We start from the raw sequence: 60,948 nt of genomic DNA, 5'->3' as shown, positions 1-60,948 counted from the left end.
ATGTTTTGTAGGACTAATCCTTTCCACAGCCTGTCATGTAATTAGTGTTGGTGCACATCTGCATTGACATTTGAGAATGTGGTAGGATATAATTTTACCTGTAAGCATTTATTGAGACTAACAAGTTATACAGTGATTACTTGTGGGTCTTTTTTTTTTTGTTGCATCTCCCATTTGCAAAATAATTAATGAGCCCTGAGAAGATGCATTTTTTTTCACCCAGAGACTTTCACAATACTGCCAAATTACGTTTGAGCTGGGAGCAAGCACTCTCCTCAGGGAGAGAACAGGGGGCTGCTTGGGGCAGCCAGTTTCCAGGGGCAACACAAATTGCACAGGTACAGTTTCCAAGAGCTGGCAGGGCTGACTGGGCATTCAGCAGCAGACTGGTTGGGCTGGGCAGTCTGCCTAGGGCAGACTCCTCTGGAGCTTACCCTGTTGGACTTGACCAGGCAAATAAGGACTAATGCTCATTGAACATATGGCTGTACTGCTTAATGTGAAGGTCCTCCTCTGATAAGAAGTAATTTTGAGCAGCTGGGTAGACTTGGACTTGGTAAGTGGCTGGTTTATTTCTTAGGAAAGAAAAATGAGCAGGTACTGAGTAAATTAATTACCCCAATTAAGCTTTATTTTTAGTATAGCATTGGGTAAACATGGATATTAAGGCCAAATCTGAAGTATAAACTCAAGATTATAAGAGAGGGTAGAGAAAGGAAAAACCTTGGCTTTGCGAAATGAAGGTGACACATGGCCACCCCATTGTTTCTTCTGATACCTGATAAGTGAGGGATCCAGGTGCTGTCATCTGTCAAGAAAATTAGCTTTAGAAATTAGTGTGGGAATCTCCCGCTCCACCCAAGGATTTCTGGTTTATTGCGTGGTTTATTGGTCTTTATGATTGTGATGAAAAATTTCTGGGTCTATTAACCCCACTCTTTTCTCATTACTTTCATATGGGGAGTTGATGAGCTGCTCATGTCAGAAGTTATTTTGACCTAAGACACTGGGAAATTTTTAACAATATAAATATTACTATATCATTAACTTAGTCACTCAGTAGACAAGGTATATTTGCTTGTGAATAAATTAAATTATCAGGGGTGTTTTTTTGTGGGTTTGTTGTTTCTTTTCTGGTGGAAGATATGATAGAACTTGCACTTCTCTGTACAACAGGTACATCCTCCAGGGAAAGAAGAGTGAAAATTCATGACAAGACTGAAATTGCAATTAACTGGATGATTGGTTCCCACAAAGAATGGAGATAAAAGAGGAATATCAGGCCAGTTACCTGGTGTTGAGGTAACAACATTATGTTGTATGAAATGCAGTGTTTCGTTAGTACAGCATTAGTGGCAGATGGAAAGTTCTGTGACCTCTGGCTTGTATGCAATGCTAAAGTGATAATTTAACAGCACAGAAATAAGCAGGAATATTTACAGCAATATTTACATAGCTCGGCTGTTGAGGCAGACAAGATAAAACAGTGTAGCATTAGGAAAGAAGGGGAATGTGAAAAAGATGTCAGAAATGAAAATTTCCCTGGTGGTGCTAGAACATACTAAACCTGAAAAGATCTGGAAAGGTAGGATTTGTTCAAGTGCAAACAAGATAGAAATGCCTTACTGTGACAATGTTTTCAATAACACCTTTAGGGATTTTAATACTGAATGTTTATCAAAGCAGAAGAACTATGGTACCATTTTCAGCACATGGGATGAACACTTAACCAGATATAAGTACTTAGCATTGTTATATTATCAGTAACTGATGCTTAGGAGTAAATGTTCTGATTGTAAACTGAATGTCAGGAGTAAAAGTATGGTGAGTGTGAGAAGGAGTAAAGGCCTAGTGCCAGAGTTCTTAAAAAACACATCAATCAGAGAAGGTCAAGAGGCCTCATACAAGCAAACTTGTATGAAACCACCAGCAAAGCTTCTTTGCTTTTCTTCTTCTATTGAGAAAGATATTCTGCAAAATGGTGTTCTCATATGAAAACAATCTGTACAAGAATCATCATCTTGGAAATCTGTCAAAGGGCAGAAAAGGAAATCCAGACTCAGAAAAACACCTTACAGTTAATGGAAAGAAAAAAATACTTAAATACCTCATATTTCACATTTGTGGTTACTACTTCCTCTTTTCACAGCATCTTTAACAAAAAATTCTTAAAGTTTATTAAGATATATTAGACAAGGTACTAAGAAAGAGATTTTTTTTGAGAACTCAAATATTACTTAAAAGTATGATGCTCTAGGGAGGTAAAGGCATATCATATCTGTGGCTCTCATTTATTCCAAAGATATAGGCACGATGTATTGAGTGCATAAATGTAGTAATTGCCTAACTCATGCCAAGGCATGCTATATAAAAACGAAAGCATCGAGAATTTCCGTCTTTTCTTTCCAGTAATATTATAGAACAAAGAATAAAAAAAACTTTTTAAAGGATTTTTAATGAAGAATTATCATTACTACAGCACCTCAACTAGTAAGGCAGAATTTGTTTCAGAAAAATGTGTATCCCAAAGAAGTGTTTTTATTAGACTTCAATTAGATTTTGGAATTCCGTATTTATTCTCATTGGAAATTTTATATAACTTCAAGATGAGCTTTCATATCTTGGACTGTAGGTTCAAAAGCCCATAAATGGAATGATTTTGCATTTTATTTCCACAAAGTTAGACAACCGGGAACTGAATGTTATATTTTGTTGGGTTTTTGAGTAAATGTCTGGGGATCTGTAAATAGGGTAAAATAAACCAGCACAGAGGTAATATAAATTAGGAATCAGGGCTGTTGACAGTGTGAGTACTTCTAATGTGCTATTAACAGAGGGAGAGTTTAACTAATGAGGTACAACGCCAACAGCATACTTTGAAGTATTAATATATAATGCTCACATATTTGTTAAACCATATTAACAGAGGGACTGTTTAGCTAATGAGGTACAACATCAATAGTGTATTTTAAAGTATTAATATATAATGCTCACATATTTGTTAAACCATAATATCCAATGAATATTCTCTTGCTATTTAATTAGGCATTTAGGTTACAGTAAACGGGCTATTTAATCTCTCACTTTGTATTTAATCAAATAGCTACATTCTTGTAAACATTTGCCATCGACATTAAAATAATATAATTACCATCTTGTAAATACCAAGTTAGGTGCCTCATAAAAGCACAAATGGATAAGGTCACAGCCCTGTGCTTCTATAAATTTTCCGCCTCTATCTTTTGTGACTTAAAGCCAAAGGCACAATGTGCTGTTCCTGTTCTGGAGCAGGAGGCACTTGCCCAGTGCTCTGTGTGAGAAAGGTCAGTGTCCTCCGAAAGAAATGAGTCACTGCCTGACCAGCATCTAAACACTGGGTAAAAGATTCCTGACTGGAGCAGCTCTCCTCAGGTGGAGAAGCCTTCTGTAGCTCTACTGTGGCTCCAGCTCCCCGGAGCTAGACTCTCCAGTGGCTCCCCAGGGGTGTGGGTGTCCCATGGGGCTGGGGAAAGCTGCAATGATCCTTTTCACCCTGCCTGAGGGAGCTGGGAGGACTCACCTTGGTTCCTCACTTCCCACTTTTGGAAGTTTTAGAAAATTCCGTGCATTTGCTGAATGAAGTCTCACGATTAGTTTGTCTTTTGTCATACCAGTCCTGATCTCTTCCCCAAGGACTAGACTGAACGAAATGGAGTTGTGGTTTAACCCCAGCCACGCAGCCATTCACTTACCCAACCCTGGAGAGAGGGGGGAGAGAATAGGAAGGGTAACAACTCAGAGAACTCAGAGGCTGAGATAAAGACAGTATAATAGGGAAAACAAAAGCCATGCACACACAAGCAAAGCAAAACAAGGAATTTGTTCATTCCTTTCCATGCCCAGGCAGGTGTTCAGCCATGCCCAGGAGAGCAGGAGTCCACCATGGATAAATGCTGACTTGGGGAGACAAACACCCACTATTCCAAAGGTTCCCTCTTCCTCCTTCTTCCCCCAGCCCTATATGCTGAGCATGACTGTGTAAGGCATGGAACATTCCCTTGGTCAGCTGGGGTCCCATCTGTGTCTCCTCCCACGCACTGAATTATTTCTTTACATAGCCACTTCTCCTCATCTGCAGGCTTCTTTGTCATTTCCCCTACATACTTTCATTTGACTAGTCTAGAAAAAAAATTACAGTAATTTCACTAATACAAGCTGCACCGTTTTGACCAAAATTTTGCGCCCATACCGGAAATGTGGCTAATACTCAGGAGCGGCCAATATGTGAATAATTTTCTGACATTTTCAACCCCAGGAGTGCAAACCAAGTCAGCGCAAACTGCAAAGTCGAGCTCCTGCCAGTAAAACCCTGCATTTACGCGGTTGTTACAAATTGGTTACTCTGTTGCACGGCGGGGGTGGGGAAGGCGGGGCAGCTCTGTCCTGCTGGCCCCGCGGCTCGGGGGAAGCAGGGGCTCCCTCCTGCTTGGCCCTGCAGCTCGAGGGAAGCAGGGGCTCTCTCCTGCTTGGCCCCACGGCTCGGGGGGCTCCCGTCCCCGCGTGCCGCCGCCGCAGGAGCAAGCAGGCTACATCTCCGACTCCCATCGCTGCTGCTGGTGCCGGTGGGCTCTGTGCCCCCCCTGCCGCCGCGGGGCAGCACCGGGCCGGGTGACTGAGCCCAGCGCCCAAGCAGCCCCGCCGAGCGGCAGCGCCGAGCTGGGCCACCCAGCCCTGTCGGCAGCCCCGAGCCCTCATGGCCCGAGCTGAGCCAGTAAACCCTGCCCTGCCACGGTTCTGTTACTATTTGGCAACTTTGTTGCACAGGGGTCCTTGCTGCGAACGACAGAGCGGCTTCTACTCAGGTGCGGCTTATTTATGGACAAAAAACAAAATGTTTGCCAACACCTGGCGATGCGGCTTATACTTAGTGCGGCTTGTATTTTTTAATTTACTGTAATTATTATTGCAGATATTTTTATTTATTTATTTATTTAAGTCAGTATTTTAAAACAATGTAAGGATTCCCTCTGGATCATTTTTAAAACTTAATGTGTACAAAAGATTTCTGAATACAAAAAATGTTTTCAATATATTTTGTATTTATTTTTCCCATGCTATCAGTTGTTCTCAGCTTTTCATTTGGGATCAAAAATTTGGATGGAATTTTAAAAAATAGAAGTGCACATTTCTCAGGATATTTCCCTGAACTGCTTTTTGTCCTCCATCCAGCTAGAATCTGTTCTTTGAAAATACTTCCTTTCCCTAAAAACCATTGATGGAAAACACTATCACAAGCTTTATGAAAGTATAATATAATTTTAAAATTATTTCATATAGTTAAAGGACTGCAATGGATAATTTCATTGTATGATTTGTTCTCCCTCTCTTTGCAAGAATTCCCAATGATAATCGTAGGAATTCCATAAGCAAAATAAATGCCTTGTCTGACAGACACCTGAGACAGACTGTACCTTGAAGAGAAAATGGTATCATCTAGGCATTCTCTTTTTTTTTAGGCTGTGATAAGGTCTAAGAATATATTGCCTAGGACTTACCTGAAAGATACATTTGAATTTAAAAATTTTTTTTGGTTGTATCCTCATATTGGTTGTATGCTCGTATTGTATTTTTTTCTATAATGAACAAATTCATACCTTGTGCCCAGCTAAAAAGCATTTATTCTGACATATGAACAGCAGACATTGAATGTTTTGCAAGACATAGAAATGATTAATCTGAGATTTTGTAACTTATATTAGAAAATTTATTATAATCTTCTCCAGTGTAATTTTTTAGGGATGTTATTTGCAGAAAATGAGATGATTTGCGGAAAATATGATTTGATATCAATTTTATACCTAGTGTTAACTTTAAGAACAAGAAGGCAAGCACAGGCTTTTGCATTGTTTGTACCTCATGTTCCCTCTGCAAGGTCAAGCACTGCCAGAGCTTAGGTGAAACTTTCAGAACAAGTAGAATGATCAATATGAGAACTAAGGATGCCTGGTTCCCCACAGATTTCTTTTGAGGTTGGTTGACTTTGATGTCTAAGCAGGCAAGATCTATGAATGAAGCTTTTCACTTCTTGACAATGTTAATAATGGCTCACTCCACGTGGATCCTCTGATGTCTAATCAAGGTTAAATCTCCAATTTCATCAGTGCAGGTCCTTAACAGGCTGCCTCAGGTGCCTTTTTTTATTTGCTTGGCACTAGTAAGAAGCAGATTGCATTAAAAACCAGAAAACTTCCACTAGTTTGGGTGCCACTGGCCACTGGTTTTGGGCGAGATAAGTTATTTGGGAGGCAAGGCAGACAAGCAGAGCTAGAATAGAACCACACAATTTTTCCCTAAAGAACAAGGAAAAAACCACAGTGCTTACAAAGTGGTACTAAAGCTGAGGCCCTCCCTTCTCAATCCGAGTTAAATCTAAGGCTTCTTGCTGTTACAAGGAGGCAGAATATCCCTGCATGTCTCCTGATAGACAAGCTGAAGCCCTGACCTCTGGTGGCTTTCTCTACTCATGTAAGAGGAGCTGCTAGGGATTTCTCATCCAAAGCAGAGCGGTCTCTGCCCGTGATTAACCTGTGTGGTTCCCTGCACAGAGACACTGCTATCCAGTAATGACTGAAGCTGCTTTGCACCAGATGACTGAACCCTTCTCAGCAGGATGTAGGTAGGACACTAACAGAAACATCTGAAAACACAATTACGGAAATGTTCCCAATGTCAACATGTATTTTCAAAGGTAGTGGCATCCTTGTGGAGTCACACAGTGAACAAATACTGAATCAGTGCTAATACAGCTTAGGGAAACTCAGGTTATTGCTAGCAGGTGATGAGACTATCCTTATCAGGCATGAGCAGGAGCTAAGAAACTGCTCCCATTTATGACAGCCCTTATCAATGTACTGAAGAGATCAAGCTCTTCCATCCTTCTGATTTTTGCTGAGAAACTTTTGAACTGCTCACTTAAAATGATGGTGTCTGTTCAACTTCAGACAGGTGAAGTCTTTGTAAAAATACATCAACATCTCAGTAATAAAAATAAACTTTCTTTGTGCTGCAAAATTTAAATTGAGAGATTAAAAGAATAATCTTTTTAAAATTACTTTTTAATTTTTATTTTTTATCATCTGGCTGATTTGTCATGTCTCTCTTACTTTCCAAGCCTTACCAACCTTCACAGGGAGTAAAAGGTGCTACCAGAGTGCTTTACTTTTTGGGGCTTGCAAAATCAGACCATAAGCTTCTGGTACGATCCAAAGTAAGAAAAGGACAATAAGAGTCTTTCCACTGGCTTCATGGAACACTAGATCAAGCTTTACATTCTTACAGTCAAGGATGATGGTGCTATATTCACATCAGGTTGCAAAAGATCACAACTTCCTTTTGAGATCTATAGGCTTTCTGCATACATAATATCCAGTCTTGTGTGGGCTACATATTCAGCTGTTCAAATAGAAACAGATGCTGTGCTTCAGAAGCTGAAAGAGATGCTAATTTAAGATATTGCCACTGTTTTTTGTCTTCCTAAGAGGGTAAAGACAACAGGGACATCAGTTTGTACCAGTGATTCCAGGAATCAGGCAAACACAACAACCTCTGAGTTCTTCCTGCTAACTGGAAAATTAGATACCATAAGCATTCAAATCTCTAATAACACCAAGTGATTTTTCACTATTTATCAAATGAAACAGTTTAAAACAAATTAACTAGCTAAATGGAAAAAGAGAGAAAAGTGCCTACAAGATAGTTTTCTTTTGTTTTTCAAAAAAATGTCCCTGACATGTTAGCAAGGGAAAAGGACATACACAGACTCATGATTCTGCTGTGGTCAGCAACATCTAAAAGAAGAAAGCAGTTTGGCTAAAAATTTGAGCTTGTTATATTTATACAGCAGCATGTGGGGCAGTGTATTTTATTTGACTTTCCATTGCAGCTGTTGCAGTTGGTCTTTGTGAAGCCTAGAGGTAGATATAAAAATAATATTTGACATTATTTGCAGGTTGCTCATGCACTAAGTAAAATCCACCAGAGTTCTGTTTCTCCTATTTTAAAATATAATAACTCACCTGCACATTTTGAACAAAGAAAGGCTTTATAAGGCACCTGCCAGTTGTCATGGAATCACACACTATCATTTTAAATAGCGTATTGCTCCTGGGCACAAGCAGCTATGATCATAAATTACATGCAGGTTAGAAGAAATGGTGCTGTCATTGGTGAGATAAGTATGATCCATGTTTTTGGGAGTATATGCTCTTACTGCTCAGACTGAAGCATTTGAGTATTTTTAAATTTTTTTTCCCATATAAAGAAAGAAATACTTCACATATATTTTCTTTTCTTTTTTTTCCTTGCAGAAAAAAAAGTAGAAGGCATTTTTATGAGTGTTTCTGTGTGTTGACATCATAAACGCCTTTCTGTGTCACATACATTTATAAATCTTAGGTTTTAAGGTTGCAAAGAATCCTAGCCAACATAAAACAACTTTTAAGCCTCCCACAAGAAAAATCTTTCAAAATGAGCCTATGGGGAAGTGATAGCCAAGTGTTCATGTCCTAAAACTTTGCAACATCATGCAAAGGAACTTGCCTCAGGAGTATTTAAGAATAGTCAGCAGAGTATCTCAGTACTTTAGTAGAATGAATGAAATGCCATATGTTCATAAGGAAAAATAGGTTATTTCAAAATCTGTAGTGATACTAATAGCCTAACTGTAGATGAGAGTCACGCATATGGATTTAAAGAATTCTGTCATCTATTCTGTTGTCTCTCCCTTTTCTACCTGAGCAACAAAGTGTGTGAAAGCAAACTCAGAGGTTTATTTTTGGTGCATTGAGCATAAGAAGCGACTATATCTTGCAATATTAAAGGGTTTTTTTTGGCGTGTGTATATAAAATATGTAATAGATATAATTTTTAAATGTATCTTTTTAATTCTAAAAATATGTAGCCAGTGTCAAAGAGTAAGTCAATGGAGGCATGTCTCTAAATGAAAATCCTCTTAAATAGATATTTTATTTCTTAATACCTTCTTGTATAAATGGTTAGAAAACTTCCATAGAAATATTTTATAATGTAAGGCAATAATCCCAAACACTTATTGGTAGCTTAAGAATTTTTTAGCTACCCAGAGCCATCTGCCACATTTAGCAAACCTTTAAGCAGTGGAAGAGATAAGGTGTTCCTTTTGGAAGACTCAGAAATTCATTGCACAATTTTTTTTAACAACAACCTCTTAAGTCAAATACTTGTATCCTTCAGGTCTTGATAGCAAGCAGAAGCAGTGTTTGCATTCTTAGAGAAGTTGAACAGAATATTATTCAGTTCACTGGACTTATTTGAACTTTGAAGATGTATTACTGGGAGTGTATTAAAAAAACTGGGACCCGATTCTGATGTAAACAATACCATTTACTCAAGTAATGCTAATGGTTACTCATCATTCACAACAAAGTAGCTTAGAGCAGAAATACACCTCACTGGGATTCCACATTTTAGTCTTTATTCTTTGTCAACTTCATTTTTAAAATGTGGGAGGTAGAAACCAATAGCTTCTATGGGGTACTTTAATTTGACCAAAGGGCAAAACTGTTGCTTCCTCCTTCCCATTTCTTTTACAGGTGCAATGAATAGGTAGGTTTGGCCAGCTAATGCACAGTTATTTGGCTCACAGCATTGATCCACAGTGTCCCTGTTAGCTGAAAAACTGAAGGAACCTGTGTCATTCAGGAGTCTTAAGAAAACGGTATTACTTAGAAATGGTTTAAGTCTTGATTCTTTACAGAGCTGCTAAGTTTTTTTACTGCTTTTCAGATCTTTATGTAAAGTGTAGTTGCCTAGGCTTAAAGCAAGAGTGAAACATTTCCACTCTGTTCATGGATGGCTGGGCAGACCACGAAAAATTGTAAGAGAATGGGGAACAAATGAAAGGGAATCCTGTTAAACATAAAGCATGTTCAGCTTTGTTACCTGAGAGACATTTCTGTTAAAGGAAACATAAAAGAAGTGTAGCGAGGTTTCTTATTGCAATAGCACAAGGAAATTCACAGCACCTACCTTTGCTTAAATGAATCTGCCATGGGGTGATCACAGCCACCAGCACTTAGGCCAAAAATCTATACCCTGAAACTAAAACCAAAGGTCATCTGTCATCTTTAAAAAAGATGAAGCTGTTTCAGAATCTTCTTTATGCAAGCCCCACACAAGCCCTCAGTGACATAAGGATGCTTGCCAAGCACTGAAGTCATAGGAACAGTCAAACCAGGACCCAGCAGTGCAGGATGTACCAAAAAAGCACACGGTGCTACCTTGCAATTCTTATAGCTCTGCCTTGGGTGATGATTACTGCAATGAAATCCAACAAGTCCCAGTGTTGGATTCTACTCCTAGGGCAGAGTAACACCAGGCAGAAGCACATGCTTTGAGAGGAATGACTGGAGAGCAGCCCTGCACAGAGGGATCTGGGGGTGCTGGTTGGGAGTCAGTGTGAGCCAGACACAAGCCCTGGCAGAGCAGAGGCCAAACCCTATCCTGGGGTGCATCACCAGCTGGGAAAAAGAGGGGATTGTTCCACTGTACTCAGTGCGGGTGTGGTGTCACCTCAAGAAACTGTGTACATTTCTGTGCCCTGCAGTTGAAGAGGCCTCTGAATGCATCCAGAGGAGGGCAGCAAAGCTGGTGGAGTTGGATGGAAGGAATGTCCTGTGACTTTGGGCTTGTCTTATTTGGAGTAAAGGAGGCTGGAGGGCGACCTGATTGTTCAGCTTCCTGAGGAGGGGAACTGGAGAGGGAAGTGCCAAGCTCTCCTCCTGGGACTCCATGGCAGAACATGTGGGGGTGGTTTAACCTGGACATTAGGAAGTATTTCTTTACTGAGAAGATGGTCAAATGCTGGGAGTGTCCTAGAAACGTGGTGGATGCTCCAAGACTGTCAATGTTTAAAAGGCATTCGGACAATGCACTTAATGAAGGTCCTTAAATTTTTGGTCAGCCTTGAAGTGGTCTAGAAAATCCCTGTAGTGGATTGGTGAAATTATTCTATTCTATTCTATTCTATTCTATTCTATTCTATTCTATTCTATTCTATTCTATTCTATTCTATTCTATTCTATTCTATTCTATTCTATTCTATTCTACTCTATTCTATTCTATTCTACTTTATCTTTAAAATTACCTATTGGTTGGTCTATTTTTCTACCCTTTTTTCATGCCTTAAATACTATTTTAAAATCCAGTTGATTCCTGTTTGAGAAAGGGGAAAATTATTTTAGCTAGTTTAATTTGCACAATGTTCCACAGGGAGGCTACACCTGGTGTGTTATTGGCAATCCCCTTCAATCTGACCCTGGCTTTGCTGATGTCAGTCACATCCTGGAAGAAAAGTTGCATGTATGTATGTTTTACTTTGCCGCTGCTACTCTTGCAAGAATAGCCTAATCAAGTGAGTAACTATGTATAGGAGAACCAAAATGAGACAAGTGATATTTATAAAAAGTACTCAAAATGGGTTGTAATTTGAGTAGTATGGATGCGATTTCATGGCCAAAAGCAGTCATCAGAAACAGGAATTCCTGTGTTGAGAAGAAACACAGTCTCTGAGACAATTATTTGCTCTTACTTTAGAAATAGATGTCCCTGGCAACCAATCCTGTGGTCAGCAACATTCACAATTAGCTTAATCTTGGGCAGTGGGTAAAATATCCATTGCTTGCAAGTGCTCATATTCCCTTCTGTTGTCTTCAGAACCAGGGGCATGAAACCTCTATGCCCCAGGACAGCACTGTGAGCTTTCCATCCATGACCACTTTTGGCTTCTTTTGCCTCCTCAGACACTCTCTCCTGGGAGATATCACAGCTTCTTTCCCCAATGCTGCTGCCTCTGTGATTCAGTCTTCTCTTGCTTAGGGCAGGGTTGCCATAAGGATCTTAGTGGGAGACAGTAGGACAGTCTTCCCCAAGGTCACACCTAGGACAACTATCCTGTGCTTTCACCCTCTTTTAGCAAAGTTTTAGTCACCAAGGCTCTGAAAGGCAAAAGTTATTAAAATTGTCTTAATTTTCATGCCATGCATTCCATTAACTGACTTAGGGATCATTTGTTTCACAATAGCTGACAATTATAATAGTGATTATCAGTTTAATTGTGTAATAGTGCAGACAGGGGACAATGAGGGGTGATTTTGTTACGTGCGCTCAAGTTTGTCAGAAAAAGACTTCCTATATCAGTCTTGTTAGTTCAAATGTTCAAAACCTGGAGTATGTCCTTCCATCAGAGCCTAAAGCCATGAGATGAAACAAAATTCAGGCAAATTTTTATATTTTATGATTCTGAATTTTGATTTTTAGTCTAAGACAGTTTAAATCTTCCTTCAGCACACCTTCTGAGGATCAAATGCAGTTCTTGACAGATCACACAGTAGTGAAAGAAGAGCTTAATGGATTTCTACTCACATTGTAGTTCTACATTGGTAGTTTTGTCCCATGTCCTTTAATGCACAGTAGGACTCCCTTTCCTTGCTGGATCCTGGGTCTTACTGGGATTCTATGCTACTCACAGTATGGTAAAAATTGGAAAGGACCTTTGAAGGTCATCTTGTCCTGTTATCTTGAAATGTTAAACAGGACTGGACCCAGTAATGAGGCCTGGGGTGCACTGCTGGTTACTGACCTCCAGCCAACCTTTGTGCCACAGGTCGCCAACCTCTTTATCAGCCTCTCTAAGAGGATCTTACAGTAGGCAGTGTTCATTCTCTGGTCTCTGGCCTCTACTGGCTTGTTTTCAGTGAACTCTGAAGTCCTGATAGGTAATGTCCACTGCTCTTCCCCCCTTTACCAAGCCAACCAATTAATGACAGAAGGTTTTCAGGTGCTTGGGCATAAAGCCCCCTCTGCTCTTGCCATTCTGTTGCTGGCTGTCACTGGATTGTCTCAGCTGTGCTGAAGCTGACTAGAGGGAGATACCAGCACACTGCTGCAATCCCCGTACGTGCTCATTCTGGTCAGGGACCAATCTGAAGCATGAACAGGTCCCTTTGTCCTCTCACTATCCAGTTTAAATCCCAGAGAAGTGACACCAGAGGTAATGCAGCTAGTGATGCCTTCTATTGCATCTGAACTTCTACTCAATGTGAAATTTGTGTATGGACTGATGAACATGGACCTGGAAAATCAGAAATCTGATTAACAGCTCCTTTGTATGCAGTATCAGATGCTAATCCAAAAAGGCTGCAATGTCCTGGAAATGAACCTTGTATCCAATAAATGAAGAGACATAATAGTGAATTGCAATAAAAAAAATTCTGTATTTTCTAAATGCTTACATTGGAAAATAATATTCATCTGAAACAGATGGAAGGAGAAAGAAATAGCTAACCTTTCCCATGCTGTCTTATGTGTTTTGAATATCTCATCCTATAGTCCTAATGAGACCAGAGAAGAGAGATGAGGTGGTAAGAAAGCTTCTCATTTACACACCTGTTTTTGGGAATCAGGAAAAGCACATTTACTATGTTATGAGAGCAGATGTCTTTGTGATGTGGTTAATGTATGGCTAACAGCACAAGTAGGACAAGGGAAGTAGGACAAGGGGGTTTTTTTGTTCTCAAAAAGAAAACAAAGCCATAAACAAAAATATTTTCAATGAGGAAATAAAATGATGATTTTGTATCCTAAGGAAAGCTTGCAATCAATATATTATCACACGAGAAAGCAAATCTTTCTTGGCAAAATTAGGACAGAAAATTGTCTCCAATACAAAGTCCTACAGTCCTCAGGAAGATAAACTTCTTGTGCTCTTACAGTATAGAGCAGCATTCCCACTTGAGGGATGCATTTACTGATGACAAACAGCCATGAAAAAGGTGCTGCAGAATGCAGAATCATGACACTCAGACTCTATCAGTTTTTGAGCCAAGGCTGTTAAAAAGGAAAGGAATGAAACAAATCCATCTTCAATAATGCCTCTAATTTTCAATAAATGTCCAAAAGAGAGAATATTTGAAGTGTAGCTGTTAGTTGTGAGAAGGACATTAATTCAAGAAATCATACTGGATGCAAGAGACAGCTGAAACCATCTTTGGGAAAGCCCAGTGGTCTCCTCACTGCTCTGGCTCTGTTTTGCTGCACTAACCAGTAACATTCCTTGCAGATGGGGTTTTCACAAACAAAGAGCATTTCATTGTGGTTTTGGGCTTTTTTTTCTTCCACAAAAGTATAATATTCTGGGGAGTTTTCCAGGTCAAACTGAGGAGGCAGATGGTCAATGTTGGCGTGGTGGCCAGTCAGAGACTTGCAGAAATGGACCTTCAAAGTACTCATTTTAATGGAGGCTCCACCTGTGGTCAAATCTATTGAGAGCCATTTTTATTTACCAAATGTTGAATGATTGGGTCACTGTCCTGAAAAATGATTGCACTTTTGTAATACTTTTATCAAAGAAAGCAAATAAGCTCTTCAGAAACATAGCTTTAATGACAGTTATGCAATTCATGCATTTTAAATAAAGTCCCTACTTGTCTGGCTGTGAAGTAGAAAGAGAGTTGGTGCAGTGAATGGTTTAAATGCAGCAATTACAGTATTTCTTATTCTTTGCCAATCTAAAATTAATGAAAAACCTTTCTTGCTGTGACCTTGACAAATGGTGGTGTAACCTTTTTCAATTCACAGAGGGTGCTGAATTCTACCCTGTGAGAAAGTGATGTAAAGGAATTGCAGCTGAACATTTATAATTAGTAAAGTGAAACCCTGTGACAAGGAAGAAAGCTAAAAGGTACTGATTGGATTTAACATATATTAGACACCGTCCCCAAGGAATAGAATTGGAAGTTAGCTCTGAGTATTTTAATTTTCACATACCTGATTATCTTTGGGCATCACTGAACCCTGCTTTATTGAATTGTCTTCAAAACTGATGTAAACCTGCTAGAATTCCCCCGATGTAAAGCCTGATCCTTTAAAATATTGGCTATGTTCAGTTCCTATCTTCTGAGGAAATGCTTAACTCCTCAGGGAATGGGACAGAGAGTGCAGCTTCCCAGCAAAAGGTCTGACATTTGCACTGGCGATTTCACCTACCCCTGGCATTACATAGGGGTTTTGACAGGGAGGTACAGCACTGTCAAACCAGCTTTGAACCCTTGTACACTACCAAGGTGGTATGAGGGAGTTTGGAACCTTCACATTCAAATCTAATTTGTGCAAGTATAATTTCCATGCAAGTATAAAATAGTGCTGGATTACTGAAAGTGATTTGCTGATCTGACATCATGAATACTCCCAGGAGACTCAAAAAATCCCTAGAAAATTATTTTCTTTTCCTGATAGGTCACAACTGTGATGTATAATGATTCAAGCTATGTTGTGTTTTATCAGCTCTATTTTTATTCCTTTTAAGAAGCAAAGAATTTTTGAGTGATATATAAACAAGAGAAACCAGTAAAAAAATGTACCTTCCTCTTCGTAATTTCTGTGTTGCTAAATCCTATTTTCAACCACTGGACTGTCTAAATTGTCTAGGGTGTCTTGCAAGTGACTTCTATTATTATTTCCTCATTTCTTGGATAACTCAGAAAATTCTCATTCCCTTTTGACGAGCTGAACATCTTGTGTTTTATTTAGTAATTAATATCCTGACAATTCTCCTTATTATGAGTCCCATCTCCTTGACTCCTTTCTGAAAAGCAAACCAAGTGCAAATATAGGTCAGGAGAACTGATACCCAAATTCCCTGTCCTTTGCATGGAGCATATGAAAATTTTCAGTGTAATTAAAGAAACTCTGCAAGGTTAGTGGAGCGGGTCTTTCTGACATTAATTTTTATTATATGTTAACTATTTTGCAAGTTCCTTGGATTTTAAGTAAAAAATAGGCACTTTTTCTTTCTAACAGCAACTGGCCATGTTGGTCCTTGGTTCTGTCACTAAAAAATCAGTATTTTGACAGAAAATGATTATATTTGTGTGGGAAAGAAGAGATATTGAAAAGATAAAAATAATAAAGAGCTTTTTGGGTTGTTGTCAGGAAAAAGTCAGGTGACTTTTCTTATGTTATTCTTTATTTTCCCTAGTTTTCAATTTAAGAATTGATTTTATTTGTATAATTCAAGGTAGAAGTGATTACAGTCAGAACTTTTAATTATCTTAGCAATTCTTCACTGCAAGTTTAAATGGCAGAAATGGGTCATGCTCTAATTTTATTTCCTTCCATCTTTTTTTGCCTCTTATACTCCCTGCCACACTCCATCCAGTTTTCCTTAGCTTAGTTTATGTCTGACTTTTTGATTGATGTAACTGTAACACTGGTTTATGAAATAATTGTAAGTACTTGGTTTTAAAATTAGCTGTACAAGGAAAATAATATGAAACATAATTGCACCTTAGAAGTGGAAACGTAATAAAAATAATGACTCCGCTGTAAGTAAATTTTTTTACCTGTGTGGAATGAATTTTCCCACCAAGTGTCTTTAATACTAACTGAGAAATGTTAAGAAAATATCAGTACAATGAGCAAAATCAGTAGAGACCGAATTGTTTAATCATAACTGCAATCCCAGATTTTGTTAAAACTGATGGGACTACCTTCTGCATGAAGGCATCTTTCAGATTGCATTTTTTAAATAGATGTTTCATTTCTAATATTGCATACAAATACACTAAAGTGTCAGTATTATCACAACAAATTTTTATCAAAAGGACAAATGGCCACATATTCACAGAATAGAAACCCCCAGTTGACAGAAACCTTTTCGAATGAAGTCCGAAGTGGCCAAGAGGCACTGATGTTATAACTGGTGCTGGTACCTCTGCCAGCACCTTAAGCCAGCTTTGCATCCTAGGTAAGATTCTTCAACTTTCCCGTAGTTTTGATGGGAATAGAACACGTGGTACCAGCTGCTCATTCACGTCTGTGTTTTTCAATAATTGTGCTGTCAGTAATAAATTCCACTGGTATTTTCACTCAGACTTAGTCCAAAATCCAATATTATCAATGAAAATTGCCCCAGACTACTTACAAGGGCTCTACTAGACCTTGAAAAAAATCTAAATGTTTGCAAATTCTTCATTGGTTATTGATAATTCCTATGGATGCTGACATTCTGAAGGCAAAAAAGAAAAGACGTCTGAAATTCCTATATTGAAACAGAGACCTTATTTCAATACAAATTAGTACAAAAACTTCTGTAAAAATTCAGCATTTAGCACATATTAACTTAAAATAGTACTGGAATCAGGTCTTTGTTCTCAAATACAGCTTCCAGAGGAGGGGTTAGGGACAGATAGTTCTGAGCTCTTCTCCCTGGTATCCAGTGACAGGATGCGTGGGAATAGCTCAAAGCTGCACCAGGATAGGCTCAGATTGAACATTAGGAAGCATATCTTTACCAAGGGAGGAGGTTCAAACACTGGAACAGGCTTCCTAAAGAGGTGGTGGATGCTTCAACCCTGACAATGTTTAAGAAGTATTTGGACAATGCACTTAGCAACATGCTTTAATTGTTCTTCAGCTCTGGAATAGTCAGACAGTTGAAATGGATGCTTGCTTTAATTCTATTCTATTCTATTCTATTCTATTCTATTCTATTCTATTCTATTCTATTCTATTCTATTCTATTCTATTCTATTCTATTCCATTCCAATTACTCTGGTGAAAATCTAGAAAAGTTCTGCAGAGGATTGTTTTCTTTGTCTTCATATGTATTACAGGTATCAGGAGTTGGAGCCAACTGTCCGCATCTGCTTTCTCTTCCTTAGGGGTGGGATGCTGTGTCCAGGAAGGGACTGGCTAAAATTCATTGCTCTTTATTTTACCTAAAAGCCTAGGGAAATTATCAGACATTTCTAAAGCTCAGTAGTTTTAAGCCCCATGGAATGATAAGTAATGCCACTTATTCTTTTTATGGCAAAATGAGTTTTTCCACTTCATTTCTCCACTGAAACTATTTACATAATGTCTGTGTTCTTTTATGACTTGTACAGAAAAAACAGTACCATACTAAATTTGCACAGGCTTAGGGAGAAGGCTGAAATAGGAAGAAGTAATAAATGCATATGCCAATCATTTATCTTATTTTTAACTATCTCATACATTATAAACTTCATAGAAATTTCAAAGTAGTAATTTCTAACAATTGAAGAATGCTTATTTCCTCATGAACTTTCAATATACTTCCATTTAACATTTAGTGGCCCAATTTTCTTTGTATAGGTCAAGAGGATTTTTTCACATCTTGTCACAGAGAAAAGGGTACTTGAGTGGAAAAGGTGCACTCTCTATTATCACCACAGAATTTCAAGTACTTGAGCATATTCATTAGAAGCTGTAGGACTTTAGCAAAGATACGAGATATTAGAACAAAACCTGCTTGTTCTCACTATAATAAGAATTGGTTATAGTCAAACTGATATAAAGGGCAAAACTCGCACGCCAAGCATGTCTGAGTTCTAGTTCAGGTCTGCACATCCTACTTTATAGTATTTTCTAGTCTTTTAGAGAATTAACTGATTACAAGAAAAGTTATGTTACAGGAGTCCCAGTGACACTAATGTATTCCAGCACCAGGCAGACATTACTATGTGATGTCATGAATTATCTCGTTCATGCTGGCATTGCAAAACCTCTGTTCTTGAGTGTTGGAGTGCTGGGGAGAAATCTAGGGGTGGGAGGAAGACAGAAAATGGAGTTGAAAGGTAAATGAGCAAGATATCTAAAATGAATATTGTAAAAGGTTAAATTCCTTTCTTGAATTTTGGATCCTTTAAGTAGTTTCAGAAGTAGGCAAAATAGTCTGTTTCAATCTCTGAGTAAAACTCAGGTGTTTTGCCATCTGCCTAATTATTTTAATGTATTTTAGTATATCAAATAATTGATTTTAATAAAATTCAAGTCTTACAACCCATAAAGACTTTTTTTTCCTCAAGTTTTTTCTAAGTTGGTCTTGAAAAATTAAATTTCTCATTAGTTTTGCAAAGAATAGTTGACATTTAGGAATTAGTTAGAAATTACAGTTTTATTGCTCATGTTACTGCAATGTAATGTTCATTTGGAGAGAAACACAATGTCCTACTTAAGCAGACTGCATTTAAATTGTCCATTTTGTTTTACTCTGAAAAGTATTTGCATGATGATAAATGGATAAAGAATACTGATTTCCAAGGAGACACTCTCTCTATCCTTGAGTTAGACAAATGAAGGCCAAAACTGGAACAAATGGTCTGGGAAGATGCCATTTCTACAGCAAAAGAAAACAGTGTTTTCTGAAGGATGTCTCCTTAGGAAACAAATCACCGTCTGAGAGGGGATGAAGAACAACATGACTAAAAGGACTTACATTCTAACTCAAACATTGGGGTTTTTTCTGCAGCAGAATTATTACAGATGCCACAACATTTCAATTTGATTGCTGAAGTCTTCATACATATCACTGACATTTTAATTTTCCATAACGTGCCTTGATTTTCTTGTGTCAATTGAAGTAAGAAAGAAAACACTTTCAAAAATCTTCAGACATGACAGTGCTCAATGCACTCTGCAGATAAATAGAGCCAACACTGAATGCATTCAGCTGGAATTCAGTGAGAGAAAACACCTACAGAAGTATCATTCCCTTCATCACTATGGTAAGAGCACACCTACCCACATGCACAGGTTTTTCTGACAGCCCTAGGAGATAGATCTTCCACCATAATCACACCACTAGAAGGGAGCACTACCCACCAAATACAGAAGAGACCAGACCAAGAAACTTTCTTTGAAAAGGTGATCACTTTTCTTGAGAAGAAACACTGGGAAACTCTACATTGTCCGTATTTCAATATCTAGATTATAATAAAATACCCTGTATGCTTCTACTGCTGATAAAAATATAAAGGTATCACCATGGCTAAAGGGAGACAGTAGATTATAGTGTCAGAAAACTAGACTCCAGATTGAAGGGAAACTGTTATTGGACTTTCCCAAGGATTAATTTTTGGACAAAATTTTTATTGACCTTGACTTATAACCAAGTAGTGCATGCATAAAATCAGAGTATCATAAATACAGAAGGAAGATTAAGCTATCCAGTGAATAAAGGTATAGACTACTGCTGTGATTGCAGGAATGCCAGAAGACGGATCCAATTAAAAAAAATAGTTTTAAGGACAAGTATCTGAGGATTAATAACAAGAAAACTAACCATTAGGAAGCCAAAGACTAAAAAGTATTCTATTTGCAAATCACCATCTGGAAAATAAAGTTAATCTGTGGAAGACTCGATGCTATTGGTGAGACTACACCTGGACTCCTAGGTAAATTCTCATCTCCTTCCCAAAAGTTGAATTCACATTTGAATTAGTACAGAAAAGATATACTGTGACAAAAAGCGGAGTGGAAAACTTTAGGAAGCCAGGAGAGAGAAAGCATGGATTAAGCAGCATGGCAAGCTGGGATGTGGTCTTTAAATACATTGGGAAACATATGTAGAAAAGAAGTGTGCCCTAAAGTTACAGAGCAGGGCTGGTGTAAAAAGTAACTGGTCGTAAATATGGTCAGGGTGGAAATGATTGGAGATGTCTAGTCAGCAGTGGAGTTACTTTCAAGTTATCATTTGAGGAGCGTGGGAGAGGCTGTTTAGAGAGATATCTGGGTGCTGTTCTGGGGCCCCCAGCACAGAAGGAACATGGATCTGTTGGATTGAGTCCAGAGGATGGATCAGAGGGATGGAGTACCTTTCTTATGAGGACAGGCTGAGAGAGCTGGAGCTGGAGCTGGAGCTATTCAGTCTGGAGAGAAAGCTTCAAGGTGACCCTAGGGCAGCTTTCCAGAACCTGGAAAAGCAAAAGAGCTGAAGAGTTTTGTAAGGGCATGGAGTGATAGGACAAGGGGAAATGTCTTTAAACTGAAGGAAGGCAGCTTTAGATATTAGGAGGAAGTCTTCATTCTGAGGGTGGTGAGACACTGGGACAAGTTTCCCAGAGAAGCTGTGGATGCCCCAATCCTGGAAGTGTTCAAGACCAGGCTGGATGGGACTGTGAGAAGCTTGGTCTAGTGGAAGGCATCCCTGCTCCTGGCAAAGAGGTAGGATCTAGATGATCTTAAAAGTCCTTTCCAACTTTACCTTTCTATGATTTTATGATAACTGGGATTGTACCATGAGATCCTTTGGGCTCCTATCCTCCATATCAGTGTATATTTTTATTTCTAAAGGGACAAGTCTTTTAAAATCATAAATCAAGACTTCCTCAATGTTGGGAGAAGGCCTGGTGGATTTATATTTTAAAGTGAAGCAGAAAAAATGTAAACCTGCTCCCAAAAGGGGTTCACCTTCTGCAGTTTCAACTGCTAGCCTTCTTGTATTATAGACTTTATTTAAGGAGAGATGACAGAAAATAATATAGATGTTGTACATCAGACTACTCCAGAGTTATCTGGCTAAAAGGAACAGAAATATAATAAAAAGAACAGTTGATATTTGTATTCATTATGGCTTTCTATTTTATTTCTTTTGATTACATATCTGTCTAATGAAAGATAACCATTCAAAGCAATTTTAGCTTTGTTTTAATTTAGATTTCAGTATGGACACTTATCCGAATTATCCAAAGTACTTGGATATGCATTACTGGACTGGAAAATTCTTGTAAACATAATCTAATAAGATTTCAGATGCTTTTTGTTTCCAGAAACAAGATATCCCATGTAGAAAGTTTATCTGGGAGCAAGGGTGACCAGAGATAGCCACAAGAGTGATGACAAAGTGAACAAGGGACTGCGATTCCTGTGAGCTTTTTAAATGTTGAAATTCTCATTGTTTATCTAAAACACTTCTTAGTAACAATATGTTTTAAAATGGAGGTAGATCAACCTTTTAAACAGCATTTTTTAAATCCTCACCACTCACTCCATCAGCTTACAGAATGACAAGGCTGTTTAACATTGATGGTACTTCTCTCTTAGCATCTTTAGTCAACAGGCAAACCAATGTCAGGCAATTACCTCCTTGCAAAGGGATGCTGCCCAAGGAAGGGAGGTCAGGACAACTGTCACCGCTCAGCTTGAAATAAAGCTTCAGACATCTAATGAAAAGATTCCCACACCTCAGTGAGAGACTGTGAGCTCCTTGTATGTTCAGTGAGGACAAAAGGGCACTTATTCAGATACCTACTTCATGAAGAGACAGGCATCATTTTGAAGGTAAGGATTACTCTCCACTGTGGACAGATGAATTCCCACACTGTGGACAGCACTTCACCCAAGAGGACAATGGCAGAAGGTTTCCAGCTTTGAATTTTTTTCCCAGCTGTGTGATGAGCTGTGTTTCACGAACTCAGGCTTGAAAGGTACGGCTGGTCACATGTTAAGAATTGAGGAGTGATTGCTTTAAACGATGTACAATAAGCAGGTTTTATTCTATTGCACTTTTTAACATTTGCAAAGCGCTTGATGCAATGGGAAAAGTCCTTCAGAATTTAAATTAGAACGAAAAAATTTAGTGTTCAGACTAATTTTAATGAATATGACTCTCCCATTGTGTAATAGAGTCCCGTAATATTGCTGACATGTAACGGTAAAGCAATGAAATATGAAAAAGTACCAGATTTTCAGAAACTTTTAAGTCTGTATCACAAGTCTGGTGTCCTGCTAATGTGGTCATGGATTAAAATTCCATTAAGGACTTCACAAAGTGATTGCTAACCTGTGATTTTAACAGCCTTCACATTGTTGTATTCTTAATTAATTTACCCCTTCCAACCTACTCATCTTCACTATTTACAATAGAAGATTAAATTCACTAAAGTTACCAAGGAGTTGGAGATGAATGGAGTTCAGATCCAGTGTTTATAGGGAAAATAAATAGAAATATGCATTTCCAGGATTTAATAATCGTCTATATATCAGTTCATCAGAAAATAATTAATAAGTGATTTATCCTATTAAATGCAGATCACTGCTAGATAATAGTAAATATGGATGGAGGAAGAGTGTTGAAAGAATTTTATAAATAGCTGTAGGGAGAAGAAGTGGAAAAGGGACTAGTTAAGACACAGGACAGACTAATTAATGACTGAGAAACTAAACCATGAAAGAGCTGGTTCTGGGAAGTGATGCTAAGATGTTGCTTAGACTCTGAGTAGAATTTGTTGTGACACATGATGAAACAAAAAAGAACTATGCAATAGCTTTAGAGAGGACCTGATAAGGCACTGTATTATTTTTTTCAATTTTGCAGCATTGATTGCAGTTTTGACATGAAACACAAACCTTCCATTTTTCTACAGAAACCTTCATTTATTATTTTCTGCATCCTCTTCCACTTAACATATAGTTCCAAGGTGAAAGGATGAGCACAGAGTACAGCACCCTCAAGGAATAGCAAAATTAACAGGTTTTTTTTTTGGCGCTTCATTGCTGTGAAAGTTTTGGGGGTTCATAGAGGCTAGGCTGGACTGTTTCTCCCAAGATGAAAGAATCAGTGTAGGAGCTGCTGACACCAGAGGTTAGGTCAGTGCAATAGGCTCCTCCACATCACTGTGCACATCAATGTCTTATATTGCAGACAAGCAGCTTGTGGCTTCAGGGACTGTAAATGGGACATCAGCTTTCTCTTACTTTGTCAACACAGCAAGAAAATGAAACACACTCTTCTGAACTTGTGGTTTCATTTCCTGCAGACCTCTATGGATCCTTTGTGGTATGCACTAGGTGAAACTGTACTAGGACTTTTGCTTGGCATCTAAGATGGAAGATGCTATAAAATTCCTCCTCTGAGCAACATACAGGTCTGGCAGAACATTATGTTGAGTTGATTTTATACTGGATCTTCCTATACGAAGATCTGTGTTTCCTTTTGATTAAATATTTGTCATTTAAATGATGGAATATGAACAGATGTGTTTAACTTTCATGGTTAATTATCTCTTTGTTTCTGCTTTTAATCCCTGCCTATTACACTAATGGACTCAAATTAGTAGAGTGTTCAAGAGGCCATTAAGCACTTTTATAGGAGATTGAATGCTAATGGAAATTTAGTATGAGAATTCAAGCATTTTGCTCTTCCACTAACAAATTTGTAGTTTTCATTTCTGAAAAAATAGCTTTCTGCTTTAGAAGAGTTCTTAGACCAAAGGATGCCTTTTAAAAATTGTCAAACAGCTTTTCTGTCATACATTTAAGTATTGATTTATGAAGTGTTCTCATTTGTACGCCTTCTGGAGCATGATACTAACCTTAGACAAGAAATTTTTAACTCCTGTCTTCTTGTCTGAAGAAATCAAACAGTTCCCTCAGAGCTGAGCAGTAACATTTTTGCTATCTTAAATAATCATTGTAGGCTAAAGCAATCCTAACCAGGAAAAGTAAAGTCTGGCAATAACTATAATAAGCTTTACTCTGAGCTTCCAACAGGTAATCAAATTGTAAATTATTCTAATGAAACACAAGATGGTGAGGAATCATATCACTTGACTGGCAGCTAAATGTCCACTCCCCCCTCCCCTTGGTTATCCATTTGGTGCCGGCCTGTCTACTATTTGGAAAGATTATCCATATCTCTTTACTGCTGGCCAGTTGTCTAGGGCGATTCTATATGTGTGTTTACCAGCAGATGGTCTCATAAAAATTACTAGAGTTGCCAGGCCATTTAGCCTAACTCCTTCCCTAAGCCACTGACCAGAAAAAAACATTTTTTAAATTTTCTGTCTTGCATGTGTTACTCAGAAGATGTACAAAGTGAATTAGAAAATTAAGAAAAATCTCTAACTGGAGAAAAACAAATGACAAATTAATGACAGCAGACAGGCACTGCTGAAATGTAGGAAAGAGTGAAGAAGGACACCCTTTCTGGAGAGGTGAAGATTCATTAAATGTCTGATCCCCATAGGAGGTAGGTTCTTTCTGGTCCTGTATCATATCTACTACCTTTACACAGATTTCATGCATCCTAAGGTCCATTAGTGATAAGAGAGGAAGTGCTGGATTCTGCCCAGTAATATAAAAACCTGTGGAATGGTTTCTATAGGAAAGCGTGAGTCTATTGCAGCTTGGAAGTCTACAAAATCTTTTATGTTATGGAAAAGGTGAATAGGTAAAATTTATTCATCACACCAGAGGAACTCAGTGAACCACAGTGATACAAGGACAAAACCAAAAGTGTTTTCACAGAACCTATTACTAACTTACAGAGTTAGAGACTGTTGTCAAAGAACAGTTGCCAGTCCAAAATTTAGATAGATTCACAAAGAGAGCAGACAAATTTATGGAAAATGCTTTTGTAAGTGGGTGTGAAACACAACTAGGTGGAGGAAATAACTGTCTGCAGTAGTCTCTAGAACTCTGATTGACAAAAGCTACAAAAGTTTCTAATGGCAAACTTTGTTCTCTACAGACCTGTTAAAGATTTCTTTTCTCTAAGCTAGACATTGTCATTCCTGATTTCCTCATAGAGATGATAGGTTGAAGCAAAAGGCTGTCCTTGATTTTGGGAGCCAAGGAGCAGACCTAGAACATAGCACAGAATGATGAATCAAAATGGTTCTTAAAAGGAACCAATAAAAAAAGAGAATTATTGAAAGAACAGATTAACAATGAGGCTATTTTGAAAGGATTATTTCACACTGAAGCTACTTACAGACAAAGAACTAGTGGAATGATCTTGAGGAGGTACAAAGAGACATGGATCAGTATTTCTAAACAGTATTTCTCTCTGAGCAGAGAAGCAAGGAAGAAGAAAGTTGTAGTTAGAAGCTGGTATGAAGCCTGGAGGAATCTGATAGCAGTAGAGAGACCAAATAAGAAGTCTAATGCCCTACAAAGGTTTAGGTATGGCCTGGCTGAGCCTAATTGGGCTTTTTGCATCAGAGACAAGAGCCTGAAGGAATTTCTTGGAGGAGGGCTGAGGCCAGAGACCTTATACAAGAGTTAGCTATGATTCATCCCATCAAATACCTGCTCCAGGTCCAGGGGCTGGAGGGAAGGCAACAGACATCTCCCCACTCACCAAGGGGAAAAGTCTTCTGACTCCAAAACAAGCAGTGGGTGGGCATAGAAGAGAACTCAGCTCACCAAACCTGAGAACATTCTCCCTAGTGGGATGACCCTTACCATGCACTTGCAGTGTGTGCTGAGAAGAGGCACTGAATGCCACTTCCTCAAACTGTGCGTGTTTGTCTTTTCAGGCAGCTAAGGAAGCAACCTACCCAAAGGAGAACCTGGCCCACATGGGACCATGAAAGGACAGGAGGCCACCAAGTGTGGCTGAACTCTGCTCTTGTGCTGCCAGGGGAGGCAAAAAGGTTGGAAGGTGCCCCATGGACCCCTTTGGAGAATTCACTCAAGGAAGAGGGAGTTCTAAATGAACCTATCCTCCTGCTCCTATCTGTCCAAGCCTATCCTAACAAGACTGACTGGATTTAGGGGACAGTAGGTGCCTAGACACTATGGACCCATAGGAAGGGGCCTTAAAGCTCAGTAAAGGGGCTTGTGATGTTCATTTCAGAGCCCATTGAAGGTGATATACATTTGGATACAGGTTTTGCAGCCCTACGACTGTTCAAGGGATCTTTGGCTATTCACCTAAGAATTTGCAGAGAAAGAACACCATCAGGAGTCTCTCAAACCTTTTGCTGTTAGCTTGCTTCATCACTTTTTAGCACTGTCAGAGACAATTTTTTGGACTAGGGGCTGGATCTGTGGAGTTCTTCAAGCATGAAGTGAACTGACTGCCTCTTTTGCCTTCAGCAGTGAAATAATCAGATTACTTTCTAGTCTAGAGACCCCAGGAAGTACAGCCTGCAGCCTGAACTCACCACTGAGAGGATGAACAGATCTCTCTCTCATCCCCTGGCCCTTGCTCTAGCCCACCAGATTCACTTTTATCTTAAGCTGAAAATATCTTCTAGTGCTTAAAAATATGTTTTTCCTAAAAAAAGAAGCATTTCTTTCTGTGGATGCTGCATGATTTATTTTAAGCTTGTAAAAATGTGTCATATTCCAGTGAGTTCAGCATAGGACACTTCCATATTTGAAGATATTCGGAAAACTGTGTATTCAGGTTGCATGACATGGTTTAAGTTGCAGGGGACCAAAGAAACTGCCAGGAGCTTTTCTGTGACAGATAGAGCCAACACCAGGTGTCTCCAGGACAGACCAAGCCCCTGGCCAAGGCCAAGTCCATCAGTGATGCTGGTAGCACCAGTGGAATCACAGATTTGAGAACAGGAGGGGTGTGAGCAGACGATGTGGATGGAGAGTGAGAATGTGTGAGAGAAGCAGCCCTGCAGTCACCCAGGCCAGTGAAGAAGGAGGAGGATGTGCTTCAGGTGCCAGACCAAAGATTCCTCTGCAGCCCATGGGGAAGACCATGGTGAGGCAGGATGCCCCCTTACAGCCCATGGAGATCCATGGTGGACCTCATATCCACCTGCAGTCTCTGAAGAACCCCACACCAGCACAGATGAGTGCCTGAAGGAGGCTGTGACTCCGTGGGAAATGCATGTTGGAGTAGGCTCCACTTTGCTTGGTGTCCTGTGCAGCCTTGCTGAAGGGGCACTCAATCCTGCCATGACACTGATGAACATTTTAAGTATCTGTCCTAGTAGGGACTTCTAAAGTACACTACTTGTTAGTGGTTTCCACTTGGATGTTGAACCATTGATTGTAAATCTTTGGATGTGGCCATCCAGCCAATTTTTTACCCATCTAACAGTCCATCTATGAAACCCTTATATCTCCAATCTCTTGGCAAGAATGCAGGGAGTGACTGTACCAAAGGCCTTACAGAAGTCCAGGCAGATAATATCCACAACTGTTCTCTGTCCTCTGATGCAGGCACACTATCATAGGAGGCCATAAGTTTGTTTGGGAGCAATTTGCCCTTGGCAAAGCCCTGCTGGCTGTCTAATTACCTTTCTGTCTTCAATGTCTTTCCACCTGTCTTCCAAGAGGATCTCTTCCATGATCTTACTGGGCATGGCAGTGAGGCTGACTGGTTGTTAGTTCCCAGAAGCCTCCCTTTTACCCTTTCTAAAAACTGGTGTGGCATTTCACATTTTCCAACCATGGCAGACTTCTTTTCTGGTCTCTGGGAGCTACTATGTTATAAACAGGTAATCCAAGGACACATAAAGTAATACCAAGGGACATAATTTAAGTCAATAGCTTAAATGAGTGTGCTCTAAATCAGCTTATAGAATTCCTCACCTATAATCAGAATTCTTTAGATCTGGACTAAAACTTCTAGATGTTGTAGCACTGTTTTTGCCTAAAAGATTTAAAATAAAATGTCATACATACATATTTATGTATACATATATTTGTGTGTGTGTGTATATATATATATATGTGCTGATATTTTTTCAACAGACTAAAAACTTTGCTGGTAAGACAGCTAAAAGGATGATAAAAATTAATAGTGCACTACTGAGAATGGACAATCTGAGCTATTCCAGGTAAAGGCTCATTTCCCCAGCAGGGTTTTGGGGCTGTATTTACTGCTCTAGTGCATTGCCTGCTGTGCTCTGTGACTATTTCAATAACAGATCCTGCTGGACTCTACTATAAACACTTCTGATCAATCAACACTGGCATCTTCCTGTAGCTTTGCTATTAAAAAGTGGAGGGAATTTTCAAAGAAAAGGCCATTCACATAATTAAAATAATATGAATATTTTGTAATGAACACAGTTTAAGGCAAGCCACTAAAAAACCTATTTTCTTTCAAAAGTTTGGGATAATGGGATGCTGCTAATTGATAGTTTTAGGCCTCCCAGGTTTGTTTGCAGAAATGGCCTTCTTTAGTATATTACTAGTAGGCAGGCAATGCATGAAAGGCAGGAAAGCTCATGTATTAAATGGGTTCTTTTTGTGTTGCATCATTGAATTCATCTACATGCATGAAAAAATGTCCTAAACATCGTGGTCATCAGTGGTGCATAGTAAGGACTGGAGACAACTACTGTAAAAGGCAACTTGTTCGAAATTCAACATTAACTTGACTGGAATACCACACTCTCAAGTTCAGAAACTGTGGTGTGACAGACTATGTGAGGTACAAAATGCTTATGAAAGGTTGTGTTTGAAAGACATGAATTAACCTGAGATTACTAATATGTTTTTATTTTTTTTTACTGCAGGAATTTGTGCTGGAATTCCTGTAGCATTCTTGTAGTACAAAAGTGCTGTCTTGGGTTACAATACAGAGTGTGATGAAAGGTATCACCATCTGTTGAGGGCGGGGGCAGTGATCCTTATCTCAACAGCAGATATTCTGCTAATGGGCCATCCATTCAAACCAGGCGGGGCATTGTTCTTTATCTTTTCACAACCCATCCTTCCTCCAGCGAGTCATTTTCTGCCAATGGCCCATTGAGTCCCACTGTGGGACTGATAAAATTACTGCATCCCATTGGAAGCTGCTCCAGCCACAGGGAAGAGCCCAACATTTCTTACTAAGATAAAAACAGAGGTTTTGGGACACTAAGGGAACCCCTTTCTCCAGAGGAAAACCGGATTTCTCCACATCACCACTGGACCTCCGGAGGGAAACTGCACCTTCTGCAGGAGCACTGCTCCAACTGAATCACATCTGTCACTGCAGGAGGATGCAGCCACCATTGAATGGGACTGCTACCAACACCCTGCCTGACGGGGTGTCAGGTTGTACTCTGACTTTGTCAGGGTTTGGAGTTTGTTCCTTTGTAGTACTGTATTTCTATTTTAATTTCCCTAGAAAAGAACTGTTATTCCTAATTCCCATATCTTTGCCTGAAAGCCCCTTGATTTCAAAATTATAATAATTTGGAGGAGGGGGTTTACATTCTCCATTTCAAAGAGAAGTTCCTGCCTTTCTTAGCAGACACCTGTCCTCCAAACTAGGACAAGTGCTTTTATGGGACCAGTGTGATCAATCTTGAAATAAGCATTGTTGCTGAAGTGTACCTGTGTAATAATATATATTATTACATATTATACCTGTGACAAAATATATACATTATGTCTGCAAAATGTGAACAAGCTTGTGCTTTTGAATGTTCTGCAAGAGCTGAATTAATACAATGAATTACTCTGTATTATCTGCTTGGTCACAAACTCTTCTCTAAATTGCAGGCTCCTTTTGCTTTGCATATTGCCCAACGTACAGATGACGACATAGATATATTTTTCTTGTTCTTCTGGATGCTCTTAAATGCCTACCATCTTTTAAAAGCGTAGCAAAAAGCAGCTGCAGCAGCTGAGGATGTTTGGGGGTGAATTATCTAAACATCTGAACTGATTGCTAAATGATTCAATGCTGAAATTTCTCGCGTTGATATATTTGACATTTTTCTATGTAATTTTCTTTAGACACAGACTCATAGTAGGAAGGTGATGGCTCCAATTAAAGGAGCTAACACTGCAAATTTTTTTCTCATCAAGAAAAAAAATGCAGTTAAGTGAGGACCAGGAAATATATGAATGCAATATGGTAATCCCTTGTTGCAGAAGAAAAAGTGGTATAAGGATTTTGCATTACAAGGAAAGCAACTATCAAACAATAGAGTAACAAAGGTAAAAAAAACATCCCTGACAGAACTCAGCTAGGATACATAAAAGTCGCTGCCAGTTAGCAACAAATAAGAGATTGCACAAAGAGCACCTGGTCATGGGAATATCCCAAAAGTGATGGATTGTAAATCCAGTGTGAAAAGAGGAAAGCAAGACTATTAAAAGACAATATAAAATGTTAATTGGTTTAAAGGTATTGAAACTCTGGAGGGTTAGAATTGTCGCATTACCCTAGCACTGAACTTGAACCTGCAAGTGTACAGAACTTCTCCTCAGCATGTCCAGACCAGCAGCATTACGTAAACCTTGTGGTAGTAAAAATTTCAAAATGAGGTTCTAATTTCAAAAAGCACTTTGCCCACCTCTGGTTATATTTTAAAACGAGCTTACTTTGGATATGCCTGGTTTATATAGCCTCCTCTCACCCTTTTCCTGTGAGAAGAGACTGCAAAATCATGGAGCATTGATCCTGTTATGTGTGAGTAAAAAAGCATGTGCATCTTTGAGAGCTGGGTGGAAAACTAAGCAAACAAAGTGAAAATAAATGCAAGTTTAGTATTGTAAGAGTAGTAACCCCAGTAACACCCAAGATAGTGTCTATATTAAGCCTTAATTCAGAGCCAAACTTATAGCAAAATTATATTTTCTGTTCTTGAACTTGAAATTAGTGTGACAATGCTAATTACAAATGTGATCTTTCACTAAGCAAGAAACCCTACTTTCCTTTAGGGTTTGGGAAGTGCATGGAGGCTTTTGAGCACTTTGGTCACCAAATCTTTACATGTGACAGCATCCCAAACCCTCACAAGTAGGTGCAAGAGAATAACAATTTACATTTTCTTGTTTTTCTTTTTTTGTGACTTCTCCACTGACCAAGGAAATAACTAGGAGTGTTTCTGCTAACTTCAGTTAGTATGGGAGTGTTTTGTGTATATCAATTAGCTGTAGTGGTATATTGTGCAAAACTACATGATCTCCATTCAGTTTGCCACATCCCACTGGGGTTATATAACTAGAGCATTTCAGTAATGAAACATAATGAATAACAGTAATACTTACAATTTAAAAACTCACATCTAGTGATTTCTGATACTTAAAAGAGAAAGTCTAACACAACCATCCCAGAAAACAGCGTGAGATAATAACATAGAGTCTTTACAGATAAAACAACCTTTCTTCATTAAATATCTATGTATTGATGCCCTTTCAGTTCCTCTTTGTAAATTAAAATGCTCAGGAGAAAACCTGGAATTTGAAAGTATAATTTACACAGGAGGAAGCCCAGATTTTACCTGCAAGTTTGCTTGCCTTATTCTCTTTTCAGTCTCTCTCAAAAGTAATTAATCCAGCTCAATTCTTAGAGCTGGAAACACAAGATTTCACCCAGCTTTAGTCTTCTTTTTATCCTCATTTTCACACAATTCACTTTGTATTTAGTCTAGGTTCCTTAAGTGAAGTGTTTATGCTAACTCAACTGCTAAAGTTGCATTGGTAGCTAATACATGTCAGAAGCTTCTCTTACTCTATATGTATTGTGGAGGTGTTAATTAGATATTGATTGTCCTGAAACTTTCTTGCATTTTAGCCTTCACAATTTCAGGGTTGTTATTTATTCATTTGCGTAGACAATCTTCTCCTTCATCATCTACACCCAAAGGAGCAGAATGATGGGATTCCTCTCCCACAAAAATAGTCTGAGAGAGCTGGAGTTGTTCACCCTGTGATGATGGCACCTGGATGACCTTATTTCAGCTTTTCAGTACTTGAGAGAGCAAATTTTTGCACAGGCAGATAGTGATAGGACAGGAGGGAACAGACTGGATGATAGGAAGAAATTCTTTATTGGGAGAGTAGTGAAGTACTGGAACAGATTGCTCAGAAGCCGTGAATGCCCAATCTCTGGAAGTGTTCAACACCAGGTTGGATGGGACTTTTAGCAACCTGGTCTAGTGGAAGGTATCCCTACTCATGGCAGGGGGTTGGAACTAGATGATTAGAAGATCCCTTCCAACCCAAATCATTCTATGATTCTATGATTTTCTTAATCTATTTTCATAATACTACTGCAAAAGAGAAGTGTGACTGTGGTAAAAGAGATGATAAAGTGAGCATTTACCATAGTTAACAACTCACCTAGAGCAGACTTTAAACAATTTGGGTTGTCTTTCTGAACCTACACCAGTACCTCCTGTATCTGTAAAACTCTGCATCTGTGCATGCAACTTGGTGAATGTGCTGTTGCTCTTCTTTAAATACATACATTACATATGCAGACACACTCTTCACTACAACTCAGCAGGATTGATATTTGCGTTTGAAATTTTTTTCATCTGTATTTCAATGTCTTAAGAAGAAAACAAGATGATTTGTGACAGTGATTAGCTAGAACATGTGAATCACCTAGTAAACATACTCAGCAATTTCTCAAAGCAACAATTTCAGCAATTTTTAATTGGCCAGTCAATATATACTACCTGAGAAGATGCACACCCATACAGTGAAGTTAGTCTTACTAAAACAGGCTTTCTTTTTTAGCTATATTTTCAGACCTTTCAGAAGTAATCCATGCTACCAAGACCGGAGGGTTTACAGATTGAAAATCCTTCATAAAATCAATTTCTTCAGACTAAGTGGAAAAATGCAGCTGTATTTTCTTTAATAATAGAATGGCAAAGTAATAAAATACTGTGAAATAATTGACTAGTTAATTCCTTTTTCTTCTTCTTTAGAATAGGTTTTTTCTAGAAGGACCTGCTCCGGTTTTTTGATTAGGTTGCTTGAAATCACTCTGATTGGAATAGCTAATTGAACATGACTAAATGATGAGTCAGACCCAATAGGAGTCAACGATAAGACACAGTTGCCAGAAAAGAAAATCAGATTCTGGGAAGTATTAATAGCAGTGTCATATACGAGACATTGGAGGTAATTATTCTGCTCTATTTGGTTGTGGTGAGGATGCAGGTGATGGTAGGTGCCTGGTGCAGGCACCTTATGTAAGTGATGATAACAAATTGAAGGGTCTGGAGGAAACTGGCAAGAACAATGAGAGGTTTAAGCAGTATTATCTGTTAGGAAAAGTGAGTGTAAGATTATTATCTTAGTTATGTAAAACACTTTTGTCATCACTTGTTCACTTATGAGGGGAGAAGTAAAGAGCTTGTATCGCAGCCATGGCTGTACCTGCTCTCCTGAAGTGTGTATCTCTGACCCAGGGAGGCATCCCTGGCTTCCAGCTGTGGGGTGCAGGCTCATGGGTGCTGCTCAGGGCCCCACTGCAGTGCTCAAGCCTTGAAGTAGATTCTTGCTCAGCTCCTATCCCACTGCATGTTGCTCCTACTTATTTCCACATCTCCATGGCATGGCTTTCAAGTCATGTACTCCTGTACTCAGTGTGACTCCTGCCTTGGCCTGGCAGTGATGAAGCCTCTTCAGTATCTGTGTGGAAAAAACCCAAAACCTAGATCCATGTCAGTGCCTAGAATTTCTGGGAGACACACTCCCCTGTTGTCCCCTTCAGGGCACACCTGCATCCTTCTGCAAAAGTGTACAGTGGTGTTGGAAAGAATCTGGACTGGGCTCATTCTCAATAGCCCAGTAAAGAACTGCAGACAAAATAACCTCCTGTGTTCATCAGGCTCCCACAGACTGCGGGAGAGCAGCCATGTCCCAGGACTGACCTTGTGCCTCCCTGCACAAGGAGAAGAGCAAGTAAGTCATCCAAAGAGCTGGATCAGATGCTGATCTAGTGTGTACATGGCATGTGTACACAACTTCTGTTTCTTTGCTGTGGTTTGCTTGGAATAAGTGGACAGAAAAAATGTGGGTACTCTACTGAAAATGGAAAACACCTTTGAGAAGAGACCTGTACTCTCCCTCCACCAGAACCTACCAATTTAGATGAAGCAGTGGTTAAGCACAATTCATTTGCAATGCATTTCTGCTAATTACAGGCCTCTTTCAAGGCCTCCATCCTTCTTGGAGTACTTGCCTAGGGTGATGAAAGCCAACGCATGTGGACTGGGTACAACCCATGGAAATGTTGCTTCTGTGCGTACTGGGCTTGCATGGCAAGGTCTTGGTAGAGGCAGAGAGGAGCTTTTTACAGGGGTCACTTCTGCGAGAAGCTGCTAGAAGCTTCCTCCTGTGTCCAACAGAGCCAGTGAGAAGAGGCTCCAAGATGGACCCACCTCTGGCCAAGGCTGAGCCCATCAGCGCTGGTGGTGGCAACTCTGGGATATCATTTTGGAGAACACGGAGAAAAAGGTGCACAACTCCAGCCAGAGAGAGGAGTGAGAATACCTGAGAGGAGCAGCTCTTCTGACACCAAGACCACAGAAAAAGGAGGGGCAGGAGGTGCTCCAGGCACCAGAGCTGAGATTCCCTTGCAACCCCTGGTAAGGCAGCCCACACAGGTTTGGGGGGAGCAGATACCTGCACCCCCTGGAGGATCCTACACCAGAACAGGGGGATGCTCAAATAAAGTTGTGACTCCATGGCAAGTCCGTGCTGGAGCAGGCTTCTGGCAGGATATGCAAACCTGTGGAAAGAGGAGCCCATGCTGGAGCAGGTTTTCTGTAAGAACTTGTGACCTCATGGGAGATCCATGTAGGCACTGCCTTCCTTGTTTCTGCCTCAGGTGTGGAAGCTGGAAACACAAACTGTGTTGTTCCTAGGGCCACAAAACAGAGTGCACCTGTGCCTCACAAGGTGCAATAGCTGACTCTGCATCAGAAAATATCTGTCACTTGCTTTGCATGTCTAAAGCAGCACTGGGCTTTGTCCCAGTTGCTTCATGCTAAAAGTCTCCTTTTCACAGTGGTACCTGAGACATGATCTCTATAAATAATTCAGCATTGTTTTTAACATTTTCTGAAGTCTGGTAATGATGGAAGCTTTTTTTTTTTCCCCCCATTTTTCAGTCTTTTGAGAAGCTTCTGCGTGCTTCTTTCCTAGTGTCAGTTTGAGATTATTTTCCTTGCCTCAAGAATATTGCCTTGAATTTCTTCTTATAGAAATCTGTTCTGTCTTTTTGCATGTTCAAGGGGTTTGACTGCCTGGCAATTGTATGCCCATTTACCCTTTTCTGATACCTTCCCATTTTTCCAAGGTTTCTCACTTCAGTTCTCTGTATCCCAGACACTGAAATTGTTGTTGCCGTGGCTTTGAGGCAGGACAGTGAACTGCTTTGTGGACAGGCACCTTAGGGTTAGGTCATGCAACAGAGGATACAGGAGGCAGATGTTGTACGTACAAGTATTCAGATGATTCATTCCTACATTTTTTGGGAAGATCTAAACTACAGATTACCTGCATGAGCTTCCTGACTGGCACACACAGTTGTGACAAAGACACAACAAAATGTTTCAGATTTCAGTTTTATTCTGACTCAGACCAAAAAAGGAAGAGGAAAGAGTAAACAGTGACAGTTTACAAAAAACATAATATTTAAGAAAGGCTTGCATTCTATACGTGAATTGAAAGCTTATTAATAGAAATGGAGCTTCAGTTATGAAGCTAAATTATAGAGGTTAAAATTTCTTCAATAATATGCGCTAAAACTTGCATACTGTCGTCCTACCACTAGTCTTGTATCTCAGGTTAGGTACCCTAGAGGTTTTTTTTTATGTTATTAAACATCCTGGTTGACTGAGACAGGATACTATTCCACTGTTACAGCAAGCTGGTTTGGAAAAAAATATGACTATGGAGATCTTTACTCCATGTGAAGCAATGATGCAATAAAAGAAACACACCAAAGAAACAAATATATTTGAAGAGAGAAGAAAAGGCCTAAGTAGTCATTCAAGGACCAAAATCTTACAGAATACAAAATGGTATCAGTTGCCTCCCTTTGTTGAGGTAACTATGATTTATACTTGATGGGAGTCCTAGGCACAGCAAAAATATGGAAAGAAGGAGATCAGAGACTCTTCAGTCAAAACCTGATGTTGAATGCTCACTTTGCTTTTATAGAAAATTGACTGAGAAAATAATCTAGACAACGTTTTGCATCATGATAGTTAATTGTAACTAAATTGTAACTAAAATATCCTTTTGAAAGCATAAGCATTGTTTATGAATTTCCTTTTTCTGAACAATCTCTTTGCAATTTTTCATTTTTGGTGACATCTTCTCAAATCAGTAAGCTTTAAAGTAATAAAACTGTGTAGGAACAGATTTCATAGAACAGTACAGATAAAGATGCTTCACTGTTCTTTCCACTAACTTAGTCAAATCTAATAAAAGCCTTTTTCCTTGACCCACCAAATCATCTTAGGCAAATTGACTCCAAATGAACAAGCAGCTTAATGAAATATATGACAGTATTTTTTTACTCTTTATAGAAGTTTTTAAGTCAAGCATTTATTTTTTTGTTCTCTTAACTGCTTCAGTTTTCCCTTAGTCCATTCTCACAGCCTGAGCAGGGGACTAATATCTGCTGGAAAAAAGAAGAAGGTACAGATATAACTTTCTATAACCAAATATGAGCTATATACATTGTCTTCCAGAGAAAAATATCTGCTTTGTTTTTTTTAATCTCTATACCTAACTTTTCCTATCATATATGTTGCCTCTAGGAGTGTGACATTTAATGGTATTTTGATAAAATTTCAAAGACCAGTTTCAGAAAGCATGTAAAAGAGCAGGCACTTTCTAGAACACACCTTATTTTCCCAGTGTGTCTTAGTAATCGTACTCAGGTCACTCTACTAATTCACATCATGATTGGTTTGGGATCTGATTTGTATTTATGTATGAATACAAATGGAACAGATTTGTTTCCTGAAATCTCTGAGAGTGATAGAGGAAGTTTCATATTTGCTTTCAGCCCTAAAAGCCCTCGAAGGTTGATAAGAAGAGAATGAAGTTTTCCCCAGTATTGCTTGGGCTGTTCAGGTCAGATACTGTTGATTAGTTGTATTGAAAGTGTTCTATGTGAAATCCATGGAGAGGCAGTAGTTTTACTACCACTTGAATAAAAATTGTCTCTAGAGACATTACATTTTCTAAACCCTTGCCATTACCAAGAGGATCTCTTGAATCTTAACCAGGAGCTGGAAGAAATTATATGGAATGAAAATACTGTCAAAGGAAAATAAAAAGCATGGCTAGTCTAGCGCCTTTCCCAGTGGATATCACACAACATAGGACTGTGACTAATTAGTTTAAAAAAAACCATCAGTTTTTACTTCAGTATGGTGCTAGAACATAGGTATCTGCATATTTAATGAAGAAGTTTCTTTTTTCCTTCTAAATGTTTCCAAAATGTCCTTAATCTCTTTTAGCTAGAGAATATTTACAGGGAAATAAAGACTTTCCAATAACTGACTTAATTTCATTTACTGTTTCCACATGCTGATCTTTGAGCAATTGCTGACTAGCTGAAGCTCGGTGGATCACAGGTGGTTCAGGACCTTTCAAAGATACCCTGGCCTCCAAAGATCCTGTCCAGTCTGGGATGTCAGATTAGGCATTCCTATTTTTGGTAGAAGAGACTGGCCAAGCGATAGAAAAGGAGTATTGCCTGGGCAAGTGTGACCTCTATACATCAAACTTCCAGAAAAGATTTCTAAGTTTAGGTGAATTCTCCTTTAGCTCTGTAGTTTTAAAAAGTGCTATTTATCATTTGTACATTTATTATACTTCTCTATCTTTGGCCTTATGATTTCCTAAAATTGCTATGTGTTCTAAGCATAACATATTTTTGCCTCTATTTTCTTTATTGAGGTTTAAAGCTTATATGTTTTTCTTTCTGTTTGGTTCAGATTTTTGTCTGTTTGGTGGGATTCTTTGCTTGTTAATTTGAGAGAATTGAGTTTTGCTTAATGCAATACACACATGCTCGATACACTGTGGAATCATTCATGTTTGCTATAATCATTTTTACCAAGAGTCCAAGGCATCTAGTGAATAGTTATGCATGATATAACCATCTCCATTAACCACTCTTGAAAGAAAGATAATTAACACACTTTTGAAAAAAAAGCAAAGAAATCTGTTAGAAAGATGGAAAACTGTAAATATTGTACAGTGTCTCTTTAAATAATAAAAACCTGCTAAAAGGCTTTTGGCAGGTCCAGAACATCAATATGTCCCTACCATCCTGATCATTGTCTCTAGATTTTGACCTGAAATTTGATTTTTTTCATAGCTGAAAGTCCATCTGTAGTCAAAAACATGTGTTTCCTTTTTCAGCTACTAATGATCAATAGTCTGGCTGAGCAAGCCTTACTTTTAATTGTACCATCACAGCTTGCCAGGTTATAATTTCCATTTTCAGGTCACCCACTTTTATTTTGAAGATACTTGCCATGCAATTAGCTATTTCCCTCAGATAGCTAACAGAATGTGATAATGGAAGTTGCCACTGGTTAATTTTCATCACATCTAAGCTTCCAAGCTCCTTATTGTTTTCACAGTTAGCTAATACACTTTGCCAACAAAATGGGTCCCATAATTTATTTGTGGGCTAAAGAATCCAGCAATAGCTACTATTGAGTTATGGTTCTCATCTTGTGGCATAGAAAGGCCTAATTCGAGCTGGTCAGCAAGTCTGCTGTTTTTGCTTTAGTTACTCACTTTTCTGACTGTGCCTTGCAGGAGCCCTCACACTGCCAGGCTCCCCTGATCCCTGCCTGCACCACCAGAGGTTCCTGCAGCTTTTGTCCTCTTAGCTCCAAGTGTGTGCAGCATGGGACACTGAACTGGCTACCGTTCTCTCAAGCAGCTTTATTTCTTCCCATACCTTTGCTGGGAACTTGAAATACATAAAACATTCTTCTCCTCTTTCTTTAATCTTTGCACTGCAAAGTTACACAGAGATAGTTGACATATATTTTCATAGAGTGTTTTCATTGCAAACTTTCTCTTACTTTATGATATAGCTTCCTTTTGGTAGAGATACCATGAAAATGTGGAAGCATACCAAAAGCTAAACAGCTCTGTTCAGACCTGAAGGTAGGCTAAACTTCTAGGATTCAGACATGTCCGTATATTCTCCGTTGTCTGCCAGAAGAGACCTGAGAACTCCCCTGTTACAGGCTACTCTATTCTCTGGAGCTCTTGGACAAGAAAGGAAACATAGGGATTTTCCACCCTCTCTGTCAATCTTACATAAAGGTATATGAGATGAAACCCGCAAACTAGGGTTCGAAAATTGGTTTGCAATCAATGCCTCACTGCAGAGCAAACCCAGCTTGAGCAGGTGCACACAAGCCACCACAAACTGCTCTGTGAGCCAGGCATTGACTTATTTCTGCTTAGGGAGGGTTTCAAAAAGCAGTGCACAGCACACACAGAGCACTTGCTGCTACGCTTTTGTCTCCTGATGAATCTAACAGACAATTGTTAAAAAAACCATCTCCCACAGCTTGCATGCCTTTTGAATATTATTCCATTTTTGTTGTTTGGCTAAACAGTTCTGGCTGAGGTAGCACTGGCTTGTAAGACTTGGAATCAGCCAGAAAATCTAAATGTTAATTGGTTACTGCTGAAATTTGAATTCATGGTGAGACAAAAAGTTGACCTTTAAGTTTCGTTACCCTTGAATAGCTCTCAGCCTTGGGAAAATGTACCACTGTCAAAATGTTACTGTATTCCTAGAAGCCATGCTAGAATTAGAAAGAAGTTGTTCAAAATGAGGCTAAAGTGTGCCATAATCATGGAGTAATCTTATCACAGGCTGAATTAATGCAAGCTGAGATACAATCACAGTGTAGTTTCAGGAATATTCGGTGATAATTGTGGAGTCTCAGGTAATTACTTCAAGTGGTCAGATAACCTCTGATACTCAAATACTGTGCTTGTCTCATTAAAACTTCATCTGGAAGAATCAAAATACCTGCTTTTTTCACGATTTAAGGAAGGTACACTTTTGATTTAGTGCATGGCCCATTAGTTGAGTCTCTCTGTTATCAGCAGTGTCTCTGCTATATAAAATATATTCTTCTTAAAACCAATTCCCCAAAAGTTCAAAGCCCTATATTTATGTCTTTCACATTGCTGTAACTGCAAGGCTTTATCTAGCAAATATATACATTTCCACATGACACAATAAAGATATTGATTTTAGGTTTATTCTAAACTGCCAAGTAAATAGGCTTGATCATAGCAAAGCACAGATCCTATTGACTTTGCTGGGCAGAGACAAATAAAGCTCCTAAGCTTTACTTGGCCCAAAATAATCCTTTGTAGTTCTGATCTGTGGCTAGAAAGAGAAAACTCACAAGAAATTTCACTTTACATTTGTACTGAGATTCTTAGTGCAGTTTTTTTGTTTATTTTGTTTTGTTCTGAGTTATTTTGATATTGTTTTAGCTTTTGTTTTTGTTTCTGGGTTGTTGTTTTGACAGCTTTTTGGTTTGGCTTTGGTTTTTTTTTCCCCAGTGGTATCAGGTAGACTATTTAAAATGAGTGAGAGGCAGAACTTGGGCAAAGGGATGAAGGATGTTCCAGGCAGTGTGAGCTGATCCAGTGACAAGACCAAAAAAGTGCTACAGCTGCTGTGGCCCTTCTCCCCTGCAGCACCTTCTGGTTATTCACACACCTGCTACATACATTTTGTGTTGGGATGATGGCCCCAGTCCTGTGCATCCCTCAGCACATTGGCTCCAAATCCTGCCTGCTGTCTCAGGCTGAAAGCAGAGAAACAGAAGAAAGCAGAAGGATGAAACCTGGAGCAAATAGAACAGGAGTACCCATATGCTAAGTGAGCTGCACACTGCAAGACAGTATTTGAAAGCTTGACAAAAGCAGCCCTGCCTCACTTAAGGGTAAATTTGTCACCTTTGAGCAGGAGATCACTAAACTAACTTTTAGATGTAGAAGCATGAGCCTGCAATTTTTTAATGACCACACACTTTCCTTGCCAAACATTAACCCGTACATATAAAAAATAACAGCAGTGGGATATGTAATCAATCATAGTTCTTACACCTGGACGTAAAGTATGTGATTGCTTTAGGTAAATCCTACTTCTTCTTCCTTTTCCCATGCCTCCATCCTCACAGAAAAGGTCACATGATATCTCTTTCGTCAACTTCCTAGGATTGGGTTGAAAGACTTTAAAAAGTGTGTTAGGAGGCCTCTCCACCAGAAAATTCAGATGCAGATATGGAATTGAAAACCATTAAAAGGAAGGATTGCTTGAAGAGATGTCTGGGATTACAGACACAGTGGACAAACTCAGCTGATATGACATTTGTGTGTGTGTGTTGGGCAGGAGCAGGGCAAGTATATGACTTGGAAGACAGTAGTGTGTCAGCATTCAGGAAGGCTGATGCAAGGTGACTGTCAGGCCAGTGCCAACATTAATGGTTAATCCTGTCTTTAATCCCCTGGAACTGAGGGCTTGTACCTGGCAAGGAGCCTAGACTGTCACTCGGGTGTTTTAGGTGGAAGTTTCTCATTCTATTCCAATTCTTTGGGAAGAAGTGAAGAATTAAAAATACATGTTCATGCCTTATATTACTTACAGAAAATTATCACTACTGTTCAGGAAGCATGGCAAGCTGCAGCAGTGGCTCTCTGCACAGCAAAGCCTGAGGATTCCCACTTCCAGATGAAGTGGAGGCTGGGAGGAGGGGCAGGCTGCCCTTTCCCGGCTGTGTCACAGCTGCCCTCTGACTCCTGGAGCCTGGGCTTTGCTGCTGTGCTGCTTTGCCCTTCACTGAGTAATAGGCACAGTCTCCTGCTGCCACAATGCCAGGTCTGCTCTCTCAAAGGGATGGATGGGATGATTTAACACTTCTTTTTCTCTGACTCCTTCTGTGAACCTACACAGAGAATACCTCAGACTAAAAGCCCACCATGAGTAAATAAAGAGTACAAAAGTATAAAGACGCCATAATTGCCTAAACCAGGGAAAAAATCCATTTGAGAGAACAGTATTTTTTTGTTGTTGTTGTACCATTTAGTAACATATAAGTACCATTTATTTGTTTTAGTAACAAGCTGTGAAAAACATCAAGACCTGCAGAAAGAAATACTGGTGCAGTTAGGTGGCTAACACTTTACTCTGCTTTAAACCATTAGACCTCTGCATCAACAGCCCACTTTGCATCTGTACTCATTCCTCAAGAGAGAGTACCTCCAAAGTACAGCTTGGGGAGGATCTCTGGACTACAAAGACCCCTGAATAATAATAAATGTTCCTGTGTCCTTCTGGCTGAAGAACCAGTCCTGGGTCTTGGCTGATGTCCTGCACATCCTCACACCAGCCTGACGTTCCTAAATTCAGTACAGCATACTGTATGATTTACTATGAGATTTTTATCCCCATATTCCAGTCCTTCTTAATTTCAGTTCCATTTTTTCACAGATGCCTATGGTTTATGAGCATTCCTGTTTAGTATTATGGGTGGTTGAGACATAAAGTGATAAAGTAAAAACTTGAATTTGTTCATGAGGGCATCTTTAATATCCTTTTTGTCAAACAACAATAGAATAAATTTTTATTTAAGATTTCATTTATACTTTATGTTTCTAGAAGAGTGGAGTTAGTGGAGAAAATGAGGAAGCAACTTGGGCTTTTTTTCTAAGATGTTTGCTATAGCTCCAGAGATTATGTGGATTTTGTAGAGATGATCAGCAGCTGTATGAGAGGATGTTGTGTTGCTAGGAGACACTAATAAGGATGTACCATGAAAAATATATGCTCTTTTTAAATTGCACTTGGGCTAGGAAATGAATGAATAAAAAGTAGATTAATGAACCAGGGTATCAAAAATATCAAAGACTGCAAGAATATTTAATTTTTGTGCTGGAATGCCAGTGTTAAGTGCAAAACTTAATGCAGTTCCAACCAAAATGCATCAAAATTAGAAGAACAGGACACTGTGGGTCATTAACAGCTTGATTAGAAATACACAGGTAGCCTGAATCAAGAACATAAAGGAAACAGAAAAAAAAAAATTGTATGATTGCATGGCTGTTTCACCTTACTGGTGTTAAACCAAGATCAATGGTAGACACCTTGGGTATCTTTATCCAGTTAATTGATTAAGCTTACTGAAAAAACTCTCCTCTTTATAATCACAAAAAGTCAAGTCAGAAAGGACATGAAAAGACATCTGACCAAGGAGGACAGTTCAACATCAACCATCCCTCGTAGATATTTGATCAGGCCATTCAAAGCACCTCTACCAATAGAGGCTCCTCCTAAGGCAGTCTCATCTGTTGCTTCTCTTTCCCTGTTATTAGGAAGCTTTTTCTAATGTTCAATCTAAAACTGTATTATAGTATCATTCACAATGGAAAAGACTTCTAAGATAATTGAGGCCAACCATTAATCTGGCACTCCCATGTCCACCACAAACCATGTCCACAAGTGCCACATCTATGTGACTTTTAGATACCTCCAGGGACAGTGGCCTCCATCACTTCCTCAGGCAGCCTCTTCCTGTGTTTAGGAACCATTTTGGTGAAGAAATATTTTCCTAACCTCCAATCTAAACCTCCCTGGTGACAGCTTGAGGCCTTTTCCTCTTGCCTAATTGCAAACCCAACCTCACTACAACCTCCTTTCAGGTGGTTGTAAAGAATAATAAGGTGTTCCCTCAGCCTCCCTTTTTCTGGGCTTAACAACCCCAGTTACCTCATTTGCTCCTCATAATGCTTGCACTCTAGGTACTTCACCAGCTTTGCTGTCCAAAACACTCTTAACCAAAGTTTATGGAAATGCCTGCATCCATCATGTTTTCAAAGCTCTGAACCCTTTTGGTATTTGTGCTGGAAACTGTTAAATGCAAAGTATTTTATGTAAAGACCCAACAACTTCCGGACTTTGGAAATAAGTGAATGAGAAAGAACACAAGTTTATTAATTCACAGCCAAGGAGACTTACTCAAGAAAACAGTGCATATTTTGTCAACACAGCCTTACCCTTTCAGGTCAGTGGTGAGTATTCAGTCTCTTCTGTGGTTGCCCATCACAAAAAAAAAGGAGATGCCTGAAAATGTCAAACAGAAAATAAGAGATAACTGAAAATGTCAAATGGCCCCTCACAAGCCAAAAAGTCCAAATAAAGCCAGTCCTTTTTCTAGAAATAACTAGGCTGTAAATGGAATTAAACACCTCTTTGTTTTTCTACTTTCTCAGTTTTGCTGAGGATCTATAACTGCAAAAGTTTTTAAAATTAATTTCTACAGTGGTTGCGTTGACATGTCTGGAAAACAGTGATGCTACAGTTTTAAGAGTTTAATTAAATAAGATGCAGATTCATAATATCATAGTAGAGCTTCATACATTTTTGTGCTTAATGATATCACCAGATTCCAGCACCTCTACTGATGAGATAATGTGCCTGAAAGGGCCTCTAATAGAGTGTTATGATAGTAGTACAGACCCGCCTTCCCCATTTTGTTTTAAATTTTGTCACTAAAGATGAAGTCAAGAAACAGAAAAATTTTGGTCAAATAACATCAAATTACTGAGAAAGCCATGAAATTAAATTCAGAGCTCAAGCTGAAGGAACCAACCAGTTATGGCTGTCTAATGGCAGGGTGTTTGTGCAGAGGGAAGGCTGAACCGTGTGCATGGATGTGTGTGACTGCCCTGCAAATCCACAGGTGTCCAATGATTCGCAGCACAGAGCTGGAACTTCTATCTGCTGCCCAATTCCATGCATGGTGAATTACCATTCAAGTGGCAGTTTTACCTCAGAAGTTGTTTTTCTATTTGTGTTAGAAGCAAAATCAGGCCCTATAGTAACAAAGCACAACTCACCCACTAGCATTTTACTTTCATTTTATTCCTGTATCGATGAACTCTCAAGTATCCAGACTGGCCAGAGCATTAGAAAGGGACCCATGCTTGAAATGGCTTCATTTTATAATGCAAGATGTGGTTGAAAAAGTTTAAAAATTATTCAAGACAAGCAGATTCCTACCAGAAGCCAGAAGCTTCTCCTCTGTCTGTCAGGACCACTGCCTAGAGAGATCCACCACTGGCCAAGGCTGAGCCCATCAGAGATGGTGGCAATGCCTCTGGGATAACAAAGTTCAGGAACTGTTGTGAATCCTGATTTAGGCTGACTATGACAATTTGTCATGACTGACTGGTTTAGGTCACTTTAAAAAATCACCATCAAATGTATCAGTAAAAACAAGTTTAGTGCAAATCTGTAAAAGCACCATTGTGTTCAATGTTAAGCTTTAATACTTACTACATGGATGAAACATACAAAAAAATCAGATTAGAATAAATTAAGAACTCTTTCCAGAGGTAAGGGTGCAAGAGGGTTTAGCAGTGCTTAATCTTTGTCTAATGTACAAAGTGGTTCAGTAGGATTTGCTGCAATGGCAACAGGACTTAATTGTAGATTTGAGATAGTAACACTCATTCTACGCTTGCTAGAGGCTATTTAAATACATTCAATTGCTCACACACACACACAAAATATTTACCAGGGTACTTGTGAAAAATTCCTCTTGAGTGTCAGTGAAATAATCATGTCAAATGCCTTGGGGATTCTTAATAAGTGAGAGCTGAGTCTCAAGAGTTGGAGGCATCAGCCCAGGTCCTTCTGTCTTGGTGAGGGTCCACTGAATTATGCAAACCCAAAAGAGTTTGGGAGCTCTGAGAGGCAATCCCTACAGGGGAGATGCTGCTGCAGACCTCTGCAGTCCTGGAGAGCTCAAAGGGCCTCACTCAGAACTGCTCTTTACAGGACTGCAAGATGATTTGCACTTGTCATCCGCAAAATTTCCCTCCTCAGACCAGTAATTACCCGAGTTTCCAGCACAAATGGAGGCAGTTTCCAATACAACTGGATATTGTTTCCAAAACTCCAGCCATAATGAATGGTACCATTCCCCTCTGGCTGTGGTTCAGGTAGGGAGAGTTCCAAGGCTGTATCAGGCTATAATGGCTCTCTTTACTTGCAATCTGCCACTTTAATGGTGTGTTGCTAACAAATCACAAAATATTACACAACTCAACAACACTGATAACTTTCCACACAATGTTTGATCCTTCAAAAAAAAAGAAGTGTTGGGTTTTCTTGGCACTTTTTTTGTTGGGGAGGTGGTCTATTCCTCTTATAGTTTTGGAATTGCACTCTTAAACCTGGGGATGAATAGGAATTTTCTCACAAATCTTTACTGTGCAAGGAACCCTAGATGTTTCACAAGCCTATAGGTGAATTAAAACCCCAAACATACAAATTAAACTCTACATATACTAATAATTCATGTGAATAACTTACTCCATACTTTCTTTTAGCTATAGCTCTCAGTGTGAACATATCAAAATATATGATGAACAGGACTTTAACATGGCTGCTTTGTGCTTTTTTTCTCCATAATGTAGTCCCAAATAGAGTATGGGGTTGTAAGTGCTGGAACCCTGTAATGTTGTTTTCACATCTGCTCTCACATCATCACAAAATTGTGTTCCTATAAATTGCTTTTTCCTGCCTCAACTCCCACATTATGTTTCAAATAGTTGTGTGATAGTAACAAAAACTGATTAATGGTGTAGCTTGGCTTTGTGACTTGATTCACCATTATAACAATGTCAAAATTGACAGCTTCATTTTAGCAGTTTTTTGAAGTGATTTGCCTTGCAATAAAGGGAAACATCTCAACATATTAATTTGCTGAGCTTTGGCTTTGAAAATTAAATTTAAAATACAATTGAAATGATTATTTTCTGTAGTACTTACCTCACAGTGAGGAGCAAAGAGTGTGGGACACAACACTCTTGAGCTTTTTTTTCTGCCCAAATTTTAATACCAATTCAACAGAGGGTGTTTCTTGGCTGGTTTATCTCACCTCCAGCTTCACTGATTCATGGCTAGCTGGAGCCGCTGTGCATCCTCCAGCACCATCTGCAGTTAAAACACAGGTATTATTATATACTAACATCAGAAATAATCACCCGAGGCCAAAGTTCCTGTCAGGGATATGATATAATCTGTAAAGTCAATATTAAAACTCCAGTCACTCTTCAAAGCAACGAAACTGTAATTACTGCTGTGCACTTTCCCTCTTCTGTGAAAATAGAAGTGTGATGTACAAAACAACTTTTTCCAAGCTGATTTTATAGCTTTTTGAAGCATTTAATTATTAAAATTCCAAGAGTGATTCTTTTAGATTAATCTTTAAACATAAAGGCTGACTCTCCACTGGAGTACTGAGGTGAAATGAAGAGGGAAGAGCTGCCAGCAGGGAGGTGATTGCAGGTCCTTGATCTCCAACAAGTAACCCCCAAGGTATGTTAAAAAGTCATAAGGGTTACCTTTAAATGTTAGACTACAGATGTTAGCCCAGCATGATGCCACAGCCCAACCCTTGTACCAGCCACCAGCTCTGCAGCTGGAGAGCCAGCAAAGCCTTGAAGGACAATCTATTCTTTCCATTCTTAGTAGACATACCTGTAGGCTGAGGAAAGTCTTCAGGCAGAGTGCCCTGCAGCCTCAGAAACCTGAACCTATCAGTTCTGTGAGATTAATTGAGTCTGCAAGAGTTTAACAGCACCCACCCATATCCCCACAACGAAAGGAAAGGGAAAACAATGATGTGTGCTGCACATTTGTAAGGCAAAGGCCACAATAGGAAATATTTCAAGTTTGCCACATTTATTCTTACATTGATTTCCTCCTGAAATGTTTGGGCAAGATGTTGCCATGCACTGGGGTGTTAGAGGTGCTAAAGGCTCCTAGCATGGTTCCTGGCAGATGAAGGTACAAAACCCCTTCATAAAATTGTCATATGGGAGCTTTGCCATTTTCACTTGGCTACATGCCAGCTGAAACACTCTTCTGCTTGCACATCAATCTTCCCCACTTCTGATCTTGAAGAGAACAGGTCATTCCACTTTGTTTTTCCTTCCTGAGAAAAAGCAGATGTTATAAGCAGAAAAATCATTCAGAAGGAGTTTTCCAGTTTAAGTCAGTGTAGCACAAACAATGACAAAAGTAAGAGTGAGAGTCAAAGGTAAGAAAAAGACATACCTACCTACCATATATATTGATATGTTTATAGGAAAGTGAGATGCACCACAAAAGGATGGGCTGTGCTCTCTGCCTCTGTTATTATTTGCCTTGGTGTCAGGGAACTGTTCCATCCATATTCATTTGCCAGTTCAATTCTTACAAGTTTTCTGCTATCACTTAACCACTGTTAAGTGTCAGGAGCTGTTTAGCATTCACATATGCCTGCAAAAGCAGAGTTGTGAGGGTACAAATAAACTAGTCTGATCCTATTAATGGTTAGTGGTAGGCTCTAGTCAGGGCAAGGAAGAAGAAAGACTTAGAGTAATTTCACAACTATAAGGCGCACCCTTTTGACTAAAATTTTCCCCCAAACCCAGAAGTGCGCCTTATAGTTCGGTGCGCCTTATCTGATGGACAAAGTTCGGAAATTTGCCAACCCGGAAGTGTGAGCTGCAATGGGGGGACGGTGCCGCGGGAGCACTGAGTCGCGAGGTGGGGCAGGAGCGGGCAGATGCAGCCGGCAGGAGCTGCACAGGGAGGGAGGGAGCTGCCCTCGGCCCTGGCTCCGGCACGGGGAGGGCACGGGGGCTGCGTTTAAAAGCTACACCAGTCTGTGAAAAATGTTTGCAAACTGCCAGTAATTCATTGCTTTGTTGAACACGGTTCAGCTCCTCACTGAAAAAAAAAGTGCGAGCCATGGGCCCAGCCGCGACGGGGGCAGGAGCGGCCAGCCCCCGGCCAGTGGCGGCCGCACAGGGAGAGAGGGAGCGGGCAGTGCCGCACCGCCCCGAGTCGCAGACGGTCCCAAGCCATCCTGAACCGCAGCAACCCCGCGGTGTGAGCTGTGGCCGCCCTGAACCACAGTAGCCATGAGCCCCACCTCACCAGCTGGGGGTGGACGGGAGGGCCGGGCCCCACGCACGTGGAGGGCGCTTGGGGCTGCGTTTAAAGGCTATACTAATCTGTTAAAATGTTTGCAATTTGAGCACATGACAGTAAACTCCATGACAGGGGATTCTGTTATTAATTCATTACTTTTTTCAGCACAGCGCGGATCTTCGCGGCAAAAAAAAGTGCGCTTTATAGTCTGGTGCGCCTTATATGATCTACTAAGTTGTGAAATTTGCCGACTCCCGGGAGGTGCACCTTATAGTCCAGTGCGCCTTATGGTTGTGAAATTACTGTACTTCAAATTCCTGTAACCAACAGTTTATAAGTACAAGGTATATAGATATTCATGCTTCGAGCACAAAGAAAAATGTAACTAATGAAGTTTTGGAAGAATTTCTTCTACTGCCACTTTATTTCGTAATTGTTCAGTATAAAATTTCTGGCCTTCACCTCTGAATCATCCCATTTGCGGACTTCAACAGTGTGTGATATTCCCTGCAGCTCTGATCTGAGCTGGTTAGAGGTACACCATGTACCCAACTTTTGCTGCTTTTCAGATCTTGCAAACGTTGTACTGATGTGCAGAAAAAGGGAAAAATATGGGTCAAGAATGGGAACGTAGTTTCTTCATCACCTTATTTCAAATATTAAAATTTAAGCCAGCGGCAATTAGAAAATTTCCAAATGGGAGGAGATTGGCTCAGCAATGACTATTTAAGAAGCTGATGCATCCCAGACCTAAGCAGTGGCACTGAGATGTCTCAGCTTTTCTCTCCAGGTTTTTCAAGCAGTTTTTAATGTCCAGATTAGCTTTTGGCCACTGCTGTGCTCTGAATTCACATTTTCCTGCACCTGTTATGCTTCTCAGATCCCTTTTTGTCAGATGCCTTTCCCCTAATTGAAGGGGAAATTCCAACAGCAATGGTAATTTGTGACCAAGGCGTGATCTGGCACAGAGGACAAGAAGGACCATCTGCAGAAGCATTTAAACGACGTGGAAGCAAGGATGCCAGGGACAGGACTCTACTAGGGACTGAAATTGCATAGGAGATAAGAAATGCTGTAGTGTTGTCTCATAACAATTGTGGACTGTGCTCGGGGGATACCTTTGGTTAACAGACCAGGCAGTGGGAGATGGATTCAAGGCTGAACTGATCTGCCTCATGCCAACACCCACAGGACTGGTGCTGGGATAAGTGTATGCAAGGAATCAGCTCTTGCTGCATCTTTGCAGCCTGCTTGCAGAACCACTTATGGTAGTAGGGCTTTGCCCAATCCATTGCTTATCAAATCTCTTCATATTTAATCACAAATATATATTTAATTTTCCTCAAGGGGTACAATAAAAATTTTACAACATTCTTTATGTTTTCTAGTCTACCACTGTATATGGAAAGATTGTTTTTCCCACCTGTATGTGCCACTTTGTCTGCATGAAAAACTGTGCAGTGTTTCCAGGCTATTTAGTGGCCTAAAAGGCTCCTTTCCTGTCTCTCTTGCTTACACCAAACTACAGCTTTCTCTTTGATTACAGCAGCTCTGAACTAAGCACAAAAATTTCTGGGGTAGGGACTAGATGTGAAGTTTTGAAATAACTCTGTCACTGCTATTCCTAACATATACTTCGTGGATTTTTGAAAATGTTCTACTCTACTCAAGAAAAAAAACAAACCACCAGATAGGTTTTCACTATATTTTCTGAATTTTTCAGAGTAAAGTTATTCTACATGGGAAAGACTGACACCCTGACCTCACAAAAACGTAGTTTAAGCACAGTTCCTAAAAGTAGACATAAACATAGCTGACACAAATCAACACAAATTGCCAGAAACGGTCACCCAAACTTGAAATTACAACTCAGGTTACCACACATTTTCAAAAGAATTATTAATTCTATCAGCATGTCATCAGTATGACTCAAAGAGATACAGAGAAGTCAAACTCATTAGACAGGCATGGGCAAAACAGTGGTCATATTAGCCCTGAAAAACTCCTCACTTTTATGCTGTTAGAAAGATACAGGGATTGCACAATGTGATTGCATTATTCAAAGTACTATAAGTGGATAAAACAACCTGCATCTGTCTCTGATCTGAGGCTTTCAAGTTCATTTAAAGCTGAAATGTTTAATCAGTTGGAGAGAAGAAGGAGAAGCCTGGTGTAAAAATGCTAGCTGAATTAATCTGAATGCTGAGCTTCTGTATAACTAGGAGTATCACATGTCCCAATTTATTAACCCTTAAATCTTTCAGAAATGTGAGCAGAAGAAGGAAACCTAATCTTCAGATTAACCTACCTGTAAAAATGGAAATATACTTACTTTTAAATCCACGTCTACATCTGACAATGGACTGAGCTCTATGCTTACCTACTAAGTGTGCATTACACAAAATGTTTTCTCCAAGAATCAAACTTATTCTACTGTTTCTTAATTTTTCCAAGGAAAAAAACAAGATACAAATTTGTAGTACCTGAAACAAGTTATAAGTGATATGGTTAGTGTTGGATGCTCAATTATTAAGGAAACCTGTTTGTTTTTATCTCTCTCCAAACCCCTAGTAGGACACATGAATGGAAAAATGAAAGATGTAAAAAAAACCCCAAACAACAAGCAGACACAGTTTTTTAAGATCATCTTCATTCCCAGATCTGAATTAAGATGGTTTCTAGTACTGAGTTCGTAGAATGAGTTCTGTTAGGTTCTTCATTTTCCCACCCCATTCTCTGTTAATAAAAGAGATGGTTAACAAAAGAGTCCTGGGGAGAATAAGAACCTTGAAGTTCAGTGCTGTGGTCAACACTGTCTGACAACTTCATTCAGAAGTTGACAGAGTGCACCCTCAGCAAATTTGCAGAAGAGACACAATTGGGAATCACCTGGCTCATGTACCAGATTGCTGTGCTGCCAATCAGAGGGGCCTCAGCAGGCTGGATAAATTAGCCAATGCAAACCACCTCTTGCTAAACAAAGAGAAATGCCAAGTTCTGCATGTGGAGAACAATTGTGCCATACATACACCTGCATTAACTGGGCACTGACTGGCTGGAAAGCAGTTTTGCAGAGAAGACCCTGGGGATCTTGGGGGAAAATCAGCAGAACAAGACCCATCAATACATCCTTTAGCAAAGAAGGCAAGCAGCCTCCTTGTCTGCATTAAGAGGAGATTTGTCACTACTCAGCACTGGTGAGACACATCTAGAATACTGGGTCCAAGTCTGGGCTCCTGGGTGCAAGACAGATATGGACTTCTGGCAGAAAATCTGCTAAACGGCAATGGGGATGATTAAAGGATTGGAGCATTTGAAATACGAAGACAAGCTGAGAAAGTTGAGACCATTCAGCTTAGAGAAGACAAGGCTCTGGGGCATCTCATCCCGATGTATAAATATCTGATGGGGAAGAGAGTTAAAGAGAGAGACAAACTCCTCAGTAAGTATCTGCTGGCAGGATGAGAGGCAATGGACACAAATAAAATGCATGAAATTTTATCTAAATGTAAAAAACCTCTTTCTAGTGTGACAGGCGTCAAACACTAGAAAGTCTGTCTAGAAATGTTGTGGAATTTTCATTTTAAAACCTATTCAAAATCTTACTTGATATGACCCTGAGCAAACTCCTCTAGATGACCCTTCTTTGACCAGGGGATTGGACTGGATGATTTTCAGACCTGTCTCTTATCACCAGCTACTCTGTGAGTCTGTGAATCCTCCATTACTTCTTATAAAATAGATTTTTCTTGTGTCTTATTAACATCCAACTTCCAAGGATCGTGAACATTCAGCACAGCTGCTGGCTTCCAGAAATTCTTTCTTAGCAACTACTCCTTCTGAAAATTCTCATTAATTTTTTGAGTCCTGGGATGCTTTTGGTGTCATTGTCACAGATAGGAGCACAGGCCTAGAGGACATGGGGGCAAATCAGAAAATTTGTCTGTTTAAAGACTGGAATACATGGATTTCTTTTCTGTGATGTTGTATTGTACTGAGTAAGAGAATTACCGCAATTTGGTGCATCTGCCACAAAAAAGGGCTTGAAAGAACAAAATAATATGTCAAAAAAAGATATGTTCGTAGTCTAAGTTAAAATACTGGCATAGTTCAGACATTTTAAAAAGAAAAGAGACAATGAAAGAAGTGTTGTTCAGCTGTAATACTTGTGTTTTTTCCCTCTCCCTGCTTCCCATAAAAAGCCCCACCCAATGTTTTCTAGGCTAGAAATATCCAAGAAAGGAATTAGAAACAAAAATCTCTATACATATTTTAGAAGACTATGTAATTCTCATTCCTTCTTCACTGATACTCACGTTTTTCCACAGTCAATGTTTTAACTCTGATTTCAAGCACAGATGAAAATGTGTTCAGTCTAACTTTTCTTCTGAACTGAAAAGAATTCATTTGATTTGCTTTCACCTTCTGTTTCTCAATCTGTTTTTCAATTCTTTTGTACCACCTGTTTTCAGAATCTTTAGAGTTAGGTCCCCCTCAAATCATTTTTCCTTACTTAAAGAAAAAAATCACTGATTTTTTACATGCTTGCCAAAAATCCATGATCCCAGGTAGTCTCATCTCTTAGCAAGGCATGCATGAAATATGAAAATTTTGGGGAGACACGAAAATTATGAGGATCCTGATCTTGTGCTGCAGATTAATATAGCTTTGTGAAATTTGCAAAGTTATTTCTGTTGTCAATAAAGCTTCACTACTTTGCTAGTTGTACTGATCTAAGCAGGTGGTGTTAACACGTCTTGCTATGCAAAGCTAAAACACTGAGTAAATGAAAAAAGATATATGTTTGCTTCACATCTTCAGAACTGCTGCAGGAAGTTCATATTCCTGTACCTCTGTCAAATCCTAAATTTCTCTAATTTAAAAATTAAGTCAGGAGAGAGCAAGCTCTTCTGGGTAGAGCTGGATGTAGAAAGCATTTCCCACATTGTCAGCTCTTCCATGCTCTTCTACTAAGATGAGTTAGGAAGGGGAGAAAAAAGAAAAGAAATTTAGCAGTTGCTTTTAGTCTGACTCAGGCAGTTTAATGGTTGCTGAATAAGCAACTTTTATTAGCTGTCAATCTGCAAGTGTGTGTTCCCCATTGCACAGGGAAGAGTTTTATTTGTGTTACAATTAACTACATTTATGCTTTGAAATCTCCAAAGGCAACAGTTTTCTATCAATGTGTTAACTCAAGCTTTAAAAATTATCTGAGGTCTGACAAGAGGAGGTACAAGCCACTAACCCCTATCCTGAGCGTTAAACCTGTCCTGAGAGAAGTCATGGATGAGAACAGCACAGCAAAAGTCAAAACAGAATACTCATTTTGGGAGTGCAAGTACATAGACTCATCATCTTCATTGAAACACAGAAGAGCTAAAATAAATCTAAGAGATGTGAAACTATAACCTGCAGTTATTGCAATTGGAACAAAATGATGCTTACACCAATGTGTGCATTTTTTTTCTTCACTATGCCCATCATCCTTTCTTTTGTGTTCTCTTACCATTGCGTATGATCTCTTTTGCAGCACCTGGTTGAGCACAGAGGAAGAATGCTGGACTGAGGAGTGGATTCCAGCCTTCAGGTTGTGGTGTTGAGGAGATGGACGGGGAGGAGAGAGCTGGGTAGAGTGATATCTGAATTCAAGCTGCTTTTGCAGACTATTGAGTCTCCTGCACTGAAGAGACATGAGAAACTTTCCCAGCCCTGTTATGGCATTTTCTTCCAGGCTTCTGGCTGCAAAATGAGCTCATATGTTCCTGTCTTCTCCGAGGGGGCTGTGGGCACAGCAGGACCTTTGGGCGGAATGTTACTGCACAGTCACCTTTGTTCTTTTGGGGGTTCTGCCTTTGGGAATGCTGTCTGCCTGCAGACCTTTCTCTCCATGGGCAAGCTGCATTTCAGTATGGTTTGCTATCTGAGCTGACGTGTAAGAGCATGTAGATTGGAAGAAAATATTAAAAAAGTACTGTGCCTCTTCCCTGGCCTGAGCATCTGATGCAGGTGTGTTACTGTCAGGTGACCCATGGTGAAAGCAGTGCAGGGAGCAGTGAAGAACATGCTCTGTTTTACAAAAATGCTGAGATCGATGCTCAGGACTGGTAGGCAAAACCAAAAGTCATTTGGGCAGCCTATGAAAAGGTTGAAAATATGTTCAAACTTACTCAGCAATTGAGGTCTCAGAAAAGATCTGTGTTGAGATAAAAGCAGCAGACTGGAGAATACCATTTTCAGTTTGCTGTTGTCACCATGTAAGCATGTGAGTGCAGGCTCAGCCCTACAGGACCATAGACCAGCAGAAGTTAGCAACTGGAGAAAAGGGTAATTGCTTTGTCTGTCTGGTTCTGCTCCACGTAACAAAAGCATCTTGTAAAATACCTGTCTGTAAAGAGCCATAGCAGTGCTAACAACGTGTTGAAGCTGCGTGGAAGAGGGGATGGAGAGCAGTGGGATAGTGCTCCCTGGTGGAAGCAGGGCACAGGCTGATCTACCAGGCAAAACTCATCCTGGGGTTACCTGCTTTCAGTGCAAAGATGCAAAAAGCAGTTTAAGCTGCCAGGAATAGGTACTCTGCAGAACTATTTAATTTGCTGGACTGCAGGTGGCAATGGGAGCTGCAAAATGGGAGAGAAGAGAGGAGAGGAGAGGAGAGGAGAGGAGAGGAGAGGAGAGGAGAGGAGAGGAGAGGAGAGGAGAGGAGAGGAGAGGAGAGGAGAGGAGAGGAGAGGAGAGGAGAGGAGAGGAGAGGAGAGGAGAGGAGAGGAGAGGAGAGGAGAGGAGAGGAGAGGAGAGGAGAGGAGAGGAGAGGAGAGGAGAGGAGAGGAGAGGAGAGGAGAGGAGAGGAGAGGAGAGGAGAGGAGAGGAGAGGAGAGGAGAGGAGAGGAGAGGAGAGGAGAGGAGAGGAGAGGAGAGGAGAGGAGAGGAGAGGAGAGGAGAGGAGAGGAGAGGAGAGGAGAGGAGAGGAGAGGAGAGGAGAGGAGAGGAGAGGAGAGGAGAGGAGAGGAGAGGAGAGGAGAGGAGAGGAGAGGAGCCTATATCAAATATAAGCTGAAGCTTAGGCCTGTATCCGGCAAGAATTTCAAAGGAAATTCTTTCTGAGGTAAGACATCAAAGACCTGATTTCTGTGCTTGGAAGTTGCTTGCTACAAAATGAGAGAATAAATATTCCTTTGATTGTAATTTCTATTTTCTGTTCTACTGTTAGGTAAATGACTACAAAAATAGTAGCCACTCTGGGCCTATGTAAAAACATAACAGGAAACATACTACCTAATCATAAAAGTTTTAAAAATATTCATACTTTTTCAATAAGCAGAAGAAAGGTGTTAGTCGGTTAGTCAAAGGTGATAAAAACTCTTTACTGTGCTTCATTTATTGGCAAAATTATCTCAAGATTTGACTAAAAGGCACAAAGGCACAACATTTTCTTTATCAATGGGAAACACTACACATAGCTAAATGGATGGGATAAACATACAAATAAATAAATGTTAAACCAGATATATATGTGTATACATGTATATATAAGTTCTTGGAATTTAGGGTGCTTCATAGCATTAGTGCCTACAAGCAGTGAATAGCTCAATGTAAATAGCTTTTCAAGTAAAAAGAAAGATCTTTCCTTTAAATACTAAGTAGAGAAAAGAGAAATAAGCGTTAAGTTTTGCACCCTTTGTCAGAGTTGATAGGGCCCAAGTCAGCAAAACACATAAGCACATGCTTAGTTCTATTCAGTTCTTCAAATATTATTATGTATTTTTGTGAATGTAAGCAGTATTAAGTATATGCCTATCATCTTCACTGAATGAAGGGTTTTTTACTTGTTTGCACTTAGAAATGACTTGAGCAAAAAAAGAATCTTCCTGGGAGCAGCAGTTTCTAGTCCTACTATCCTAAACTCCTAAATTTTAAAGTTTTAGTCACCTAAGGCAAACTATGCAGTCTATGCAAAGTAACTGATTTAGTAAAATTCCACACAGGAAAAACAAAAGTCTTACGTTATCCTACCCCAAAATATATACTGGCAGAAAATTTTATGGGAGGTGCTTAGGAGGAGAACATATCACAAAACTGCAACTCATGATTCCTTTGCCAGAGTGCCATTGTTTGGGTCAATATTTGCTGTACAAGTTAAGGCTGGCTGAGCATTAACATGAAATAAATGTATCTTGTAGCGATATCTGCCAATATTTAACAGGGAGATCATACAAACCTTTCTCCCTTGGCCTTTCGTTAACTGTTTCAAGGACTTGTGTCTCTGGACACAGGAGACTTGGGGCAATGGAAATTTGTGAATGCCACCTTTCCTTTCTTTCCATCAAAGAAGAAAACAAGAAGGCAACACAAAGCAGATACATTGTCCCCTTGTTTCAAAAAACACTGAAAGCCTGGAGGAAATTTGCTGGTGCAACGAGCCCATCTGTACTTAGAGGACAAATACAGACTTAGTATTTCTAGATATAATTCAGCTGTTTTTATGTGGTTTTTAAAACGATCTCTAAACTTAAACCATCTTTATGAAGGCAATGCAATATCATTGGAGCAGAATAAACGTTGAATAGCAAGAAAATCACTTCAAAATTCCATCTGTCTTTGTGGTGTTATTTCTAGCAGGACATTCAGAGAAACTCCATCCTGCTGTGGACAGATGCATTTTATTTTATGTGGTTTGTGATACTGGGAGAACCAGGTCATCCATAGTCACTGCAAGGCCAATGTGTCTGCCTCACCTTTCAATTCATAGATCCTTGCAGAAACCTCATCTGCTTTCTTTCTCAAATTTCCAGTTACTGAACAGTAAAGATAACCATGTCACCAGAAACTAAAACTAGTTACCTCTTTTACAAAATAGAAAAATCATCATTTATATCCTTTACATTATTACTTGTGTTCATCCAAAGGAATTTAGAAACTCAATTTTCAATTTATGCAACCAAGATGAATGAAAAAGTTGTTTTCTGGAGCTGAAGGAGCTGAAGGTTTTCTGAGCTGTTTTCTGCTTCTTCAGGGCCCACCTGTTGCTCCTGAGAGACATCTAACAGCTCTCTATTAAACTATATTGCCATCCAAATTCAAATGCATGTTTTCCACATCTTTTCAACATCATAATTTTCTGTCTATGAACTGATGTATGGGTGCTGGGTTTTTCTATTTTATCATCAGGAATTTTCCTCTCTAAAAAAGTTACCTTTCATGCAGACAGATGAAATTCAATTGCAAGGATAATTGCTGTACTCTGAGTCAGGTGCCGTAATGTGAATTGTCTGTTTTTAAAATTATTTAATACTGTAAATGAAGAGGAAATTATTCAAGAAATGCCCTCGAGAAAATGAATGTATGCACTTCAGCAAGTCATTTACAGAAAAATTTCATGCACAGTAAAAAGTAAAAATTGTTTAACTTTTCCCTATGTTACCACATGGTGGCCACATAGCCCCAGACATGTGGGCAGCTGCTCTGAGAACACTGAGAAACCCTTGAAAATTACAGTTCCTGTTTTCCATGCACCCCACATGAAAAGATCTAATCTACACTAAAGACTTCAATGCAAATTCTACAAACTTACTAGCATTTCCTAAAATCTCAGTTAGATAATTCTACCTACTATGTAGTCTGATTATTGGACTGATAATTCAGACAGAAACTAGATGTAATCAAAACACCAGAAGCACAACCATAAATGAATAAGAATTGAAAAAAAAAATCTTGTAGAAATACCCAAACTCCATTTTTCAAGTTTTTCAGAAAATGAGTGAATTTACTACAATGATCTTTTAATATGACTTATATCTTATTTTTAACAATGACATAAAAATAATAAATGTATTAACACTGCATTCATTACATCAATTTCTGTATTAAAATTGGTTTAATTTAAAACAAATGTCATATTTGATCTGTTGAAATATTTCTGCAGCAAACTACGCTCAACTCTGATGCAGAGTTTAAAGTGTGCAAACTTTTCTATTTACCACAGTGCTCTCCTGGTTCAGTCTTCAGTATAACATCCAATGCCCCCACTGGCAGCTGGGGATTTGGGTTCTCTAAACACCTCCCACAAGAATGGGACCAAAAGGGTTTGATACACATCACCTGCTCCCTTGGGATGCCTGGGAAAAGCTCGAGAGCCTGACTTCAATCAGTTGTCAAAACACATGTCAAAATTCATAAAGGATTACACATGAAGGCCAAAAACATAGAAAATAAGGGGAAGTCCACCTGTCAGACTTTTAACTACAAACAATTTGAGATTATTTGTATCTCCCCCAGGAATCTTTTGACACACCAAACAGAGTATTAAAAACACTACCGTGGAACCTTGTAAGAATTTTGAGTATAAGGCCACATCCATCCACCATCTGCTGCAAGCAGGGTATGCTGCAAAGGAGGCTTCTAGCTGAGGGACAAGAACTTACAAGTAGTCATCCTTGTTGCATTGAGAAAAAGGTCCTTTGGTCAGGAACCTGCCCCTGAAACTGTGTGGAGACTTGAAGCAACTGAACTCCATCTCTCATGAGGCTCTGTGGCATAATTGCAAAACAGCACTTCATATTGTTTGCACAAAACCCAGAATCTTTTAAGGTTTAGGCCTTTTCCTTTTTGGGTATAATTAAGTATTGAAATTTTCAATGGAGAACAAATACTTCTCTCAAAGTACCTTTTTTGCGTTGGAAATAAATTACAAGTTGTGATCTACTCACAAACTCTGAGGAGCCATCTGATGCCTTAAAACTACCTTATTTAAACTTACTAAAACCTTTTAGGCTTCAATACTGTATCATAAAAGAATCAGTAGGAAGGGCTTTCAGAAGGGCTGTCCAGGTTTGTCTTAACTTGGGCAACCTGTTGGAGACAATCCTGCTTTTACAGATGCTACTTCCTGATTCCCAAAGTAAACCATAGCCAAAGCAATGCCTACCCTGAACTTCATAGCTTGCAGAATCATAGAATCATAGAATCATTAAGATTGGAAAAGACCTCCAAGATCATCCAGTCCAACCTTTGACTGCTCACTACCTCAACAGCATGACCATGACACTGAGAACCATGTCCAGTCCTTTCTGTAATAGTTCCAAGGATGGTGATTCTACCACATCCCTGGGTAGTTTGTTCTAACGTTTGACCACCCTTTCAATGGAGAAATACTTCCTGATGTCCAACCTAAACCTCCCCAGTGCAACTCGAGGCTATGTCCTCTTGTCCCTGTCACTTGTTACCTGGGGGAAGAGGCTGACCCCACCTGGCCACCCCCTCCTTTCAGGCAGCTGTAGAGTGATGAGGTCCCCCCTGAGTCTCCTTTTCTCCAGGCTGAACACCCCCAGCTCCCTCAGCTGCTCCTCACAGCACTTGTGCCCCAGACCCTTCCCCAGCTCCCTTGCCCTTCTCTGGACACGCTCCAGCCCCTCAATGTCTTTCTTGCAGTGAGGGGCCCAGAACTGAGCACAGGATTGGAGCTGTGGCCTCAGCAGTGCCCAGCACAGGGGGAGGTCACTGCCCTGCTCCTGCTCGCCACACCACTGCTGATCCAGGCCAGGATGCCACTGGCCTTCTTGGCCACCTGGGCACATCCTGGATCATGTTCAGCTGCTGTTTGCCAGCACCCACAGGTCCTTTTCTGCCAGACAGCT

General features: G+C 39.6%; 1 long non-coding RNA gene across 1 annotated transcript; it reads left to right on the top strand.

The window, feature by feature from the left end:
* Positions 1-439: 439 nt before the first annotated feature.
* Positions 440-26,309, top strand: LOC116992871. The gene is made up of 3 exons (XR_004417125.1): positions 440-556; positions 1,177-1,302; positions 26,136-26,309. It is a non-coding gene; the product is annotated as an uncharacterized LOC116992871 (long non-coding RNA).
* The last annotated feature ends 34,639 nt before the right edge of the window (positions 26,310-60,948 follow it).

This window comes from Catharus ustulatus, chromosome 2 (assembly GCF_009819885.2).
Source record: "Catharus ustulatus isolate bCatUst1 chromosome 2, bCatUst1.pri.v2, whole genome shotgun sequence".
In the NCBI taxonomy this organism is placed as follows: Eukaryota; Metazoa; Chordata; class Aves; order Passeriformes; family Turdidae; genus Catharus; species Catharus ustulatus.
Note: the sequence above shows the minus strand (reverse complement) of the source record. Positions and strands in the feature narration are given on the sequence as shown.